Source organism: Melospiza melodia, chromosome 3, assembly GCF_035770615.1.
Source record: "Melospiza melodia melodia isolate bMelMel2 chromosome 3, bMelMel2.pri, whole genome shotgun sequence".
NCBI lineage: Eukaryota > Metazoa > Chordata > Aves > Passeriformes > Passerellidae > Melospiza > Melospiza melodia.
Window position 1 is genome coordinate 52784816 of NC_086196.1, and position 72089 is coordinate 52856904.

Here is a 72089-nt window from a genome sequence, read left to right on the forward strand (position 1 = left end):
TTAGCTAATGGAAAATGGAAGGTTGAGGGAGCAAGCTAAGCTTGGCTGGATCAGGTTGTGCTGGCTGAACTGATCTGAGCTGTGAAGAAACACCACACTTTGTCTTGTTGGCAAGTGCCTTTTCTTGACAAAGATAGAAGAAGGGATGGTGGGTTGTTTTTGTGTGGTGATACCCACATAGTTTTTGTAAACAACTATGACCTGTGAGAAAATCCTCTGTGGTAAATTCTTCAGTATGAGAAGTCAGCTTTTGAGCCAGGTGCACTTTGTTTTGGTTTTTTTTTTTTTTCCACAAAGTACATATTCTTTGCTGTCCACTTTCCAGTTCAGCCTTTATTTCTGGCTCTCTGTTAGTTGTAAATAGCAAACCCTTTGCAAGTGCAGTGGCTGCTAGCTGAGAGGCCCAGAAAGGTGGCAAAAAGCTCTTGTGCTCTTGTGTGGTGACAGAAAACACCTATGGAAAAGCGATTGGGCCTTTCTGGGGACTATCTTTTAGGTTGTTTTCTGTTGCACACAGTGGATATGAGAGCTCAGTGTCCATCTAATGGAGTGGCTGGATGCTGCTGGCTAGTCAAAAGAAGTTTCAAACAGCGAGAAAATGAACCTTGGAGTTAACCCCAGACCTTGTAGTAGGTGTGAAGTTTTTCACTTGAGAGGCACAGCTGTGCTGTCCCCCAGCTGGCCTAGAGAACATGTCTGCACGTGAGGCTTGTGGCAAACAGTGAACATGGCCTGCAGGCTCCTGCCTTCCACTTCTCTGACAGCAATGGCATGGACACTGCCCCAAAGCAGTCACCCCTCACAGTTTCAGAGCCAGTTCTTCTGCTGAAGGGTCTCCATTAAGAAAGCAACACCAAGAAGTGAAGGCTATTCTGCAGCCATAGAACCAAAAACCGGGAGATGGATGTCTCTGGTCAGATCAGATGGGAAAACCTGTCAGAGATGAAAGCTGAACCCACATGTCTTGGTTCTCTGTTCCATACTTTAGGTCTCAGAGCATCCTTCCGGATGTGAACATGCCTCTGTGCTAGCTAAAGAATAGTATGTTTCAGTCTTTCTATTGTTTAGCACTCTCTCTATTTCACTTGAGTTTGCTTAGAACCATTTGTTCCTTTTTTTCCCTACCACTTTCCAATGGCATTCTCTTCTTCCTTTTGTTGTATCTGTTCTCCTTAGTCTAACTGCTCCTCCACATCATGGCTCTGGAATGTGCTTTGGCAGCTATGATGAACTGAGCAAGCTGTCAGAGCAGCTCTAGCAGAGCCTTCTTTTGGAAAAGCACACCAAAGCAGATACAGCTGTCAACATGAATGGTAAGTAGAAAGCACACAAGAAATCATAGATAAGAGATTTCTGTCTTCTTTTCCTCCTTCCTCCTCTCAATCTGTCTCTGCCTTGTACACCTCAGTGGACAGGACCACTGGTAAACTCTCTCCTCTTGTGTTGTTTGATGCTGTTGGGGCAGTGGATGTTTTGTTGCTAGTGCTCTGCACCTGTGCAATGCACTTGCCCAAGGATGAGAGCTCACAGAGCACTGCCACAGCTTCTTGCTCCACACGTAAAACATCTCCCTCTGACCTCGCCGTAACTAATAACAACAAATGCTGTACAGACTTTCCTAAAGGAAACTATCAGTCTCCCTTGCCCTTGACAGAGAATGAAGAAAGGTGAGGTAGCTTGTACGACCGTGAGTTGAGAGAAAAATGGTCACAAGAAAACAAGAGGCTGTGACGAAGCCCAGAGCACAATTTGGCTGATTCTGGAGATGTCTGGGATGACAGGTTAGGACTGTTGTTTTTTTCCTTTCTGTCTGATATTAGTGGTGCTGGAGGCAGAAACAGAGTGAATTGAATTGTGCACATGGTGCTGTCAGATTGCTCTCCTGTCTCCCACCAGACCCCTTCCCATCACACACAGAAATGCAGCTGTCTAGCTTCTGTTCTTTCTACAGAACTATAACTTCAGTGGAAATGCTAGAGTAAGTATGTCTGTTTATTTTCTTGTTCTAAAGGTGTTTCAGGGGATTCACAGATTTGGTGTGGAAGGGTTTTGCTGCTCCTTTCCAGTCACTGTGCAAGATAGGGCAGGGATTTCACAGTGCAGAAGATGCTGCTGCTCTTGGGGTACTGCAAAGTTTGAAGCCTCTTGGATCCTTGCCCATTTAGCAGGTTTGATGCTGCCTTGTTCACTGGTACAGGAAAGGCCTGCAGGCCATACTGTTGTTGCCAATTATGTGATCAGCTGATTGTATGTGTCGTGTATACCAAAGCCCCCACTGAATTCCTTTGGAACTAGGCAAGGCATTTGGCCTGCAGCACTTGAGTGAATAAATGCATTGCACTATGGGGGACATAGAAGCAAAGCTTTAAGCTGTCTTTTTTTAAAGGTATTTTCTTCAGTAAAAAATTCAGCCCAGTAGAATAGTGTGGAACAAAAGGCAATGTTTTACAATTCTGTAAAATTATTTCATAATTTTAATCAAACAAATTCTATTTTTTATTTCCTCTGTCATCTTAAATATGACTGGCCTGCTGAATGACTTCTTGAACACATGTATTTTGCACAGGCATGTGTGTCTGTAAATGCAGGCTGAATTCCTTGTGTGTTCTATATTGGTCGCTGAAAGTATTTGCTTTCATGGCTGATGACAAACATAAGGAAATCTTTCTGAGACCAGGAGCATGCTGCTGTATTACTTGAAGAGTGTTTCTGTTTGGTGCAAGCTCAACACAATTTAGTAATGTGAAACTGTATAACTTAAAGAAGACCATAATATTGAATATATGGTACAGTGTATGCTGCCAGAAAACACTTAGAGTTTTACAATGAAAGAAAAACTAAGAGGAAGATTGTGGGAGGAGACAACTATAAATATTAAATTTTATTTTATGGGAGTCAGTCAAATCTAAAGAGAACTCAAAGCTTTAGATGGTATACTGGCATTGGGAAGCACTTTTTTAGATGACCCTGTTAAAGCAGTGAAACATCACCTCTGAAAACAGTTTCAGACTATTTTCTTCTATAAGTTCAGTTATTGTCTGGCTCCTGTTGCTCTTGAGATCTAATAGAAAATTACAGAAATCAGTATAAAATCTTGCAGGTGATTAAAAATGCCAAGTGACTCTGATTAGTGGTGACTTTAATGTTCCTTCACAGAAATTGGAATTTTGTAGCCTTGAGGAGTGTTGACAAAACAGTGATACCTCTTTTACAACAATTTTGGAGCAAGTAATTTCCACCTTTTATTCATGACAGTAAATGGTATTATCTTACTTTAGGAAGACTTTTGCTGCTGCAGTTTCCCACTTGCAAAATTCATATATAGAGCTGTCTGAAAGGGATTTTGTGAAACTAAGTGAGCATTAATTAAAGATAGGAGTGTCAGCAGTCTGCACAGAGAACTTTTTTGTTTTAATGTGTTGACGCTTGTTTCCTCAGTAAACGAATCTAATGCAGACATATTTTGCTTGTTACACATGTCTATATTCTGTAGAAAAGATCTGAAGCCATGGGGCTGAAGTGGAAACCCAACAGATAAGTATGTGGATAGGGAAGAGACCCAACAGACCCAATAAAGAAGTTGTGGTCTTGACCCCTATAAGGCATTTGAGGAGCAGAAGCCACACATAATGAGCATTTAATAATCTCCAGCCATGGAGAAAGCACTGACTGGGGCTTTTGCTTTTTACACATAAGGAAATTCAGGGATAAAGCACACATCCATAAGAACCTTGACTTTGTTAGTACCAGTACTGACTGCTGCCTGGTGTATGACTTCAGGAGATGTGTTTTGATGTCTCTTCTATTGCCACTTGTGATGGTAGTACCAACAAGAACTTCAGGAAATGGAACTGGGACCACAGTTGATTTTATTCTTTCTTCTCTCCTGCTTAGTGTTTCTTTATGCTATAGTTAGTGCTAATGCTGTTCGCCCAAACCCACATTTACATCTTCATTCTGACTGCTTTTACCTGCAGGAAATGCCAAGGAAACAGTTTCTCTTTTTCTAGGACTAGAGCTGATGGATTAAAAATTGTCATTGCTTAGGAAAGAGACTGCAAGAGAAAGGACAACTGCAAGCAGAGGTGAGGAATTCCTAAACCCAGCAGTTTGCTCTAAAATGCAGACAAGTAGTGCGAGAGTCTGTGAGTCAGCTGCCTAGAGAAAACAAAAGGCTTGGCTTTTCTGAATGTTGTCTCAGAGCTGTGGGCAATTTCCATGGTTTCTGCTTCTTTAAAAATGTTACTTTAAAAATCAGCATCCAGATTATATGCAGGAAACTGACATTGCAGTGTCACACTTCATTTTGTCACATGGTGCAGAAGGAGAAATGGAACTGAAAAGCAAGATCCCTCTTCCAACCCTCTTTTTTTCCCCCAGCAGTTCTGGCAGTGCCATGGCATTGGTGCGGGAGGCCACGACCCCGTTGTCCTGCCTGAGGAAAGAGAGAACAGCAAATACACCCTGTTGGAATCTTCTGCTTCGGGTGCTGGCACCAGAACTGACAGTGCTGCACCTGCTTCTGCTTCTTGTCTGCTCAAGGGGATAAAATGAACAGAAGGCAAGAGGATGTGGGGAACTACGGCACCAGCTGCTGGGCAGTATTAAGTGATGCTCCTGGAAATGTCTGAGTTCCATGCACAGCAGCAGTAGGTCTGGAATTACTACAGATGTTTTTTTCTTTTGAATTCATCACTGCTGCAAAGACACAGCTGCACCAACTGCAGAAAAGTTGTCATTCTCCTTTCAGGTATAGATTGTCAATACATGTTGTTTATTGATAGTGCATTGCTTACCATGAGTGTTCCATTCAGGGCTCTCCTATCACAGCTAAAGTTTCAAATGAATGTGCACAAGTAGATCAGAAACTGCTTTTATCTCCTCATTCAGAGTGGACTTGAACACACATCCATCCTTACCCTGTATTGCTGTGGCTCCCAGTCATTTATGTTCAAACTCAACATCAAACACAGATGTTTTGATGTGGATGGGCGAATGCCTGCAGAAAAACTGTTGGGTTCACCTGACCCTCACAGATATGCAGTTTGGAGTGAGATTTCCCACAGAGATACTGCAAACCCTGCAGTCAGAGGAGGACATATAGGGGTACTGAAGGTCTCTGTAAGGCTGTTGATGCACTTCTAGATCCTCTGTACTGATAAACCATGCACATTAGTGCTGGATGAGGATCCAGGTAGGAATTTAATTTTATTATCTTGTTACACAAAACCTATGCTGATCTTAATGGCATTTTCTAACCCTTATTCTAGGGTGAGAGAAGGTTGACAAATTATCCTGTACTGAAAAGGAGAAAATGTCTTTTTCCATGGTATGCTGCTACAAATTTTCTTTCTCTTTTCTCCCTGCAGGTATTTCTTAGTCAAAGGATAGTTTTCTCCAACCAACCTCCTTTGAGACACTGCTTGGTGAAATAGTACTGCTGGGTTTTGCCCTTTCCCTTTCTACCTAGAAACATAGTTCAGATTTGAGCTGTGCAATGGCTCTTGAAAGAGTGCAGGAGAGCAGAGTGGGATATGGGAGACTTCATACTTGCAAGAAAGAGGTGAAGATCTTAACATTATTTATTTGGGCAAAGAATGGATCAGAAGATAATTAGGCATCTGAGAAACTGTTCATTTATCATCTTGGTGAGATCAGAGGGAAACAGATAAATTAATTCATTACTGCTTAATGAATTAATGAGATGGATAACTTTCTGTACATATTGGAGAGGAGGTTTCAGGGTTAATTGTGGCTAATTCAGTATGTGGCATTGGCAATAAAATGTGAAATAGGGGTTTAAGAAATGTCCCTGAGAAAATGGTTTTGTACCCAGAACTTATCCCCTGGTATATGTTTCTGGCACTGTCACAGGACTTACGGAAACTAACTATGGAAGCCATGGAAGCAAGCCCAGCTTTAAATGATTAAACTGCATAGTAGAATCACCTTGATCAGGGGACTTGATACTCTTGTAATCAGGATGCTGGACAATTTAGAACTGGGCATGGATCCATGGGTACAGAGAAGTGTCTGTGACAAACATGCCAATATACTACGCCATCATGCACTCATTGCCAACAGTAAGTAATGTAGAATATCTTTCAAGGTGGATTAGTCAAGGGGAAAAATCAGCTATATTTGTGAATATTCAATTTCTGGAACATGCCAGAAAGGTAAATTTCTGTCATGGTAGTTTTCATTTAGAAAAAATATCAAATGTCTACACTGAAACAATTAATCCTCTTTAGGAAAAGCTGGGTTTCTTTGTTTCTTTTAATAGAAGAGAAAATATTGAAGTTATTGACGGTTGATTTTAGTACCTTATGACATTATGAGCAGTCACCTCCTGGAGACTTTTCCTTCTGTTCTTGGAGTAGGAATAACAGAATTTTAAAAAGCACTGAAAGACTGAATACACAGAAAAGTGAACCGTACTGCAGATAGCTCATAATGGCTGAAGAGGTGTTGAGGTGATTAGAGGGATGAAACACCTCTCCTATGAGGAAGGCTAAGAAAATGTTCAGCCTGGAGAATGGAAGGATTCAAAGTGACCTAATTACAGCCTCCCAGTACAGAAAGGAACCTACAAGAAAGCTGGAGAGGAGTGATTTACAAGAGCATGAAGTGACAGAACAAGAAGGAATGGCCAAGGTTGGATGAGGCTTTGAGCAACTTGGCCTAGTGAAAGGTGGCCCTGCCCCTGACAGGGCAACTGGAACCAGATTATCTTTGAGATCCCTTCCAAACCAAGCCATACTGTGATTCTTTGAAGATTTTCATGGTGCATATGAATGAGTCTGAAGGAAATGTAGCCTTGAGAAAAGAGGATGAAGAGAGGTCTTGTGGCTGTCTGTAGCTGTCTGCTTGCAGGACACTGATAAGAGGAAGTGAGACTCATCTTGGAGGTACCCAGTGGAAGGACAGGAGTCAGTGTGCATCAGCTGGAGCATGAGAATTCCTGACTGGGTGCTACAAAAAACTGTTTCATGGTGGAATTGATCAGACACCAGTCTCCAGAAGATGTGAGGAAATCTCTGTTGCTGGAAGTGTTCATGACCCTGGGCAAGGCGCTGAGCAGCCTGAGCTTTGAACAGCAGTCTAGCTTTGAACTAGGTATTATACTAGGTAGCTCCTGAAGGTCCCTTTCAGTCTAAATTACATTTTCAGACTGTCTTTTAGAGCTATTTGGGATTGAACACAGTATTTGCTTAATGACTTTGCTCTGAGTCATACACAACTTTAAATATGTGTCAATCTAGACCGGGGCTTTCTGCCAGCTTTTCCATTGTGATGAAGACTGTTGTATTCACTACTGGCCAGAAATGTCAATGGACTGCCCCTGATGGTGAGGGTAATTCAGGTTCTTGTTAATACATCCCTTGGGGCAGGTTAGAGATAAACAACACTGAATGATCAGTGTTTATAAATATATTGATATGTAGGATTTATTTCAGAACAATTTGATAGCAATGGAAAGCCAGTGTGTAGCTGCTTTGGTTAAGATTATCCAGAGAAATGTACCAATATAAAAGCATAAAATAACACTTAAGAAAATGTGCAGGGGAAAAGAAAGATTGATAGAGAAAGGATAAGAGTAGGAAGATATCACCACCATCAAGGAGATTTGATTGTTGCCATTTAGTTGTCTATTGGTAAAAGTGATGGTCACAGTCTGGATGCATTGGAGGTGAGGGAAAGCCCACAAAACACAAAGTTCAGTGGGCCAGGATAGTTTAGGTTTACATGGGAACCCCTCTGTCTTGTGAAGATCAGAGGTTTCACCACCACTCATCCAAAAACTTTCCTGCTCCCTATCAGTTGTGGGGGTGGTGCAAACCTGGCCAGCTGTTTTGAGCCATTAACCATTAGCATTCCAGTCTCTCCCAGGAGGCAAGGATCCAACAGAAAACTGGGACAACTCAGCAGACATCCTGCCCTGTGGGCTTCAGGCTGTATCCTGTTCAGAGCAAGGTATGACTGAATGTGATAAGTGGGACAAGTGGGACAGATGAGAGCCTGGGGTGTGTCAGGAGGGATGCTCCACAGTATGTACATCAGGCTAACTCTGACCTGTGTTTGGACAGTGCTAAGCCTGAGCTAATACACCTTTTCCTTCAATCAAGGTATTTTTTCTTGGAGTTCCTCTTGTAAATGTTAAAGTTGCACTGTCTTGGTTGCTTCAGATCACATCACACTTTCAAATACCTTGAGTGATCTTGTCGCTGTTTTAGATGCTGTAGTCTTGTAATAAGTAGCATTCCCTAGACTTTAGGAAAGAGTATTTTTAGAAACATTGGTAAACTTCCTGTTGCAGTGTTGATCAGTTTTTATGAAATGAGGTGATATATAAACAATAAATGGCAAGGGGAAAGAATAATGACTCTGATATATAAAGAAAATATAGAGAGATAAATCAATCAGGACAATGTCACACAAGAAGTTGACAGAAGTTCTGAACTGCATCTAGCCTTGAGTCTGTGCGCTGGACTCTAACTGCTCTGTGGAATAGAATAAAGTCCAAAATTTGGAGTTACAGTAGCATCACAAATATCAATATTGCAGTTCCCACTAACATACTATTGCAAAAAAAGACTGAATAGTGAAGTTTTATTACTGGATGCTGCTGATTATTTCATCAGTATTTTAGTATACTGAGAGTAGGTGTTGGGTTTTTTAGTTTGCTTTCTTTTTCCTGTATGGTGCATGAACATAAATAAACTTAAAAAAATTTCTGACACTTCATTTCAGTATTGCTGTTGTTAAATAATTTCTTTCTTTAATTTGCATCTGGTGGGGTGTCTTCACTGATGCATGGTTTTTGCTTATAGGAATAACAAAGCTGCCATCACAAAAACCCAGCAACAGAGCCTCAGATTCTGTCCCAGCTTCAGTGCAGAGTAATTGTATAAAATGGATGTAACGTTTTTTGTCTATGTATGATCTCTAAGGAACCCTGTGCTGGCTAGGGGCTGCCAAATTGCTGTGGTATTGAGCCCTTCACACACCTTTCTGGGCTTTTTGTGATTCTATAAATGCGCTTCTCCATCAAAATATGAACTGTCTCTCTATAGTAGTTGCTGTAGCATAGGGAGTATGAAAAGAAACCTTGCAATTCCTTGAGGAGGAAAAGATTCTCAGCAGGACAGCCTTTGTTATGCAGATTTTAAAACGACATTCAGATAAGAAGATGAAACATGATTGTTTCCATCCTGAGAATGAACACCTTTATTCTGTTCGTTTTTCTTTTATCTTCTTCCTAATTTTCTCTCCTAACTGCAAGTTTGGATAAAGATTAGCCAAGCATATGGAACTTAAATTCCTGCTATGTAAGTATGGGTTCACTGTAGAAATATGAATGATACTCAGCTGGCCTCTGGTTCTCAAATCTAAAAAGAAATATTAAAGATTTGTTTTTTTCCCCAATTATCTTATAATTTCAGGGCCTTTCTAATTAATGGAAAAGATGAGGGAAAAAAAGGGGCGAAACAACCTCAAATAAACAGAGAAGAAATGTTTTTTCACCACCCTGGGCTGCTTTTTACATATGACTTGTTAAAAATAACATGATTTTCAGGGCATGGAAACAGAGACCTTGTTGGCTGCTGACTGCATTCAGTTCCTGGAGATTAGCAAGATTATCAGGACTTCAGGTAAGCAAGAGGGAAGTCATACAAGACATTTAATGGAGGCATGGGCTCCATAAAGGATTGAGGCTGCAAATAGCAATTTCCTTTGTTGCAATGCATTGTGCTCTCCTGCCTGTGACTTCCAGATCATATGACTTCCTTTTATAAGCTGGTAGAGAATAAATTGTATGAAGCTTTTATTATGTAGCCTTACTTGGGTCTTTTGCACTTCTGTTCTAACCTTGAGTGGTCTGTCTCTTTTTCTGGCAAAGAGCTAAATGGAAATCAAGCTCTTGTTTGTGACTGCAGCCAGGGGTGTCAACTTGTTGGATCTGGCAGCACGATTTTACAAACCATGAAAAGAGAGAGGAAAAAAAAAAAAAAACAATAGTCTCTGAAGAGTTATTTTAATATAACTGGATTTGAGAAGGATTTAAATGGTTGTTACCTAAAGGAATGTTTGTGAAAATCAAATGGTAATACTACCTAAGAAATGGTGTGTTTACATTTTTTCCTTTGTTTATGTTTGGATGAGGAGCCACGGTGTCAATTATTTGGATCATTCAGGAAGAAAATTATATTTACAAGAAAATTAATTTAAGAGATCAATTAAAGGTTACTTTGCTGCTGGCAATCAAAACAGCAGATATCTTGACACTCCTGCTTAGTTGCAAACATTTTATCTTCCATAATTTCTGTGACTATCTGATTTTTTAAATGTTTTGTGTTATTTTGTTTGCTTGGGCAGAATATGGGATAGACACTGACTTCTAAGGGCACAACTGCAACAGAACATGTTAACATTTCCTTACTTCCTCCTCTCTTGAGAAGGGGGAGAGGGTTGCCTAATTGTGAATGTTACTGAGTTAAAAAACCTCTGTATGTTCTACTCTGAGATTCTGTTTTGTTTTAAAGTGAAGACAGAAACTTGTCACCAGTGAAATCACCAGTGAAGGGGTCTGTCCTGAAATAGCATTGGATTGGCATCTTGAGGTTATGATACTACATTACAACACAATCCAGAAGATGAGGAATAAAGGGCTGAAATTCTTGGAAATTACCCAGTAGAAGGAATATTTCCCATGGCTTTCAGGGGCTGTAAAAGGAATTTTCTTCAGGGTCCTAGGAGAATTGTAATCTCTGTGCATTGGTTATGCAGAGCATGCTCCTTTATGGGCCATCAGTGTAGGAGTATATTAGCACATGGCTCAGCTATTAGTACAAAACTCAGTTCTATTCTTTTAGAAAAAGGCATGGAAAGGCTAGTGAAATTCTTTTCCTGGTCCCCTGTTTCTGATGGCCACACACCACTTTTTGTAGCTGCTGAAGCCCACTCAGTACCGGCCTGAAGGTAATTCAGCTTTTCTGGCAATAACGATAGAATATGTACAGACTTGGGTTTTTTTCAATTCCTTTTATTTTTTTATTTTTCTTTCTGCATCTGAAGAATGAAGTTGTTAATTACTACAAAGATTTCATCTTTCATTTTTAAAACAGGTATGTGATTATTTCTCCTGAATAAAAAAAAAATCACAGAGCAACAAAATCCTCACATAAAAATCATAACAAAACCCTAAACAGAAACAAAACCCAACCCCTGCAGTTTTGTCTTGGCACCATATTTTAATCTGGTCTTGCTGACGTGTAAGGGCTTTTACCTAGAGCAATAGTACAGTTCCAGTTTCTGTGTACAGAAGCTGGAACTGTACTCTTGCTCTAGGTAAAAGCCCTTACACACAACCTTCAGTCTGCTGCCCACCTAAGCTGGTTGCCAGGCATTGCTGTCAAGAAATGGCCATTTGTGTGTTGCACAGTAGGAAATGGGTGTTGCTACTCTCTGACTTCTGATCTGACAATCTATACAATGATAACATTCTCACAATGGCCTTCTCATTTTTTTGATTGTCTGGATCCACTACTGGGGTAGAGTTTCATACTTCTGTTCCATTGTGTTCACAGAAACATGTTCTAGTTTTAATTTCTCCTCCCACACACCCCGCAATTGTGATCAGAATAAAATCAGTGAATAATGAACAATTAATTTTTCTTATATTCTAAATCTAATTTTTAAAGAGACATGGTAGATAATCCACATTTTGTGATGTTAAACCAAAAAGAATATTTTGATTTTTGACTATTATATTTTTTCCTTAATTTTTGGTTGTTGTTAATTTCTTGGATTAAGAACTAATGTTAATGTTTATATCCCAGTCATACAACTAAAGCAGACACATTTTTTACAACTGAATACTTAGCTCTTTTTGGAAATTATTTTAATGAGTTTTATTATAAGGAAAATTTGGTAGTTTGGGAGACTTAGGTGTGACAATATATATTATGAAATTACTCTAACATAAGGATTAAAATTTGGATACCATTCCCACCTTGTAATAGCCTGTTCTTTCATTTGTCTAGACCCAGAGCTGCTGAAGCTATTTAACATCTTAATTTGTTCCAGTCAGACAACTATGGCTTCAGATTTCACAGTGAGAGCATAACTCATGAACAACAAATCAATATTTCTATGCTCTATACGGTTAAGTAAAAATGGGTTTCATATCAGTAAGCAGATCAAATTAATGCTTACATATGTAGTTTTGTAGCTACCAGCACTGCAATTTTAATTGGTGTTGGGATCCACAGTGAATGGCTCTTGGTCCTTCATATACACTTGCATGCATGAAGTTAACAGGTGTGTTTCCTGTTCACAGAAGGTAACTAATGCAGAAATATCTCTGGTTTAGAGGTAAATTTATTCAAAAATGATATGCAATTTTGAATAATTGTTCAAGTTTGGGGGTTTTTTTGTTTGGTTGGGTTTGTGGGATTTTTGGGAAGTGCATGTGGATGTGTGTGTGTGTGTTCTGGTTTGGCTTTTATATTCCCCAGTTTTTGCATAAAATACATGAGGGTAGCAAGCCAGCACCATCACAGAAAATATCTGAAGGAGATTGGTGGATAATTTTTCACTGTGCAGAAAATAACCTTTTGAATATGTTACTTCTTGCTTGTTATTTTTTAAATACAGTGTTGCCAGTGAATATTACTAACTCCATCTTTCATTTTTTTCAGCATAATCTGGTATAGTGCAGTTGCTATTGTTTATTTTATATTAATTTATTCTATTTTTCTAAAAATAATGAAAGTGAAGATTTACATTCCCCTCTTCCCTAGATTTGTTCTTTGAATTTCTTAATCATTTCGTATTCTGAAATTCAATGGGGAATCACACATTCTGTGCTTTTTTTGGGAATCAAATTCCCTAATGCAAGGCTACATTTTTTATTTATTGAGTAACTGCCTATTGGCTTACGGAAAACATAACAATAGAATAATAACACAAAGCTGTTAGAAGACAGTCCATATTCTCTATTTGGACACTCATTATATATACTATATATATATATATATATATATATATATATATATATACATACTAAAGCATAATTGTTTTCATTTTAATTTGCCCTAGGTTTATACTGCGCATATGGAGAGGGAAGAGTCCACATTTCTTCATCTATAGCAAATGCATCTCTGTAAGTCCAGGTGAAGGCTGGATGGTCAGCCAGGCACTTTGCTCTTCTCCTTTTGTATTATGTGGCCTGGTAAAAGTAATCTAGGACAACTGCCAAATCTGAAAAAAAAATAATAATCTGTCTCTGAAAAATCTCAGTGGATCAGGATTACCAAACTGCATGGCTAAAAAAAAAATTGGGGGAGAGGGAAATTGTTTAAGTCATCTGAGAACTGTGTTGAAAGCTCTCAAGGTTTCCTAAATGATTACAGTGGCAATATTCCCTTTATATTCTTCTAGGACATGTAAATAAAGTTATGCATAATCTCTTGGTTCCAACAAGTGGTTCCTCAAGAGGAACATCAAATATCTCTGGAGTAATGGTAGGTAGAAAACAGCCTGTGGTAGGATACAAAAAATAAGAAGTAAATCTACTTTAGGTAAGCTAAATCTTAACTTTGTTTTCCATGAAAGTGACTGTTGAATGCTACTTATTATCTAAATAGGTTATCTGAGTACTAGCAACTTAGGTGCAGTGCTGTTGTGGCAAATTCTGGTTTTCAATGAAAGATAAGCTTGTGAGCCCTATAGGGGACCTCAAATGTACATTATCTGAGCTGTCAGCATCCTTTGAGGTGAAAATAATTTCAGACAGCTAAATGCCTTTATGTATGTGAGGACTGTTACATTTTGGCCTGAGAGAAAATAACACTGGTAACTAAAAGGGCTTTTTCTGCATATTTGTTGCTTAATGTTGCTATAGGGCTCAACACTGTCAGTCTTTAAAAATATTTATTTTCTGCTTTTTCTCTCTTATTTCTCTTTTCTCCTTTGACCTAGTTTTCATAACTGCTTTTCCCACCAAGACAATCCTTCCACCTGCTTCAGCACTGTGATAAAAGCCATGTTAAGGTACTCCTGACATCTGTCCCTAGTGGCTAAGCACCAAACACAATTTTGCACACACTTGATCATGTGTGATAAAATGCTATGCCTTTTCTTCCACTCCAGCCTCAGGTTTGATTAAGGTCAAAGTTAAATTTAGCAGAATACTGTCAAGCGGGAAATATATTTACAAAGATTCTGTCTTGCTGTAAAATATGTTAAACATGATAAAATGTATATGTGATGAATCTTGGTTATTTTCCCATGGAAATATAAAGTAAATTGACCCTCATTACTCTTGAGGGCTTGTGTAAATTCCTGTTGCCAGGTCTTAGCTGCAGGGAATTCTGGCTTCGTCATCTTGTATGATTTATAGGACAAATTCTGTGGTAGTGATGAAAACATATAATAACATTAGCTGGCAAAAAAATTCTCCCCCTTCTTTTCTCAGATTTCTGGTTTTAATCATAGCTCTTATCACCCCAGTGATGTGTCTATGTGGATAATAATGTTGTAGTACCAGAATTAAATGTACACAGAAAGAGCAGACTCAATACTGCTCAGTACAGACTCAGGGAAAGAAGTCCAGACGCTGGCTGGTTTGCTTCCAGTTCTGACATCTGCAATTTCTAGTGAAGAAATCAGTACCATATTCAAGACTCTGAATGTCTCCACTGTTCAAAGGGGCTACTCAGGTTTGTATCTTATGTGCGGCTTTGGTTATAAAATCTTGACTGAGTTACTTCTGAGTCACCCCTTTCAAAAAAAAAAATACAGAGGAGATATTTTCAACTCTGAGAGTGAATATATGCCTTCACAAAATTATAGAGACTCAACATATTTATGTAGTTTTTTTTTAATAAGTAAGCACTAATAAAGAGTACAGGGAAAGATAGATATTCTAAAGAGTGTCTGAACTGCACATGTTTACTTTGATGAAGGGTCTGATATCCCTGGAAGAACAGTGAACTAGAAACTGAATGGGACCACAAACTATTAAGAAAAAGTCCATTCAACCAAGAAAGTATTTCAGCCATGCAGTACAGTAATAGCTTCCATGACTACTCTACATTTAGGGGAGAAGATGTTTGACATGTTTAAAGAGGTTTGGCTTTCTCATCTGAATTTTCCATTACACTCAATAAAAAGTTGACAGATCAATTTTATTTAGGGAACAAGTTGTACAGAGTTTCATTGAAAATCACTATGAGAAAATTTTTTCTTAGGCAAGAGTACTGTATATTGTGAGAAATTCTGAATGTACTGCGCATTACAAAGAAAGACTTCACTGTTTTCTGCAATTCTGTGGCAATTGCATGAGTATATTGGGCTATTGCTGTCACTTTTAAAGCAAGAAAATAGCTGTCTGGAACCACTGAGAAAGAACTCATTTGGTTTGTTATTGGGTTTTTGTTCTTCTATCTTTGATTAAAGATAATTGAAGACGGAGTACATGAAAGGCTAGATGAGAAGTTTTGTTTCTAAAACACATTTTTGTACACATTTGTCTTCGACAAGTTAAAATGCTCATCCCAGCTTTTTGGTGGTTTGATTACCTCTTGACCTTGTCAGGTCCAGACAACCTAAATTACAATGAGCTGTCCCTTCACCCTAGTGATTAGGTCATATTGCTGCAAGTTAAGGGTACCAAAATCTCTCCTTTGTACAACAGTTTGCCAGTTTTGTTGTTATTCTCATATTATCCCTATCCATCTATGCAAAACAATGTCCAGGAATCCCATCCAAACTCAAGTGATCTTCTAACTCTGTACAAAATATGTGAGGTATATAAGAAATGGGTTATAGTGGAAATGCTAAAAGAGATGTAATGTCCTCCAAGTACCTGAAGAAACCAGAGCAGAAATGTACTTGTTAGACTCTGAAGAAGTAACAGGAAGACACTAGCAATATAATTTCTGAAAAAAAGGAAAATATTCTATTCTATTCTATTCTATCTATTCTATTCTATTCTATTCTATTCTATTCTATTCTATTCTATTCTGTTCTGTTCTGTTCTGTTCTGTTCTGTTCTGTTCTATTCTGATGTTAGATGAAATCACCTGAGAAAGATAAATACAAAGGAACTGACTTGTTTAAGGAATTACAAGACTTCCTGAGCTGCACGGCTTTGTTGTATTGATAGACAACTCTGAAAATTCATTTCATGCTTATCTACTGTAGCAAAATCATTGATTGAATTGCTAAAAAAGGTAAAAACTGGGTTACAGGAATGCCAACACAACATGAGGTGCAGCTACACAAAGGTTTGTGTATTCTGATGTTGTTTTATCTGTGACCTTGTCTTGTGGTTCCTTCCTCATGGGAGCAGGAGCTGTGATCTCACACTGATTTCCAGATGGCAGCAGGAAGCCCGGAGCGCATGTACTGACAAACAGCAGGGGAAAACCAGCTGCACAGAGTGATTGCACACTGCCAGCAAAGAGGCACTGAGCTGGAGCCCAGAGAGAGCACTGAGATACCTGCCAAGTCGGAAAACCCAGGTGGGAGCAAGGGTCTGCAGTCCTTTTCCAAATGACACAAGAAAAAATGGACGAGTTTTGACATGTGCACATAACCAGGGCAAGTAGCTGTGAACTTGCTGTGCTCCTTATTACTCTCTGTAATAGAAAATTTCCAAATAGGCTAATTATGGAAGTTATATGATTTTGTATGCACTTGCATAGGGCTACATTTTCTGATAGTTAAACGAGCCCCAGAGAGCAGCAGGGCTCATTTGTGAAGCACTGAATAAAACCCTCCTGTCTGTGAAGTGAAAGTCCCTTTCTTATCAGTCTTTGGTCAGACAGCAACTTTGTCCTATCAACTGACACTTTTGTCAGGTTGTTATTGTAAACAAATAAATTTGTTTATTATGTCAGGGATTCCAGGAAGATAATGTTTGTGAAGGTGAAAACAGGCCTGGCAAAAATAGAAAAATGTCCTTATTTTTCCTAATAGGGCACCTCACACTCATCAATTCATACTGATGTAGCCTTTTCCTTTTTTGTGAGCTTTGTCTTGCTTCCCCACAAATGTACAGAGAAAAGGAAGAGAACCAGAGATGTCGAAGGGAAAGCTTTCATCCGTTCTGCACCCTTTTCTGTGTTTCCATTTGGTTATCCACAACTTATTCTGATGTCTTGAATCCTCATTGCTGTTGTATGTGTTATTCCCCTGTTGCTCCTGCCTCCAGGAACATCCAGATGATGTGCTGTCATGTGCAAGACTATTTCTCTTATTGCGTGTTTTGGTAGTCTGTTATTTTTTTGCAGACAGCAGTTCCCAGAGTTTCTAATTGGCTTCTACTCACATAAAGGATGTGTCTTTCCTTGAGCTGCTCAGGTATTTCTGTTTGGTTCTGTAAATGTCACCAGATTTGATCAAGCAGAAAGAAGCATGTGACACTGGAGTGGTATTGCTGTCATCTGGAGGGGAGACTTAGTTCCCTGGAAGACGCGGTGCATGAAGATATTGCAAGTTTTTTTAAATCTTCCGGTGCTTGACACCTGCAGTCTGCCTGGAAACAAATCTTTAATGCTATTAGAGAAAAGAGACTTCTTTTTCTTTATTACTTTTTTTAAATGTGAATTTTATACTGTTGGAAAACCATCACACTGATTCCATTACAGCTAGAGAAGAAGCCCGGGGTAGGGCAGAGGAGGGAAAATGCAGCCATCCCAGAGATTCCAGAAAGGGTGATTTAGGAATGCTTTGGGGAGGTCATTTGCCTTCTGGAAAAATTCTCCAGTTTCACTCAGCTGCTTTACCTAGACTATAGCTGTCAATTTCCCCTTGTCCTTTACCTTTGGGGCTGACCTACGGGTGGCAAAGAATGAAGCCCAAAGGTTTATGTGCTTGGTCAGGCAAAAACCCCTGCTGCAAGTGCTGCTGTCAGCACTGCACAGCTGGGAGAGCACACCTGTAATTGCCCATTTGTGGCCAAGGAGGCCGCAGGCAGGAAAACTCTTGACTGCCTGAAGCTTTCTCTTTGTCCACAAGTCAGATTCTGGCTTTCATTTCTCTGAGGAGAGAAGAAGTGGAGAAGGAGCTCCCACTGCTTTTGTGCCCATCCCACTCGATATCAACCTAAAGTTTTATGCTATTCTAAGTGCTGATTCAGGCTAGGTTTCAACCCATCGACTAAAGGAAAGGAAGTTGTTTCCTTCTAGTACAAATTTTTGAAGCCTTTTCTTTTGTTTTCCTTTTCTTCTCACTTAGGCAGCCTATACAACTTGAGATAAGAAATTAAGAATTGATTTTGCCAAGAATTTGCACATTCCTTTAAAACTGAAGACTAATCCAACCTAGACATGTGAAGAGAACCAGACTGCTCTTATGCTTGTAAAATTAGTAGGCACAGTCTTCATTGGCTAAAAACTAGGTGCATGGAAACTTTTTGACCACCAGTAGTCTAAATTCAGTCTTTACATTGAATATCAGGATGGATTATTTTAATCATGAGTAATACAATCATACTCTACCTGGCACATGTGTAACCCCCACAGATCTAGCTACATTTCTTCAAGTGTGACCAATGGAAATTTTCACAGCAATGCTGTTGTTCCAAAGGACAGACCATGCCTAACTTTTCTATTATCTTATCTGATTCTGCAGAATTAGCCAGATAGGGCTTTGCCCCTAGGGTAGGTTTTCTAGACAGGATGTACATCTGGCAGGGTTTTGATGAGAAAAGCAATTTTGTTTTGTGTTGGTCATTTACTTGAGTTCCTAATAGTAGTTTAAATTGTTCAAATTTTTTCAGATTTGAAGCTCAGTTGTTCGGAAGTTGTTTTCTAGTACTGAAAAACTGTACCAGTAGAGTATAATCTTGTCAAAGAAGAGATAACTAACCTCTTTGGTAGCTGATTGAAACACAGGGAGGCTGCAGGAGTTGCTTCAAGACTTCTCACTATTCTTTTCAATGTTGCTTTGCCCAGAAAATCAGCAAAAGTATCTTTTGTTGAAATGGAATAATTACAGCTTTCAAACTTCACATGTCTTTTAATAAGACTTCTTATGTTCTTCCCTCATAAGCTGGAAGGAAGAAACTGGTGGTGCTGAGGGAAGCAGGGTAAAAGTGGGAGCACTTGTAATCCCCTATTGCCCATTATCCTGTCAGGATATTGAAGGAGGAGACAAGATAGGAGACATGATGTTTCAAAAATGAGCAAGTAATGAAAAACTCATGGCTCCCAGGAGTGGGAGTCCAGTGTTGGAGTGAAGAGTATCTTTTACAAGGACTTCAGTACTTGCAGAGCACCCAGGGTTAAGTGTTCATTTAAAAAGACTGCTGGTTAAAATAATTTTTTTTCCTTTTAAATATGTGGTGGAAAAACTAATGTAAACGAAAAGAATTAATCCTCTACAAAGCCTACTTCATCAGTGCTTTAGTATGATTGCTCATTTGTTAGTAAATTAATGTTAAAATTGACATAACTGAATTCAGTTACAGAGCCTGGGCTTCTATTTTGCATTTTTTTTTCTTGGTTGTTTTTGTATCTGTTTGTGTAATTATACCTAGTGGGATTTGTTGGTGGGGTTTTCTTTGGGGTTTTTTTTTTTTTTTTTGAGAAAGAGAAAATCCTTCTTTCAGACTGTTTTTTTTATTATTTTCATCTCCCTCCAAATCCTCCCCCTTCATTTATAGGTCTCATGCCACAAGAAGCCAAACAATTTATCTCCAGCTTTCTAATACAGACATTTTCTCTGGCTAAATTAGAGGAAGCATTTTTACAGTAATCAGCAACAAGTTGGATAGCAAAATTCCCTCTGTTATTGAATTGCATACCCCAAATGTTCAAGTACATCTGGTACAATTAACACCCTCCTTCTGAGAAGAAGAAAGTGCTACTTCCTGCTCAGTGTCTCTTCTTTATTGCTCCTAGCTACAAGGACATGTGTGGCAACTTCTCATATCTGCTCATGAAGATGAGATGCTTTATCACAAAAGCTACCAGAACCCCAACAAACTATACTGTGTTATACCCAAAGTTATCTGGGTGGCCCAATGAAACACTAATCTCAAACTGCCCTTTCTTCTTTTTCAATGCATTACCAGTGCAGAATGCCCCACTTTTTCTCACCAGCTCAAATGTTCCTTTGACTGTATCAACTGTAAAAAATGCACTTTTTGTACAAAAAGGGGAAATTCAAATGCCAGTTTTGTCCCAGAGTTTAATTTTCTTCTTTAGGGCAGACTTCTGACATACATGTGAGACTTGGTTAAGAACAGCAATAAGAATGTTGACACCTTTTTGCCAAGACATGCTCCCCCAATCTCCTCTTCATCCTGAAAGCACTGAATGCAAATGAATTTCTAGCAAGTCAATTTTTATTCCTCACTGCATCAGCTTTGTTCAATCCTCACTGAAAATGCGCACACAGAGACTGTCTCTTCGTTTAGTTGCCATAACTTTGTATCATGCCCATCAGGAATATGGTTTTGGAAGGGGAAGAAAGGCAATCATCTCTGTCACAGGAAAAGTGGAGAGGACAAGACTCAGTGTATTTCAGACCACCTTTTCCCACTCACTGCTGCATCTAGTCAAGTGTCACCATGGCACAAAGACAAGGTTGGTGTTGGCTGATGGTTTGCTAGATTTCACTCAGATCTCTGCTGCCTTCAGCATCCTGTTGGAGGTGAGTCTCAGGGAGAGAGAGAAGCAATAGTCTTGCTTTATAGTTTTGGTTTTGTTTTTTTTTTAATTTGTTTTAGTTTTGTTTTTTTTTTTTCAAGGGGAGAAGTGTTCTTTAGTTGTTGTTTTTTTTTTTTTTTTTTTTTTTTTTTTTTTTTTTTTTTGTTGTTTTCCTAGGTTTTAAAGATATGTAGGAACTACTTCCACTAAGTAAAGGGCAGGACCTCCAGACATCCACTTTAGGGCAAGGAGAGTGTTTTGCTTCAGACCTGATTTAAAAAGCTAAAGGAAGTGGAGGAAAAGCTGTGACCCATTAGCTTTTTTGGATATTGTGACATTGCAGAAGGTTTAAATACATGAGCAAGAGTTAACTGCTAACAGATTTTACCAGTATCTGAGAAAATGAAATTGATTGGCAAGTTACCAAGAAAAATCTGTATCTGTAAGTCAAATGCAAAGACTAAACAGAATCAAAAAGAATTTGGCATTTTCTTCTATCTTACTTGTGAATATACTAAGAGCTGGATAAGTTATAATTTAATCTTTTATAAGTGTATTTGGAAAGATATTTTAATAAGCTGCCATTATAAATGATAAGAGACATGAGATAGATAGGAATGGCTGCTTCTTGATGGTTATTGATGGGCCCAGAGGAGCTGCATACACAAATTATTGTAAGCAAGATTTAAACAGGCTCTAAATTTAGAGGTATAAAAGAGTAAACTGAAAATGGTATCTCATACTTAATGTCTTCATAGGCAAGAGTAAATATAATGCTGACAAAGTGAACCTTGGTATTCTTCTGTTCATTGGTGAAAATCCCTTGATCAGATTTATATCTGATTGATGCCATACCCCAAGATCCAGGTGTTCTGAGGCGTGGAGAGGGATGCTTGCTTTCCCCTTTAGTGGAGCTGGCTGCAACAGTTGCGCTCCAAGTTTTGTTGTACAGCTGATTAAACGTGTCATTGCCTTACTCAGTATGAGGCTGTATCCTGCCTTCTGCTCCATTTCTTCCAGACATCCAAGATTAATAAAATGTTCTGAGAGGAGATAAAACCGGAAATGATCAACGGGAAGATCAGAGGTATTAGGCATAGGCAGTGGAAGATTTTATGCCCAGAGGACCACTCTGATTTTGTCACCAGACTGCACAGCACAGACAATGCAACTCTCTAAATGGCTGAACTAGACTTGCTGTGACGTCTCCAATTTATATACCCATTAGTTATGCTTTCTCCTTCAGACTCAGGAATTTTTTTCTCAGCACCACTTGAATTTTCTTTCTCTTTAATGTTTGTTCCTCAATTTGCTTTGACAGCCTCTGATAGATAAGGGTTTTAAAATACAATGCTATTGTAAATATGAACTAACCCCACCGCCAGGCGGGATTATGGATGAGATTTCTGGTTTGTAAACTCCATTATTTCAAGGTGTGTCTGCAGATGCTATGGGAAAGTGAAAAATGTAGAGAGATGAATGCAAAGGACTGGAAGTGCTGATGCCATTAGGTAGGGGCAGGCAATAATTTTCTTTCTCTTTTTCACTCTGCCAGACATTCTTTGTGTTATGGTTTGGGCCTGGCAAAGCCAGAGCCCCCATGAGTATACCTCCTCCCTGAGGTCTACTGTGAGATGTGACCAGGAAATAAGCAAAGCAGGCTCCTGCTTAAGGAAAAAGGAAAAAATCTTTATTAACTAAACTACAGAAGATTAAACTACAAAAGAAAAAGGAAAAAAAACACAAGGAAAATGAAAACTACACAGAAACACTTCCCCCTCCTCCTCCAGATCCCAGTACAATTCATTTCCCAAAATTATCCACAATCAGTCTGGCACCACCCTTTAGAAAATCAAATCTTCAGCTCATGAAGAGTAGACGGAGTCCTTCCTTGTACCACGGACTGCTTGTCACAATCAGCACACCGCCCGGAGTTCTGCTATCTTGTGACATCTCCTTTCCATGCCAAGGTGCTCTCACCACCAGGCATGGGATGGGGCAGAGGCCTGCTCTCAGGGTGGGCCTTTTAAGGATGCCTCGTCTCGTTCCAAGCAGAGCACAGTTTCACCTCTGGGACCTTTGTCCCCCCCATTTCTTCTATACCCCCTGGGGCCGAGGGGTCTCAACACCAAACTTTCCTGGCTCCAAGCCTCCGCTTCCCCCTGCAATGCAGCCTCTGTATCACCAGGAAACAGTCCATGGATCTACAACAAAAGAGTCCAGTAAAGTTGCCACTCCATCGTCCCCCATTCCTTCAACATCTCTCTTTCTCTTTGCCAGACCCCCTTACTGGCCTGTTTCTTCCTTCATCTTCCACTCTTATCCCTTTCCTAGGAAAGGTAATGTTCCGTGAAGTTCTCACTATCCGCAAGGGTTAAAAGCTCTCCCAGGCCGCTGGGCTGCTCGCTGTCCCCCCTGTCCCCTTCTCCTCTCAGCCGTGCTGCCAGCACATGATATCAAGTTTCAAGGTACCAGCACAGGCTACATTCTCTCTCCGTCTCCAAAAAGGAGGGGGGGAGATAAACAGGTCGCTCGATGCTCCCCCACCCTTCCACCGAACCCGGGCCTACCGTAGATGGGCCACATGGCTTTCCCCTCCCCCAGCCCAGCCAGCAACTGGGCCGGGGGAGAGACCCAACCCTTCACGCCAGAAATCCCAAGAGGGCTCTGAAGGACAAGAGCCCTGCTTTTAACTCCTTGGGTTTGTAGTCTCAAGAGGCGGATACAATACCCCACTGGTCAAACCAGGTGCTCATCTTAAAATCCAAACACCCATTGGTGACTATAGCAAAAACAACATATCCCAGATGTCCCATTTCCGGTCAAACCATGACACTTTGAGATAGACTGTCCTCAGTCTGAAGCTGAGTATTACTAAGAGTGCTCTGAAAATTCTCCAGAGAATAACCAGGTTTTCTGCTCCTTTCTTAATTATCTCAGTTTTTAGAAAACTCAGTCAGTTGCCTAGACTTTTCAAAGGTAAAAAGACAAGCCTCAAGCACATGACAAGCCTTAGGTCTCACCAACAGGCCTCTGCTTATGTTCCAGGGGACAGTTGAAATTGAGTTCTGCTGAACAGGTTGAGAAGGCCTGCTTGATCAACTTCTATTTTCATGCCTAAACATTACTTACTGAGGTATTTCTCCTGGAATGTACCCAGTTGTGATGGTCAAAGACAAATGAAGTAATCATAGAACCTGTAAGTGTTGTTTTTTTTTTCCTTATTTCCCAAACTGCCTAGATGATGCTGAACTTGTTAGAAGACTTTGGATGTTTCCCTCCTTCAGTGCCTGATCTTGAAGGAAGTACTCAGCATCTTTTCATAATGTTCTCTTCTGCACTCTACTAATAATGAACACTGATTTTTTTCACTCAACTTCTGGTTTTTTGTTTCACATAGAAATTTTGCTCTGTCTGTTTCTTCAGTCATAGTGAAAAAAAATGCCTTGATTATTTATTTTCTTAGGCTCCTTTTCTGGTTTTGTTTTTTTTTTTTTTTTTTCTGGTGTGTTTGGGTTTTTTTTTTTTTGGTTTGTTTTTGGTTTTTTCTGTTTGTTTTTTGTTTTTGCTTTTATTTTTAAGTGTATAGCATTGGAGACATTTCTCTTGAGCTGAATTCTGGTAAAAGCTAAAGCTAAATCAGGCTAAAATGGAAGATTTGTCTCTTTGGACAGTACAGTTTCTTGGGAGTTATTATAGGTAAAATTCCTCCTGTTCTTTTCAGCTACTCTGAGTGTTTTATTGACATTTTTCTGTAGACAACTAGCTTTATTACTCATATTTGGGGGGAAATCTGAGATTAGGAGGGAATGTTATGAAGAAGACAGCAGCAGACAAGAATCAAGTAAATCATGAGAAATTAAATTCTCTGTAAGTTGCAGTGTATTAGTGTATGTGTCTTTCTTTCAAGCTGAGTTTCAACATTCAGTCTAGAGGAGAGTTCATTTTTCCCTTTTCCAACTGTATCCCCAGAATTCCTTAAAGAAAAGTCTTGTTTTCACAGCCTGAATGCAAGTGGCTGCTTTTGTAATCAGTTTTCCTGCCAGTGGGCTATGACTGGCCCAGTCTTCTAAATTTTATTGATATAAATTTTATTGATTTCAGTATGACTGTCCATATGAGCCAGGGCTGTAGATCAAAGCATAAAAATACAGTGTGACAGGTTCATTCAGCCTGTTCAGTGGCCTCCTGTTTGTTCCCACACACTGTTTGGCAGTGTACTGACAATTCTTTATCTGGTCACAGATATGAAGTACCTGCGGTTTTGTATTGTGCTGGAGTTGTGCTTTAAGGCTTGATGATAATCAGTATTGAGCAGATTGGAATACTGTTTGGGAATGGCATTGTAGTTACTCCTTTCTCCCTTCCCTGCACTTCCACTGAGTAAATGTCTCTTCAGATGCTTCAGCATACGGTGCACAATTTTGAGCATATGTAGGAAACTGATGTTTCATATGTATTGGAGTCGTGATTTTTCCCTCTGCACTGTCTTTATACATTCATTATCACCTGATGTGTGTTTTAGTGATGTAAGTGATAATTTGGCAATGGAGAGATACAGCAAGATGCAGAGTAAAAAATTCTATCATCTTTATGCCCCTGTGTCTCTTTCATTCATCTCTTATCCTAAGATTTCCATGAGGATTGAGAATAATAATGACACCTAAGAATCTAACATAAACAAGACTGCATTAGTGCTTTGCTCCCTCTTTGTTTTACAAAGAGAGGGTATGTAATGGCTGAGCTGAAAGACTCTCAGAATGGAGGAGAAATGGTTTGTTCTTAGCTCCTTAGATTATTTCAGCAGCTGAATTTCTTATGAGTGCAATAAAAACTGTAATTAAACATAAAATGGGAGGAACAATTCAAGCTGTTACAATCTTGTAAAAAACAATCCTAATTATCTTACTGTTCCTGGCCTCTGTTTGGCTGCAGATTTCCTTTTCTTGTTTTTTTTAGTCCCCCCATCCCCATTTCCTTCTCTCGTTCCCATGCATGCTCTATGTTACACTCTAATGCTGTTTTGCATTTCTGCAATGACAGAAGTACACAGACCTTCAGAACTCAGAGCTGCCTTGGAAGGTTTAATATTAATTGCACAGATCATTGTTACTCAGAGCACAGAGCAGCATGACTGACAAATCTGGCTCAAGAGTGATTTGAACAATTTCTTGTTGCAGTGGTGATTATGGCATGGAACATTATGTAGCTCATTTAGGATGCTTGTATTTACGAGAATTTTATTATTGTTTAGAGCAGTTTTTAAAGTTTTATAGAAGGAAAAAATAGTTCTCATTTCTAGATTTCAATTAGAGTAAAAAATGTTAATGGTTTACTTTTCTCCTCTTGTAGCCACTACTTAAAACTGGTGCCCCATTTCTCACAGGAGAACTGGATGATTTTGTTAAATATCTTCCTTTCTTTAGGTGTCAGAATAAGGTGTTTCCTTACTTTAATGACCAGCCTAGGGATAAATTCTCTTACTAACCTCAGTCCAAAGAGTTCCCAGTTCTTAGTTCTGAATGCTTAACTCTTGCTTTGAATCTTAATTCCATTTTGTCTCGAACTTGAGGAACACAAAGTTGCAAAAAATTATATGTCTTTGGGGCAACCTGAGGATGCTAAGACTTGGGTTGTGGATAAGAAATGAAGGTCTGGAGATCGTTTCCCTTGTTTTAATAATGTCTGATGATCACAGCATGCAAATATCCCCTTTCAGGTGGAAGGGGTATGCTTCCAGCCCTTCCACTTTTGCCAGACTTTAAATTAGCCCAGCTTTTAGGCTGTTCTGGTTGTCCTAATTGTTTTTTCTTTCTTTTCTTTTTTTTTTTTTTAATTTTTTTCTGGCTCTTTGACTGCTGTTTTTGTGGTTAGTAAAGACAACATTTTGCCCACACATTTTATTTTTCTGGTTGTAGTCCTTATCCTGTTGGCTGTGAGTGATAGACCATCTCTGGCTCCCTGAAAACTATCCTGTACACTGGGTTTAAAGATTTGCTGAAACAGGTGTTAAAGAATATTGAGACTGTATTAAAAACTAGATTGATGGTAGAGTAAATTTGCAGAGTCTTAAAATATCTCCTTCCAGGCAGTAGATTCTGTGTTCAGCAGTTCTGTCTTTGCAGCTTGTCGGTCTGAGGGGCCATCCACACAGGGATGTCTGACAGGGGAAGTATGAACATCAATACATTTTGAAGGGGCTGGCATATTGAAACCAATGAAAATGAAATCTCCCTGAAGACCACAAAGAACCCATTTAGTTAAAAGCACATCAGCCAGAGGGGAAAAATGATTATGTGACGAGGTTCTCTTGAAGGAAACACAGAGAACGAGTAAGGTCAATTGAAATTGCAGCCAGCAGTGTTGATACAGGCCCGGACCTTATGCACAGGTAGACTGTCTGAAAGGGCTACAGTTAATATTTTAATGGATTTGTGGGACACCTTATTGAATTTGCAGTGGATTTTTAAACTGAATATTCTTTTCCAGCCTCATGAATAGAGTGATAACACTGCTTCTGCACTGCTGAGGGTCATCTTTGCTTATTCACATCTTATGCTTTCTGGGTGGTATTTTCAGGCACTTGAAATTATCTTTTTTGGAAATATCTTTAGATAAAACAATGGACTAACCATTCTTATTTACAATATATAAAATTTAATACATTTATCTTCTTTTTTAATCTCTACAGTATAGAATAGACGTTTACAGTCTAACTTAAAGGACGTTTAGAACATGAAACTAGTGATAAATACTTCACTGTGTGTCAGAGGAGGTATCTAGTTTTAAAAAGATCAGGCTGATATAGCTCCTGTGAACCGAAGGTTTAGTAAACTTGCATAATCTCTCTGTAGCGGATGTTAGACAAAGCACTTGTCATTTAAAAGCATTCCTGGTCCTTCTTCAAAGAAATCACAGAATCAGAGAGTATTCTGGTTGGAAGAGACTCACAAGGATCACCAAGCCCAGCTCGGAGGTGAATGGCCAATAAGGGGATCAAACCCAGAATTTTGGCTTTATCAGCACCATGCTCTGACCAGCTGGTGTGTGAGTACAGCACAGCAGTTTCTGAGCACGTTAGCCCAATGCACTGCTGGTGGAACACTTGCACTCTGAACTCTAATGCATCTGGTACAATGAAGCTCCTTTGCATGTTCCATTCCACTTTCTTCATGTGCCATTCTTCTTCCTTCTTTACCTTTCCTCAGTGTCAGAAGCATCTGGTTCTATGCAGCTCAAATATTGATAATGAACTTTGAGTTAATATTTTAAGATTTTCACTGAAGTATAGAATTTCAACTTCAAATGTCATGCGCTGAATAAAGCACTAAAGTCAGGAAACTCTTGATTGTTATTTACATATTTATATCTCAGTTGAGAAAAACTTTCACATCTAGGGTTGTGCGTTTTGTGGTCTTCTTTTTTGATAACTTCAGTTAAAAGAAATTAAAATGCACACACATGCACACATACCTCCTCCCCATCCCCATTAGCTCTAGGAAGCTAAAGAAAATGAAATTAAGTTTCTAATTCTCATTCAGAAACTCTAGATTGGCTACTTCTTCACCTCTCTTTTTCCGTCCTTTGTGATTAGAACACCTTCCTTCCTTCCTTCCTTCCTTCCTTCCTTCCTTCCTTCCTTCCTTCCTTCCTTCCTTCCTTCCTTCCTTCCGTCCGTCCGTCCGTCCGTCCGTCCGTCTTTTATTTTCTCTAGTACTACATAATGATAATGTATTTTTTTAGGCTTTATTTTGTTAGGTTTTTTTTATTTTTTTGTTGTGTAGGTTTTTGTTTTTCTAAAAAGAAATATTCATATAGTCCATTAAAGGAAATGTTTTTCTAAGTTTAGTTAGAATACTGGGCTGATGACTAAATTTTGCTTGTGAAGGGTCGCAGTAGGTATGACTCTCTTTGTGGGAATGGCTTCTTCCCTTAAAAATAATGATGATGGAACATTCAAGGGGCATTGCTGTCTTGCCTTACTAATGGATCAGAATGAACTACAGAGCAATGGCAACATTACAATAAGTTGACTTTCTCTGCTTTTGAGGCTTTGGGGAACAAGTCTTCTTGTGGTAACTTCTTGATAATCCTCATATTTAAAATTATTTTTCCCTTTTAGAATACAATGGAGTATATATTTTCATTTCTTTAAAGTTGTATTTTTATTTTTACTGAGAAATTCTCTTCAGCTGACATAAATTCCACCACAGCTCTTTTTTTTTCCCCTTTCAGAAGTGTTATGTTCACAATTTCTCCCTTTTCTTTTGACTCAGAACTAAAACTACCAAAAAATCTCAAACTCCTGACAGAAAGGTTGGACTTAGGTTTTGGAATGCGGTCTATATGTGGAGGTCTTACTGTGTTGCCATAAATGCAAGGAAAAGGAAGTCAAAATACCCTCATGCCAAGCTGCATCTAGGTCAGCTTTAAGATTTATTTTTGGCTCTCTGAAAGGGATGACAGAAAGCGGTGTTTTCCTAGGAATAGGAAGTCTGGGTAAAGATTGCAACTTGGAGGGACATTTCTCCACTCTGTCCCATAGAAAGAGTGATGCTGACAATAGGCAAAGGTATTGGTTATTCTCTTCTGCACTTTCTTACTATTCTATGAGTTTTGGTCATTTCTTTACAAGAGGAAGTTCTTTCACTGTTGTCTTCAGGAAGCTGAAAATGTGTGAACCAAAACATGCAGGGAAGTTCAAGATCCCCTTCTGTGCTGCAGGTGTTTGTAGAAGCATGTGACAAGACCACTGTATTTCTGGTTCTATGTTTTAGTCTGTTTCCTACTGGTTGTCTCATCTCATTTTTTAATCCTGAGATGCTACTTAATACATCTCATAAGAGATCCCCATCTTGAGCCTTTATCTTATTTTTAACCTTTCCTTTTGGTTCTTATAAAACTTCATCTCCACAGTACAAGAAGGCTGGGACACCTCTCAAAGGATTTTGCTCGTTGTTACATTCTGTTCTGTACCCTTGGCTCTGTACATAATTTTACTAATGGGCCTGATAAGGGTGAGGCTACAATTTTAAGGGATCACAGTGATACAATTGCGTTGCTGAAGATAGGTGTGTTGTTTCTGCCTCCCACACCTCTGGGATCTTTAGGGACCCTTAGGAGGCTTTAAATTGTGAGGCATGAAAAGCAGCACAATTTTGAAGGCAAATGGCTGTCATTTAACTGAGATTTCAAAGGCTCATTTGCTGGACTTACAAGTAATGGGTAGGAAAGAGGGTTACTGGTGAAGCCAGCCTGAAGGTACTTATTTAAATTGCCTGGTTATTTTTATGCACCTGATTGTAATGGGTTTGGTTTAGTTTCATTACTGGACATATGTTATTGGATTCTAGGAGATTTTAAATGTTGCTACATTGTTTTCCCCTTGAGATTTCCAAGGGTATAATATGAAGGAAGAATCTTTTAGGGCCCTATAAAAAGAGAGCTGCATCACTACAGAATGCAAACATTGGGAAATTATTCCCTAATGTATAAAGTTCTCTTCACTTACGAGTGTTTGAGTCTCATTTCTAAATGAGACTATTCAGGTTTTGTGCTTGCCTACTTGCCATGGACCACAGCAGTCTGGTGTTCACACCTCTGTTGAAAGAAATTACTTTGAAACTGTAGTAATCAATCCTTCAAATGTTTTGATAGATCAATAAAACTACTTTCAGTCTCTAATACGTTCCATAATCAAAACGTCACTTTATTTACTCAAACAATCAGATGTGATGTGAAATATTAAGTGCATGAATGCACAAATAGTGCCTGTGGGGACAAATTCAGCTCTTTTTTCAGCTATGCATCAGTTACTGATGATTTCAGGTTTCCTCTGAGGATTGTTGGGTTTGTATGTTTTGTAGTAATTTTTTTAACGAGCCAGCTCTATGATCACAGAAGTCACAGTGGTGGGGTAAATGAACCCCTCCTTGAACCGGCAAGAAAGGATTGGATTTTCTCCTGTTTGAGCGAGGGATTTGCTGCATATTAGTGTTGTGCACTGTGTGATATATATCTCAATGCATACAAGGCTTTAGAGATGACAAGTGAGATAAAACAAAATGGAAAGGAAGAGATGTGAAGCTGCGAGTGAGGTAGGACCTGGATAAAAAGAGTGCTTTCTAGCTATCATCATTAACTTTTTAGCTGTTGTAACTGTGTACATTACACAGAGTTACAAGGATCTTTTCATATTCACTTAGCTAAGATGCAAATCTTACACCATAAAAGATGTCAAAACCATCATTGCAGAGATATTTATAATCCAGACAGCTTCTTGTAATTTCTGTCTGCAAGAAAGAGTCTTTACAATGATTTCCAAATCATTCATTACTAATTTTCTTACATTTCCTTCTGCAGTGTCAGGAATAAGTTGAAAGCAGAAGATTATCCTGCTTCAGCCTCCTGTAAAGTACCTTTTGCTGCAGCAACCCAAACTGTTGTGAACAACAGTGCATTGATGAGAAAAGCTGCAATTCTGGTCTATTGATGGCAGTCAGTGGATACACATTTTGCTTTAGTTATACTTGTGATTCCTACCTGAAGCCCACATGGAGCATCAGCTCTTGTTTTCTTATAAGATTAATTATTTGATTCACATATATGTGAGGATATGTATACACACACACACACACACATATATATATATATATGTATTTTTTAATTTTACTTTTTTATCTTGTATTTTCACTCTAGATACTTGGTGTAATTGTTTAAAACAGTACAAATTTTGATATTATACAGATTTGTCATTAAGCTGCATGAATAATCTTTTAACTTCAACTCCCATATCAGTTCTACCAAATTTATGTCACATAAAAGCAAAAATAACCTGGAAATATGGAAATTTTTTGGAAGTGTTTTTGGTGGTTGAGAAAAATGTTCAGTAAAAGATATTAGCTGCAAATGAGGATAAAGATTTTGTATGAAATTTTTGTCATTACTTTCTTTTTTCCCATCATAATCACCATCTGAAGACCACAGCAGTATATCTAAGATATGGCTTCATTGTGGAGAAGCAATCAAACAATCACACCTATATTGAATGCTTTGCCTACACCTAACAGAAACACTTTCATTTCTTGTGGCCCAATTCTTCAAAGAGCATTAAATAAGACAAGCCTGACTGACATCTTCTATTTTACAATCTGCAAAGTATTTTAGAATGCTTCCTTGCTTACAGGTAATAAGAATCAAACATGTCTCAAAAAACCTTTGGGCAAATCAGTAGTGATTGTGTAGATTGCACCCATTAAAGTTGTGCTAATTGCTTAATTGAAGTTTTAAAGGGAAAGATGCATTTATTTACAAATACCTTGAGTTTAAAATTATGTATGTATCACTTTGTGCTATGGGTAGGGAGCTTGTTTAACAGTAAAACCATTCAGTGCATTATTGATCAGATGATTTTGAAGCAGGATACCTCTGGGTGTTGTTCAAACTCTGCTTGTTTATTTTGTCATGTCTTCATGACTCTCCTGTGCTAATTTATTATTACTTGGGTTTTATTTTTTGTTATTGTGGTAAAGATTTGTTTTTCATTGAGTTAAGGATAATCGTACCATTTAGTTCTCTTTTTTGAATTAACATCCTGCAATACCACAGACTGACATCTGAGAGATGGATAGATGCCTCTCCCCCTCAAGCAGTCGTTCTTCATAGTTATTTAGCCAATAAAATTATGAAAGAGTAATGTTTTAAGAGCTGTGACACCAGCCTACAGCAGTGCATTTTCTTACTATATAGGGCTGTTGTGGTGATTTGTTTCTTTTTCTTCTCTTCCTTCACACAAGGGCCCAGTCCTTGTTCCTATACAAGAGAACATAGGCTCTAACACAAGATATATATATTGTAGCTGTATGCAATCAGGACTCTGTCAGTATTATCTTGGATCACTTATTAGACAACAATCTTCTCTAGCTCCACAGGTTTGGGGATGCTAGGGGCAAGACCAGAGTTCTGGAGCAATCTCCTGGAATAAGCTGTCACAACAAATTTCTAAGGTAATACCTTTTTCAGTTGCACAGATGTATCCCTGCTTTACATGTATGCATGTAACTGTTCTAAGAAGTAATTCTAAAACTTCTCAGTGTCGAGGGCTGTAATGACTTTCTCTTGATGCTTTGTCCTTGGTTGCCAATGCCAGGGTACAGGGTACAGCCCACCTTGCTGGGCTCCCCTCCAGCAGCTGGCATCCAGTTTCCACAGAGAAGGGAGACTTATTCCCAATATCAGTCAGATTTTACACTGGTGGTGTCTCATTTAATGTGTGCTAAACTGGTGTGACCTCCTAGAAGTGACCAGATTAAGGAGTCCCCTCGGCTGCCAATGGCCCTTCTGTAGCAGAGCTCCCCCTGCATCAACCAAACAGAAAGTCTATCTTTACAGAATCATCGCAGAACATTCTGGGTTGGAAGGGACCCACACAACTACATGGCCCTGTTCTGGATGTTGTTTTGTGTCAAAATACTTGCAAAACATCCTGCATCATATGAAGACCTGAGAGTGGGAAAATTACAGATATTGGATGTGTTAAATTGTCTGCAAATACTGAGAGGGCAAAGCAGTCACATTCAGATATGTTTCTATAGTTCTTCCAACAAGATGTCAGGGGTGAAAGTTAAGTTAATGGGTTGTAGCAGAAACTTCATTTTCTTCTTTCAGAAGTCATCATGTATCATTAAGCTGCTTTTGAGTTTTAAACGCTCAAAAATTTTTTGATTGAGTTGTTAAATCAAAATTAAGGGATGCTACTGGAATGTTGGTTCTCCAAAGAATTTCCCTTTGAATCACTTCCTGCTGGGGCCAAAGGATCCAATATTCATCATCTGCTGATGACTATTACAGAATGACATTTGAGATACTGCAAAATTAACTCTTCTTATGGTAGTTCATCTTGTCTGAACAGAATTAATTATTTTTTTGTTTTGGTGTTTTTTTTGCTTAAAATTTTGTGACCTGTTTTCAGTCAAGCAAATCTAGAGGTAGTGACACTCTAAACTCATGGCTATTTTAAAAGCTAGGTTTTTTTTCCTTCACCAATAACAAGCAAGTTAGCAAGAGACTCCCCTGCTAAAGAAACTCTCAAGGTCATTATCTAGACACTCTTTTCCTGAGTCCAGAATCTCGATTTTCCAGGTGTAAAATAAGGTAACAGATTTTTTCTCTGCATTCCAAATAAACTTTAAAAAAATTGTCTGGTGAGTATTTGCTTTTTTTAATACAGTTTCATTTTCTTTACCTTTTCATTTAATCCTATGCTGAGACACATTAATGGGAGGAAAGTTATTAATCAGAAATTATTCTAGTACATAGATATACACCTTGGTTATAACTATATATGCACACTATGCATCATCTCCTTGAATGTAAATTTTGCTCTAGTAGGAAGAATCAGATTATGTGACATTTCTTAACTGAGTCTGACAGTTTTGGTAGTTTAGAGGACTTTTACTGCAGCTCTTCACAAAGGCAAAATTAGCTCTAAGCATCTTGTTTGTGGTACAGCATACTTTGGTTTGTCAAAATCATAGCATACAGTGATTCTTATCCACTCCTGTAACAAAGCAGGATTTAAAATACCAACAGTTATTCTGTTTAGTGCTGTGTCTAGGGTAGGATTTAATATTTTATAGCCAATGTGTAGCACTGATATCTGATTATATTTGCAGAATTTTGTTTGGTCTATATCAGGTGTTGAATTTATGGATGCTATTGAAGAGCTGCTTTATTTCACTGTGAAGATTTATGATCCAGATCCCCAGAAGGTGTAATTCAGTACAGTTGAAGTCAGTGGAGCTATATTGCTTTACAGAAAAACAGTTCTTCAAGTTTGAACCGGGATTTTCTTTGGTGCTGCAGATATATGAGAGACTAGTTTTTAATCACTGCTTTATCTCATCCATTGGAATATTCTGCCTGAGGCTGTTTTCAGGTGTTACTCAGCCTTTTGGTAATGTAATTTTAGAATAGATTAACTCAAATGCATTGCTATAAATAATACAATTTATGATGTTTTAATGCTAAAAGACTGTAAGACTGTAAATATTTTTTTCACAATTCCAAAGTCAGGGATCATTGTTTTACTGGTTATTTCCAAATTCGATGTTTAGGTTGATCTTTCTGATTTTTTTAGTGTTGTGCTGTTAGTTTGACAGCATTTTTTCTAGATAGAGAAGAGCTTATCAAATGGATTATGTTTAGGAATTTAAATTTTTTTTTAAAATGGCATATTAGTCTATTAATTTTCATAATTCTTCCTTCCTTTTTTCCATAAACTGTTAATTATTAATTTATTCAAGTAAAAGAAAGAAAACAACTAATAAAACCCCAGAACCAAAAACAAACAAAAGGAAAAAACCCAACCAAATAATAAAAAAAACCCAATACCCAATCACATTTGAGAAATGGGAAGGGAGGTTCCCCCTTTTTTCCTTTTCTCCTTTTTCTCTTTATTTTTTATGGGTCAGATCTGATTCAGAATGCACTTCATGTCTCTTTTATATGTTGTTTTTGAAATATTTGTTAACTGCTGTGTATAGAGTTATGGGTGATATAGTTTAATTTGAAAATGCCAGGTAGTGAGCAAAATGTCTATAAAATTTGCTAAACTTGATAACTGAGCAAATATTTTTACTTACTCAAGGCAAGTGATAATTGGAATTTGTTAAAACATCACTTCTTGAGGGGATTTTGTGTGTGTGTGTTGTTACTGTTGGTAAAAGAACTCTAGGGCCTAAATAATTTTTTTTCTCAAATACACTGCCTTGAAGTTGAGAAGGCAAAGCTCCAGTTTCCTGTTCTTTGTAGGAATATAATTATGTATTTTGAATATTTTTTCAATTGCACTTTTCTTGTAACCTGAAAAATCCTGATTGGGTTTGGGTTTGTTTGTTTTTTTTTTTTTTTTTTTGGTGTGGTTTTTTTTTTTTTTTTTTTTTTTTTGGTGTGGTTTTTTTTTTTTTTTTTGCATTCGGTTGGTAAATATTTTTTTCTGAAACAAACCAAAAAACACCCTACATATTGCTTTCACCATAGTTGTAGACCTAGATCAGTCACAGAGTTTGAAACATTCACTAGGCTGCTAAGATCTGTACAGTTAGCACCCTAGAACAGTTCCAGAAAGAATGCCACAAATGCATTCTGCTAAAAAAATTCCAGAGATTCCTGAATATAAATATGTAGAATGAACAGTGGTTAATGGAAACCAATTTTTGTGATGTGATTTGTCTAATGGATTTGTCTAGTGGATCTTTGCTATCCTGAGACCTGAACTTTGTTTCCAGCTTGCTAGAGGGGAACGTGGCATCCACAATCTAGGAAAATGAGGCAGGAAGGATCCTGTGTGCCTCCTTTGTTGGGAAAATTACAGGATTTTTTTGGTTTTGCTTTTTCCAGCAAGAATTGTGAGGTACACAGTCTACAATCCACAATAGCAGAAACAGTTAAATATAATTTCCAAAATATGGTGTCATTTGTAACCATTTACCATATTTTAACTAACAGCCATTCTGATCAGAAGGAGCAGCCTCAGCAGCAGTAGAAAGAACTGTGTGTCCTATCTGTACCTTTAGCTGTTCATGTAAAGTACATATCACAGAGCAGTCAGGGAATCACAGAATGTTCTGGTTGGAAGGGACCACAGGGATCACCAAGTGCAGCTCTTAAATGACTGGCCCATTCAGGGATCAAACCCATGAGCTTGGCTTTATTAGCACCATGCTCTAACCAACTGAGCTAAAGCCTTGATGGGACATGCAAGTGTGTAATGTGGCCTTGGAATGTATCTCAGCATGCTAATTAGCATGTGAAAATGTGATTTTTTTATAATTTATTTGTATAATTTTTGCTCAATTTAATATTACAAGTAGCATTGCTGTAGTACCCAGACAAAAGCTGTGGACCAAAGTCTCCTGTGTTTAGTGTTCTATAGAAAATCGAGCATAAAAGTATGCTATGAAGAAGGTTACAGCATAAGTACAGAACAATGTGCTATGAATGCAGGAGGAGCAGGGGTCAAAATGAAGCAGTGAGAAGATATTGGTTAAAATGGTAAGTGGAACTTGTGATATTATAATACCCTAATTATTGCTTTTAATAGGCTTTGAAACAGATGGAAATTTTGTGGTGGGGTATGAAAGAGAGTGAACCTAGTTTATGAATGTTTTATGAAGTGCACCTAGTTGATGAAGTAGGAAAAGCTGGAAAGAGATGCATGTATGAGTGAACAAGTCACTGAACCATTTGGTGTTAATTAGAGATGATATCTAAGGTGATTCCTTTGTAGACCTGGGCAATAGAGGTAAGTAGTTTTATCTTTTATCCTTGTCTGGGTTTAACCCTAGCTGACAATTAAATACCACACAGCCACTCGCTAACTGCCCCCCACATCAGTGGGAGGAGAGTGATAAAGAAAATGTAAACCTTGTGGAGAGAGATAAGAACAATTCAATAATTTATACAAAATATAATAATAACAATAATATCAATAATAATAACAATAATCACAACAATAATACCAATAATAATAACAATAATAATAATAGGATGCTGTTGCTGCTGCTATTACTAATAATAACTGTAATGATAAGGAGAGAGAGAATGTAACAGGATTCAAGAGAAACAAGTGATTCATGATCAGTTACTCACCACGTGCTGAATAATGCTCAGCCTACCCCACTCTGCAATTGGCCCTGCTTCAGGTCACTCCCCCAGTTCATGGTATGGAATACCACTTTAGCCAGTTTGTGTAGGTGTATTGGCCATGCTCCCTCCCAGCTTTTTGTGCAGCTCCTCACTGGCAGAGCATAAGTTACAGAAAAGTCCTTGATTTAGGGTAATAACTAATTAGCAGCAACTAAAACATCAGTGTGTTATTAATATTATTCTCATACAAACTCTAAAACCACAGAACTGTAGCAGTAACTAAGAAGAGAATGAACTCCGTCCCAGCTGAAACCAGGATAATCTTGTAGAGAACTCACACCCCAGATTGGAAGTGAATAATGGCATAGCTAAAACTGTGATTTAAGAAATGATCATTGTGTTTGGAAGTAGGCAGGGAGGCATCTGTTAGCCAAGGCCAGAGACAGGCGAGATGACAGTATTAACTCTGTAGATGGCTGGGAAAGCAACATGCTAGAGGTGACACCTATTCTCCAGTAGAGATCACTGTATATGTTTTAATCACAAAAGAGGGTAAAATATTAGTTTGAACAAATATGCCATCTAAAAAGGAATTTTGACCTTTATAGATTTGTTTGTGATCAAAAAAAGCCCTTATTTGCGCTATCATTGCATTTCAGACTTCTGCTCCAAATAAAGCTGCAAAAAATATGGGTCGTGGGATTTTTGTTTGTGGATTTTGTTGTTTTGTTTTGTTCAGTTTTAAATAAAGTTTTCTCAGTAACTGATACTTTTACAGAGGTTTTCCCTGAGAGAGGGTCTTGGGAAAGTACCAGCTAAAGAAGTACCATTGAACTCAGAAATATCTATGAATTGTGTGCACTGCTCCTTTAGGATGGGTGTGCATGGGAGATAAGTTTTCCAGCTGTGACAAGTTTAGTCCTGCTGGCTGGAGGAAAGGGAATAGCGTAGCTATGAGGCAAGGAAATGTTGCAGTAAAGCAGATTAAAGTGTCTGTAGCATGTAGCACCATTGTAGAACAAAAAGGCACAAACTGCTCCTGTAACTTGGGGTCTGGCAAAAAAAGAACTTTCTGCATGTGCTCCCCTCTTCTATCCCATCTCTCTGGCTCACAGGAGGATATGGAAAAACAACTAGTTACTGCTGAATAACCAAAGGTGTGTGTTTGGAGCCTGCTAATTTCCCAGCAGCAGCTTTGCAGGCACACATCTTGCAGTGAAAAAAAAATAATTCACAGTAGTCTTACCATCAGCGGAAGAGGGCTGAGGGCTGGCTGAACTGCTTTGTGTATTCCAGTGGCTGTGTGTTTACTGAAGAACCATGAACAGGCTGTAAATGCCAATCTCAGCTTACTCCACAGTTACTCTGCCCAGGTGTGTTTTATGTGAGGCTCCCTTCTCACCTCTCCTGCTGTCTGACTGTAACACCGTTCACTTTTGGCACAGCACAACACATGGATCTCCGCCTAGCCCTTTACCTACAAGGGGAGAGAAGGGAGATTAGTACAGTTAAGACTGGCTTATAGAAACTATGTCTGTCCTCATCATGGGACAATAGATGCTGGGTAATTTCCTTCCTACTTCTGTGCTTAATTTCCCATTTGTACAGTACAGCTGATGAAGCCAAGCTCCTAAATACATAATTCTTTAACACCTGTAGATTTAAGAGCAGTAAACAGCTGCATTTTGCTCCTTCATAGACTTACCTTACAACAACACAGTTACTACACAACAGTGTGGAACATTTAGCAACTGGAAACAGGCACAGGTACTCTATTACTGAATGTAGAAATATTACATTTCTCAATGTATTTATGTTTATCCTGTTGGAGGTATTTTACAAGTCAAAAGAGAAGGGTCAGGCTTTCGAAATGACATTAAATGAGGCGAAGTGCATTCTGCATTTGGATCACATCATAGCTGATCTCATGCAAATTAACAGATTTACAAAATATGCTATAAATTCAACAGAATATATTTTTTTCTAAAAATAGTGCATATATATTTTTTTTTTCTAAAAATTTGGAACTAGGAAAATCACTTATTATTCAGAACACTCGTCACCATCAAGAAGGGAAGCAATGAGTTACTTAAATTATAAGAAAAATAATGCAATGCATTTATTTTATCATAAATTGTCTAAAGTGCAGACAATTTCTAGTGATGGAAATTTAGAAAATACAGAACAATAAATGAATTGGATTTATCAAAAAATTTTGGCGCCCAAACCTGCAGCACTTAGACAGAAATGTTTTACTGAATAAGTCTTCTTGGATGATAACTCTGATCTTGTTGAAAGTTGGTGGCAGTGTCAGCAATTCTCTTGTTTTGGTTCAGCCCTTTGCTCTGAGCAGGTGTTTCATTTACACTTCCAAAAATTTCTAATTTTTGAAGGAAATTCTCTGAATGTGAATACCTTCCTTTCAAAGATGATAGTGGAAAAGATATCTATGCCTGAGTCAAAAGATCAGAGTAGTTTAAATGCCGTCTTTGCAAAGCTGATCTGTTGATAAATTAACGTTTATGTTCTTGTTGTTGGATTATTTTTCTTTTCAGACTTACTTATTTTTGACTTTTGTTTCTATTTCTTGATCTGATATAATTATTCAGACTGAATTCAACAGATATCATTCTGCCACGGAATGTACTTTTTTTTTCTGTGGGACATGATTCCCATGAATTTTCAAGTTTCAAAAGTGCTAGATATTATATAGCTTCTTGTTACCACTTTCTGCTTAGATCTTCAATAAAGGGGTATTATCTCTCCTCTAATCAGGCTAGCTACTTCAAATTTTTGCCATGTGGACCTTTATTTTCCCTTGAGATGCTTTTTTTCCAAAATTATTTTTATTCTTTAATAATTTTATCCTCAAAGGAAGAAATGTGCCTTTCCTCTTCCTTCAGTCTTTCTGTAACATTTTAGCTCCATGTTCAGGATATTTTTTTGACCTTTTATAGCTCCTACATCTAATGACATTTGTTTCATCAGCTTTAGTAAAGATGAATGACCTTTTAACTCTTTAAAAAAAAAGCAAATCCATTTTCATCTTTCTTTGCTCTCTTTTCTTGTTATAGAAGTAAGATTTGCTCTTTCTTTTTACTTGCTTTAAAGTCTTAGAGTGAAATCCTGGGCCCTTATTAAGTTTAGGGAATGATTTCTGCTGATGTAGTTGAGCCCAGATTCGACTACTGGTTTTACTGCAAAGGCAAAATTGTAGCCCAAATTTTCAAGTAAAGAGCTAGTATTTGAACCTTCTTTTTCCAAAATAATGAACATGTAGGTTTTAATATTTAGTCTTGGTAAATGGTTTTATGCCTAGAAGAATGGCTTCAGAAAAAGGTACTAATTGAGATGATCATTGAAGTTGGAAAAACAAAAATGTTTCCCTATCAATTAAAAAAAAAACCTAAAAATTAAATTAAAAATCTAACTCCTTATTCAGAATTGGGAAGCACTTTAATTCTTTATGTAAATGAAACATTACGAATACAGTTAAAAGGAAGTGTGCCTGGGACATATCAGATTTGCACACAAAATCATTTCATTATCTGATTTTTATGGAGAACAGAGCAGAGTCTCTGTTTCTGGAAAATAACCTATCCAAGAGGTTATTTTGGGATGTGGCAAGGAGTGCCACCCAGAGAGTTCCTATCAGGAAAAAAGATCAGCTGTGAAGTCAAAATCCAAGTAAAATGACAGGTTGGCTAAATAACAGAGTAATGAAAAAAATGAATGTTTTCTGTGCTCTGAGTATACTTTTTTAATGACAGAATATCAGTGGGTAACAGCTGAATGATCTGCCTCCTAAATTCTCTTTAGTTTGAAATTAAAGGAAATTTATGGTTATCCTTGTTATAAATCTGTACAATTTTAGCTCATTTTAATGTTTCTCAGATGAAATTCATGGTTATCTATGGTTATCTTGCAGGGACTCTGACATCAACAAGTGGGAGAATTAATCTCTGTGTAACACTTAGCAGTGTGTGAATCACGAAGGAATATTTTTGCTCTGATGTCACTGGGTAAAACATTTTTGGAGCTGTATTTTATTTCCCTCTGCTGACTTATTTCCAAGTAAGACTGATAAATGCTAAGAAAGATCCCTCTTTTATAGGGAGTGTTTTAGGAGTTGTTAAAGTAAACAAACTTTTAAGAGTAGGACAAGTAAGTGCAGCATGTCCTGTTACATGATATCTACCTCTCCAAACACATATTGTACATAGCAGCTCCCCATGCTTACAGAAAGCCATCTGCTCTTCTAATGCAGTGTTGTAAATAGATTTAAGTCTTCTAGACCTAGAGTATGTACAGATCAGACCCCCACAGAACAATACTGACTCAACAGGAAGGAGATGGACTTTGGAGCTGGGACCTGTGAGGAGTAGAGACCATCACTGCGCCCCTTGGGCTGTGAACCTGATGGTATGTAGGAGTCCTTCCTTCTCTGTCCAAAGCCTGTGCTAATGGGTATTTGTGTCTGTTCCTTATCCTCCCTTTCAGCAGTTTGTAGCTCTTTGGAAACTGAAGAAAATGCTCTTTTCCAGTGTTTCAGTTTGCCACCTTCAGTGGTCTCAAACATAACAGCCAAATTCTCTTCCCAGGTATTTAGTAAAAAGGGGAACTATTTGCAAAGCTTATTTGTGCATTTGCTGCATTCTAACAAATATAAACAAACATTGTAAATATTTTTCATTTGATATAAATAGAAAATCCTGTAAAGGAATGAATTTATCTAATAATTTCTAACCATGTGATCAGATCCTGATTCATTCATTTGTCCCTTCATGCCTTGGGCATATGAAGCAGCTCAACAAGTCTTTTGTACTAGTGGTTTATTCTGTGATGCCGTGTTTGATGATTTTTATTTTTTTTTATCAAATAGGATCTTTTCCCATATCATTCCTCATCTGTTAATAATATCATTCCTCATCTGTTAATAACAAGCAGTCCATGGTCTATAACTCATGTTGACTTATCCTCATGGGAGACTTGCTCGCTTTCACTCCCAAGAGCAAATATTAAGATGACATATTATTAAGGAGTATTAAATATTTAAATTTATTAGCTTATGGGGCTTAATTTTTTTTTCCTGCTCATCACAGAGTTGTTTATAGAAGTGCAGCATTATTAAAAATTCAGTCATACTATAAAAGGTCTGGCAGAAATATGACAAGAAAAGTCCATCTTTTGAAAGAATGTGCCAAGGCCCTTAGGACTATACTAAGGCCTCACTTTGATTTATCTGTGAGTTAGCTGCTTCCTCATCTCACCTCTGAACCAAGCAGCAGAGATCATCCACCTTAATTCAGTTTCTCCAGAGAATATGTACTACTGGAGTTGTGTAATTTCATTTTAAAAGGATTTTTCAAGGTGCAACCTCTGTTACAGACAGAACCAGTGTTACATCATTGATTCCAGTAACCACCTCAGTTTCTTTTTGCTAGATGGGAAGTAGAGAGCACAGGCTACCTGTGATTCTTACCCTTCCAAAACCAGATTCACACATCCCTTTCCCTTGTTTATATTAATATGGAGGTCCTAGAGGAAGCTGCTTGCTCTTTGTGGTGCTGGCAGCAAGTTAGGTTTTGTGAGGGAAAATGCAGGAGGCTGGCTCCAGGGCTACATTAACCATGGATTTTCTCAAAGCAGGTTCCAAGACCTTGTTGCTCAAGTGCCTCCAAGCATAGGAACCTCTTGTCTTTAGACACTGCCTTGAAATGAGGGTGGACAGCAATATCAGTAAGGCACAGCAACCTCCAGATGCACTTAGGGAGTCTTGGCTAGTCCCAGAATGGGAAATTGTGTTATCCAAAGGGCTGAGATAGCATGAACTTCATACAGCATGAAGCCAAGCAGCTTTTGGAAGGTTCTGGTCTCTTTGGCTTGTCACTATTTCTTGAACATTTCATGGAGTCCTACAACTTTGTTCTAGTACCAAGGTGGACTGTGCACTTCCTGTGCACCAGAAAATAGACTGAGTGGCATAAATCTTCCAAAGTGAGTAATACAGATGAAGTTTTTTCTACTCTGAAACCCCAAGTCTCCTAGAACTGATAACTTCAAAGAAGAGTCATCCAGAGTACAATTTTCTGGACTGCAGTAAGTATGAAAGTGGACACCATGAACTCTACAGAAATCGGTTATTTTTGTGGAACCAGTTTTTATGGCCACCCCTCTGTAAAAGTTGCCACCACTGCCAACCCTTTTGTGATTGTCCTGACAAGTTAAATGGATGAAGAAGAGGCGGTGATTTTAAAACCAGTTTATTTTCTGAGTTCTGGGTTTAGGTATTATCCCATGTGTCCAAGAGAAGAATGTGTAGAATAATAGCACCGTATTTGAAAATATGATTGTGTTTTCTGTCTTCCTCTATTTAATGTACGTTGGCCATAGCTTTGCATTTCGTTGCATTTAGGTCTGGCATGTATCCTCCCTGGATTGCATTCTCAAAAGATAGTAGGCTGCATTGCTCCATTGATTTCAGTGGAGTTATGACAATTTATGCATCAGTCATGTAGGAAAGAATAATGAAGAGTTCATTCAAAACCAGAATTCAATATCTTGCAATCTATCCTCACCCTCTGCCCTCAAGAATAAGCTGGTAATAATGGAATGGATAATTTTTTTGCTTTTTTTTTTCCTCCAGAATACTGAAAATGTGCCTTGCTCTGGGATAGATGATTTGGGTTTAGTGTAAAATTTTCACTGCCTGTTTGCCATTTTTCCTCATGCCTGCTGTCGGAAATGCATCAGGAAACACAAGTGAGCCTAATTGACAGCTCTGTGGAGGCGAAGGTAGGCTGTGACCTGAAATGAGGACTGTTCTCATAATGAGAGACAGCTGAAAGATTATGTATATAGAGCTACTAAAATAGATTCCCTGGATCTTTTTCATAAGCCAGCAGATGGTAGCAGAGTCTACAGATCTCAGAGAAGGCAAATGTACCTTACTGTAACTGCCCTCATTCACTTGCCATTAATCTTTACTTGTCAGCCTCTTGAGTGCCTTCTGTAGTGCTGACCCTGAAATTGCATCATTTAATTTGTAATCATATATTGCCCACATTTCCCCTTTCTATCACATATCAGCTGGATTAATTCTGCTGTGCTGTGGACCACTGATAGCTATAGGCAAACCTCTGTAGGAAAAAGAGATTCATAAAATGGAATAGAGACAGGAAGAAAGACTGATTTGCTGGATAGAAAGGGGTGAGGGAAAAGAGGAAATGAGAGGAAAGAGATGTGAGACCATGCGTTTGTTTGTCTGATCTCTTTCACCCATCCCTGGAAGTCTAAATGGCCTGATACTATTATTTAAGAGTTGCCAGAGTGCTCCTTCCATAGCATAAGAAAGCACAGATGTAACACAGGTTCTGTTTATGGAGTCTCTTACTTGAACAGAGGTGCTGCATATAGAAATGATCCAGATGAGTGTGCTTTCTGAGTTGAAGCCAGCATGTATAATGAATGCGTGAGAGTATTTCTAATTAAATGGGATTCATGGTGTGTTTTTGAGAGAGGATTTGAAAAGGCAGGCTGAATGCTTTAGCTTGTGAAGAGGGGGAGGGACCTAGTGTCTTTGACGACTGATGTATTTTTGCCTGCTCTTCTTGTGACTCTGCTCAAGGATGGCAGGGCTCAAAAGTTCAAATATTGTCAACAGTTAGTCATGTTGAAAGTGTCGTTGAGCTGTGAGTTACATGCTGTGACCCTGCCTGCAGTGACTGGTGAAAAATTGCTTTCAGGAGACACTGACAGACCAAAGAACCCAACATGCCAAAATGATTAAGTCAGATGTACCATTCTGTCCAGTGATCCACTTTTTCCTCTGAAGAATTAGCCTTAGGATAATAAAACACCCTGAAAAATGCATCCATAGAGAGAGAAAGTATTAAAACCAGCATGCTTGCATAAAGGATGCAAAGTGCTCTGTTCTAATTTGGTTTCCATCATGCTGGATTTTTCCCCTCTGTGGCCCTGGAAAAAAAAAATACAAAATTTCTTCTTACATTGTTCACACTGACCTTAGTGAGAGACAAGAAAAGCCTTTCTTTTTAGAGTTGTTATAACATCCACAGGCTCTAGATGGTACTATGTAATTACGCTTTTTGGTCTTGCTTTTTGTGATGGTTTCTTGCCTTCTTTTGGCTTCCACAAAATGTAGTGAAAGCAGAGCAGAAAAATGAAATCAGCAAGAAACCTACCAAATAAAAAATAAAAAGGTCGTGGATTTTTGTTTCAGACTACATATTTAGATTAGCTTTCTTGTATAATGGGATAGATGTTCTAACACTGCTTAACACATTGGATTCTGGTATTAAGGAGTTATGCTGTACTGAGACAGTGTTTTCATTACATTTACTGACATGAAAAGAGAGAAGAATAATGTAGGGTTTCTAAAGAGTTCTAAGTTTTTTCCTTGCTGTGGTGTGTGTGTACAGCCTGCATGAACATCTGTGCATACCTCTGACACCTCAGTGGGGACACCCAAAGATAACAGCTCTCTGTCACTCAGGTGTCAGGGTTCTACTTTAAAAAGTGGGAAGAGCAATTACACCCCCCAAAAAAATTAAATCTAACAGCAGAAATTGTTATCTATATAAAATTTATCATGACCTCTGGCTCCAGAATCATTTATGAAGAGCCTTTCACCACTCCTAATGACATGGGAGACACACACTTTTACAAGAGAGGAGTGGGAGTCCCTAGCCTATCGTGTATCGCATTTTTAAGGAGTGCCTTACTGTGTTCAGAGACACAGGAGGATAAACAGCTATTTTCTACAGAGCTGCATTAAAATATATCTGGGTACATAATAAATGCTGCAATATGGATTTTTCAGACTGCTAAAGAAAAATAAAATACGAGACCTAATGCATGTGCTTCCCTAGACATTTCAATTCAAAATTAAGTTTTCCTGTGAAACTCTTCACAGCATAATTGCACTAGAACTCCATGGAACTCCAGTTGAGAAAATAAATGAATCACAATGGATATATTTTATTGTCCATATCCTGTCTTACCAGATTTCTGGCACTTTTTACTCGTCCTTTTTATTCTTAATCTGCAGTTATTAAAGAACCTGCAATTTCTGACAATCAGCCCAAAGTACCAACTTTAGTCTGACCCCAGCAAAATGAAGATACCCAAATCAAAGAAGATAATTCAAGGAGCAATTCAAATTTTGTCCATGAACATTCCCACCAGAAATTAGGTATGTATGTCATAAAGCTGTTCCATGAGTAATTAGGGTAGAGGAATGTTTATTTGAGACAAGAAAGTGTCTGTGATTATGATAATGTTATAATAACATTTTATTTAATTGTCTTTTCTATTTCATGGGTGGACAAGAGGCACTGGTTTCTGGAAGTGTAGGATATACTTTTCCAGCAATGGGGAAAATGGCTTACATATGAATAAAATCAATCATCTTCTATCTTCATCTCATGAGCTTTGACTCCATACCTCCACACATGCAAGTTCTGTTGATTTTTTACTTACCTGTCTGATAGGTGTAATATTTGGGAGCCTTCCAGCACTCTTTTAGAAAATGTAAGTAAACAGCTGCCATTGTTTTTCTCCAAGGAGTAGATGTGTGTTCAGTGTAATGCCTGGGTTTCTGATGTATGCAGAGCTGTACTTGTAGCTGGAAGATTGCTTGTTCTTTGCCCCTTCTATTCTCCCTTGTCTCCCTCCACCCTTGACTTCCTCTGCTGAAGTAGGAGCAATAAATATCCCACTATCTTAGAGCATGTGTGATTATTTTCCTTCTTATTCAAGCAGTCCAAAGGCAACTTTTCATAGTTTTGCTTTTTTTTTTTTTTAATTCTTTGTCATTAGGAAATATCTATGTGAAAATTTGTGTGCAAAATATTTTCCATTTTTCAGGTTTATTTACAAAATAAAGCTTGAATTTTGATTAAAAACTTGAAAACCAAAAAATTTTCAGGAAATATGTAAACAAGGGAACATGCAAAAAATACCCAGAAACTTAGAGGAAAATGAAAATGTGGTGTCTTCCTGGGTACACGTGTGAACGCCAGCTCAACAGCGGCTCAGTTGAAGAATGAAGTGGCTGAATGTACCAGCCTTCTTGTGTACTGGGGGGTGTTTGAGCTGTCCTAAATCACATGCAATTGACAAAAACCAGGAAAAAAACCTGTATAACTCATTCATCTTCCAGTTTTTGGCATGGACTTTGCTGGGTGTCTGTTTCTTGTTCTAACTGCAGGAAATGGAAAAGCTGTTGATCAGAACTGCAAATGGTGATCAGTATTAGGTGGTTGCCATCAGCATGTGAATTTATTTGATTCCAGATGCCTAACTTTGAAGGGAGTGATAAAGAAGAAAGGAATTAAATGGGCTGGAAGAATTAAAACTGACAATTACTCGAGGCAAAAATGTAAACACTTGTAAGAACTGTTAAAAGCAAGAGGAAAAAAGATTCACGGTCATCTTAGAAGTGCAGGATATCAATTTCTTCACATTCTTTGAGACTGAAAATGCCATTGAATGAAACTTTGGCTACTGAAGCAGAAGAATAGAGTATTGTTTGATCTTTTAAGGGAGACATGTTTGATGCTGCTGTCATCAAACCCCAGCTATAATAATTTAATCTGTGTTCAAGGCTTTTGAAGTTTAATTCAGAAACAATGTTTAGTTTGCATTTGACAACAAAATAATCACACTTTTGTGCCATGAACACAGATTTTATCTGTAAGTTTACATGCAGTTATAGATGCGAGTACGTGTATTTTATCCATATATTCATGCACGAAAAGCTAACTTCATTCCATATATTTAATATTTAAAGAGTGACTCAAGATAGTGAAATGATTCAACTTGTTAAATGCTCTTCTGTATGTGAAGAGGTACTCATGTCTATTCTTTTCTGAACAGATTTGTAATCCTGGAATTGTCATACTGGATCCAAAGTGCAATCTACTTGGTTTTCCTTTCCACTCCTGGCAATATATGGAATGCTCCAGAGAAAAACAGATGTCTATCCACACCTTTGTAAAAAAATGCAAATTATTAATATTTATGCAAACCTTGAAGCATGTCTTTCTAACAATAAACTTTTTGAAGCAGCAATGGTCTTATTAGCTATGCTAATAGCCCTTCCACAGGATCACAGAAATTAAGGGTGTAGGAGGTGAAAGGTGCTGTAAGTCATCCTTTCCATCCTCCAGGTAGATCATCTAAGTTCTGTGCCTTTCTTCATGTATGTACAGAGGTTTCTGGAAACAAGGCCAGAAAAGACATGCATTCTACAGCCTCTAAGGTGAAAATTTGTTTTAGGGCTTTACTAGTCAAGAGTCTTCAGGTGATAATACTAAAATGAGAATGTTTGTCAGTTGGAGGCAATCATGAAATAAACAGAAGGGCTGGTTTCATGGTCATTTTATGATTTATTTATTCATTTTATTTATTGATTTGTTTTCCACAGGCACACCAAATTGCTTCTCCTTTGACCAACCATCTTGCGTCTTCCAGGGTGGCATAGAGGAGCAGCATAGGAGAAGGGGGAGTAAAATTCTTCATGACTGCTCCTCAGTAAAAGTGACTGGAGCCATTGAAAATGGTGTTGTTGAGGTGCTGCCCTCTGTCCTTTGCTTGGTGCTCCTGCCCTAGGAAATTTGGAAAGGAATGCGAGTTGCAGCTTGGAAGATACCATGTTACTGTTTTCTGTCCATAATGAAGTAGGTTGTTTGGGGCATGACAGTCTCTAAATTCATCCTGCCTCAGGACCATCATGTAAATCTTTGGAATATTTGTCGTGGAGAATACTGGGTTTGAATGGGTTGGAAAAAGCTGGAGAGTTGGCAGTGCCAGGCGAGGAAGGAATTACTAACAGATGTTTGCAGCCCTAAGGGTCTGCAGCCTTTAGGGAGCAAGGAAAAGGTGAGTAGAATAAAACAGTCCCTGAAGCTCTCCAGCAAGTCTCTGGTTATCTTTTACCACATACCTAATCCCTTTGAAGAACTAAGATTCTGCACAGACCTTCATTGCCAAACTCATTTCTTCAAGTTTGCAGTTTCCCCCTGCATTTACATGGAAAAGTGCAAGTGTGCTAGGTGAGGTTTTGCAACCTGCCAGGTTACTTTGGGGGGGAAAATAAAGCTTCTGTAGCAAGTTTTTGGTGTGAGAGCTAAAGACTGAAACATCTTAATAAATACAGAGACTTGCCCCAGACAAGTCTGTTTGTGCCTTGCTTGCTTCCCACAGCAGCTGCTGGAGTTTGCTTTTGTTGAGTTTGGGTTAAGTAAATAAGGACATCACCATTGCAGTTTGCAAATGCCCAAATAAATTGTATACTTCTCTGTTACCATGTGCTTAACTGCAAAGGTAGTAGTTATTTCCCTGTGTTTTTATCTTGTCATGATATTTTCTTTTAAGTGGCAGAAGAATTAAAAATGATGGGCTGATAGTCCCTTGCTGAATTCTGTCTCATGTGCTTTATAGTTCTCCTAAGGCAGTATGAAATTCTCTGGCTATTTAAAAGACGGTATGCTTTGTGTAACAACACAGAATTAAACTTCAGAAAAACATCTGACACCTACTGAAAAATTCTGAGGCTGCATAAATGCATCTAGCCTGCTCCGTTTATACGACTGATATGGCATAATATTAACATTTCACGTAGTTAATTAGGAAAAGTAAATAAAATGCATGGTTTATTAAAGTGCTGAATGTGGATCACTATTAGAAGTTGGGGAGCCTTAAGGTCAAACTCTTTCTACATTTGGATATGATTCTTCTAAATGAAGTCCTCAGTGCTTTGAAAATGTTGTTAGCTAGCTTGATAGATCAGTAAGGAGCTACTATTTCTATCATGTCCTCTGAGCAAAAGCACTACTCTCTATTGATAACCTAAGGATAGAAGCACAGGCAGCTCATAATGATATAAATGTTTGTATAATGTTTACATGGAAAACAGAGAATATTCATTTTGGGTGGTACTAAGGGAAATTAAATTCTTTACCTCAAGAAAGAAAAGAAAATGAAATCACTTTGTTCCTATAATAACAGAAAAGAAGATTCCAACCTGGTGCCTGTATGAAGGTCTGGGGGAAAACAAAATCTCAGCAGCCTGATAAATTGTGTATTTTATTATTTGGCATTCCTCAAATAAAAAAGAACATGAATGAAAGGACCTGACCTCTTCACAGACCACAGCAGAGCTCTGACAATAGTCAATACTTACAGCTAATAGTTGTGCAATTTAAGATGTGCTGTATAATGATACATTTGTAAACAATTTTTCCTCCTTTCCTAGATATACATGAGTAGCAAACTACTGCCAGTAGGTATAAAGATTAAATATCACTTTCCTGATGGTTTTTATCCTCAATCCTATAATTAAACTTGTGTGGAACTACACAGGGAAGATGCTGATACAGGAGCCAAGAAAATAACAAGCAGAAGAGAGGAGCAGACGGTCACTGCTTTCCTGGTGGCCTAAACACTGCACTAATCAACTCATGCTACTTTTGATGTTCTTCTGACAAAATATACAATGGAAGTTTAGGAGTATGTTGTGGTGGAAATAGACTATAAGAGACACTTTAAAAGCAACAAAATATGGGAACTGAAATGAAACATGATGTGCTGATGTAACTAGGCATCTAGCAATGTCCAGATGGACTGTCAAGCCTGGAGAAATTCAAAAGTGCTTTTCAAAATAGAAATCTCCCCTTGCCCCTGGTTAACCCATTTTTCAATGTTTCTTTTTCTTTTTAATGATTAAAATGCAATAAAGTTTTTATTTTATTTTATTTTATTTTTTAATTACTTATCTTCCAGTTTCCCTATAGGTAGAAATCAGCAGCAGCTATTTCAGTACCTGCACATCTGGTGCCTCATAAAGGAATGTGCCAGAACCATCAGAAATGTTTAAAACAGTGCTTAGACCAAACACCAGCTATCAATTCAGGTATATAGAGAGAAAGAACACAATTAGAAATAACTGTTGGACCAAACTCCAGCAGATGTTCAATTACCCATGCTACCTACCTACCTTGCAACAGACTGGAGGTGCAGTTGGTGTTGTATACATGCATTGTTTCAGGACTGGTTTTGAATTTCCATGTGTGGTGCCATCTGTGCTAACAAGCAGTGGTCCTACCACTCCCCTGCAGCCATCCTGCAAGCGATGTCTTGTTGCACAGTGTCTATTTCTGTGCAGTTTGCATTTGTGTGCAGCAACGCGCTTCACAAAGAAAATGTGGATTGTGTTGGTAAGGATAGTTGAAAGGTGATGTGCTCCTACCAGCGTTCTTCAGCAGATATCCTCTAATTTCTATCTGCAGAAGGGTTTACATTTCGCTAATTTTAGTTATCCCTAATCAGTGTGGGAACACAGCTTGAACTGCTGACGCCTGCAAAGCTCAGGGCTGGGTAAGGCTCTCCCTGCCCTACCTGAAAGGTGTGACTGCTGCTCTGCTAACACTGAGGAGAGGAGCCCCAGCATAAGGAGAGAGTGCACTTCCCACCTTCAGCTGGGCTCTAGGTCATTCCAAGAAATAATTTCCATACTTGGTCATTAACTTGATCTAGTGACAAATTAAAAAGCATGTTTTATCCTGCCAGAATAGAAAAATTACTTTTTTTTGTCCCTGCACAGCTGCAACTGAGAGAAACAGAAATTAATATTGCTCCTAAATGTGGATCTAGACTGGAGAGTTGCCAGACTAACAGGGTAGGGGTGAAAGCTTTCTTGCTTTTGACAGGAGAAAGGCTTTAAATTTGCTTCCTAAGCTGATGGGTTTTGAAATGGAGTTCTGCAAAGCTAGCAGACGGGAATTAATTTTTATTGCTAAAATTGTGTGTGTGATGTTGGGAAACAGCCAGTCTACAAAAGAGTGTCCTGTCAGTGGAGTGTAACATTTGGCAATGAATGAGTTACAGTTTTTTCCTCCTCAAAAGCCTGGAGAAAGGCTACTGTTTACACGGAGGAAAAGCTGTAGATTGATAAGTAAAACAAACGAGGGTCCACAACCTCTCTTTAGAAGATGTAATATTTTTAAGTAGTTTTGAAAGAAAATGCTTCTTTTTTGCCATACTTTAATATTCCTGAGCCCAGAGTGATAAGGCACATCAATCCTTACTCTCTTATAACCTTGGAAAAGTTCCCTTTTAGTTTGAGAGACCTGAATAACTTTAAAAGTGCCTTCAGGGAGTGCAAAAGTCTCTCAGGGGCTGGGAAGGATGGAAGCTTGTTTGCTTTTCAAGAAAGGGCCAGCATTCACTAAAATATCATTACTGCGGGCTTTTCTTTTGTTGTCCACCACTGCCTGAGTCCCTAGGAGAACTGATGTGTGAAGGTAAGTGATTCACAAAAGTATGAAGAGAGTGGTTCAGCTTAAATATGAACAGTACTAAATCTTCTCTCTACCTTGGTGTTGTCCTAGTCATGGGGTTTGTCCAAATTCAGCTGCATGTCTCTGCATCCATTTCTCTGCTCTCTATGTTTAGTTCCACCAGAATTCATGTGTTGGTTTTAAGAGGTAACTGCATGTACCACAACTTCTAAGGCATGGCCATCATTTGACCTCACATCTCATTGAATTTTGCTGTGCTTAGTTTTGTTCAGAATAGGCTGATGTGTTTGTGCTTTCACATCAGCTTTTACTTCCTTGCTTTGCCATGATTTTATATGGGCAGCAGCTAGAAAAGAATATTTGTATGAGGAAACTTTATGTACATTTCACTAGAGAAATGTACTAAAATGCAATTCCTGCCATATCTAGACAAGATTGAAAAGGAAAATCTATGTGTACTCTTTTCAGTAACTATTTTGTGCCATTTCAGTGTTTCATTAGTGTCTATAAGACAGTGTTTATGGGCAACAGAGGAAGCAAAGCTGAGCAATGCAGCAGCAGGCAGGAGAGAGAAAAGGAAGAAATGGGAGATTCTGTCTGATGGTGGCACTTTGGGGCCTGAGCAAAAAACACCAACTTCAAACTGAGAAAAAACAAATCCTATGTAATTAATTACAAGGGAGAGGAAAATCTACAGTGCATTTTAAAACATAAAAGAAAAATATTCAGAAACTAGCCTATTGGGAAATGCAATTTCAAAAGTGTTTTTTTTAAAAAAATAGCAAACATGCCTGGAGTCGTCTAATCAGGATTTTTGGTTTGTTTTTTTAATCAAGCTGAAGCTGCATGTTTTATACTTGGCTTTGTGTATGGAGCAACGGGTGGAAGAAAAAGTAAATAATTCTGAGTTGAGAAAACAAAAAAACCCAGCTCTTCCAAAGGAAAAGTTTCTTCACATGCAGAAATACAGATCAGTGAGAAGAATAGTGAACCTGGTACTTCTATCTGAATCAGTGACAAAGATGCCCTGAGAAAGGAAGATTTGAAGGTAAGGGATTGCTAGTGAAATTTTTGATACAATTTTGCTACCATTCATCAGTGCTTTCTTTAACTTGATGAGTTTTTCCAACAAAAAATACCAGAATTTAGCGCTTTGCATATGGTGTTTTTCAGATGAACTTAAAATGTGCCGAGTAAGTACAGCTGAAGATGGTGGGAGTTGTACAAGCTCAGCATCTTTTGGGATCTGTCTCTGTGTACACATTCACTATGCAAACAGCTAATCAAGTTTCAAAAGTCATACAAAGAAAAGTTTATTATCCTTGCTCCAAAAGCAGTTAATTTCCTGGGATCTATTGAGTCAAATGCTGTATTTATGATGTTCAGTTCCTCACTTAATCAAAACTAAACACTTAATTTTACACTTCATATCTCCAAAGAGGAGGGTGAATAATTTATAATGAATAATTTTATGAATTTGGCCTTTTTCTGTTCATGAATTATCCACAAGGGATCAGGACTTCTCAGAGGTATTTCCACTCAAATTTATTCACTGAATAATTCTTTATCTGCAGCAGTTTGTTGTGAGGTTTGATATTTAAGATTCCAGCTGTTCTGATTGGACTCTTAGGAAGATATTATAATTGCCAGCTCAATGTGTACAAGTCCTAAACTGGTGCTTCCAGGCTGACTCATTGCAACTGCTTCAGCACTTTTTATAGCTTGATATATTTTTTGTTTGTTTGCTATATTTTAGAAAATTACTCTCAGCAAGCTTTTTTTAGGAGTCATTGAATGCAAAAGTTCCATAACGTAGGGGAAATCATCTGTTAGTGTTCCTGATGGAAGGCTTAAAAAGTCTGGGAAGTAGCTAATGCTTTGAAAGTCTTTCAGGAGGACAGTGCACTGTAGAAAAGTTCTTTGGCAATGTTGAAAGCTGAGAGAGAGCAGAGCTCTCAGCCTGTTCAGTGCAGCACCTGTGCTATCTAGGTCAATATCTATAAGGTCAATGAGAGTCCCACCTCAAAGCTGTTCTTTAAATCAGTTTTCAGTGATGGGTTGTGTTTACCATGGAAGAATAGCCAGTGGATGCTCTTGTTCCCAAAGTTGTTTGCATGCTTAGGATCAACTGTGTTTACTGTGCTCTCTCCTTTATGCTACATGTTATGATATCCTAATCCAGACTTGGTTGGTTTTCTGTGAGGAACTAATAAGGAATTTAGGGAAGGTCCCATTTTTAAGATAAATGGATAGACACCAATTCATGTTTTGGCTTTTGTAACCAGAAGAACAGGTACCCAGTACAATCTGGAGCATGTCAGCATATTTATATTTCTACAGGCATTCTCTTAAGTCCTATCATGTAACAAACGATCATATAAATCAGGAAACTTAGTTAAATAGATAGATTTATTCTTTGCTTCTCAATCCCTTTTGTGATATCAAAATATTTCTTAACTGGATTATCAGAGTAGCACAGTTGGTGACATGGAGAGTAGTTAATATACGATTTTTAATTTGTTGATAAGCTCCAGAGAAACAGATAATCACCCATGTAGTTGTTGAAGATGTAATTATGAATAATTTATATCCCTTATGGAAAAGAGAAGATTTGCTGATTACACATAGACAAAGTTTATGTCAGACATTTTCTTTTTCAGAGGGTTGGCATGTGCCTGACCTATGTGTACATAAACAAGTAGCATCAAACATCAAACCTAGCAAATTATGCAGGTACCTCAGTGTCTCAGAACCTGAGAACACAGATTTAGACAATTCCTATAGGCCAATTTAGATTTAACTGTCTTGTGCCTGTGCCTTCATTTATTGGTCTTTTGATGGACTCCATATTTGAGCAATATACAAAAAATTTTGTTATGTACTCCATATTATACCTAAACTATATTCCAGATATTGATCTTGGCAGGCTTTCTGTCCTCTCTTTTTCTACATTTGTAAAATACTGCCAGGAAAACCTGCTGGATATAGATTTATGCAAAATATTTGAGAGGGAGGGAAAGGGGTATGTGTTGACTAGACAACCTCCTTCAACCCATTGCTATATAATTCAGGGAATTTTCAAAATCTAATTTAAATAGCAAAAAAGCAAGCAATCAGATCCTCAGTGCAAATTAACCCTTTTCCTGGTTCCCAATTCCTCTCAGTTCTGGAAAGGTTGGAAAGGATTTTTCTCATATGTAAGCAAAAACATTATTGCTCCAATAGTTTTGTCATTGAAAAGATCAGCTGTTGAACCAAATGCCTCCTCCTAAGCTCTAAAATGACTGGTTTAGTATGATTAAATATATTCTAAATGCACTGTTTTAGTGTGATTTTCCATGTTTAGAGTGCAGGCTTTCATGGCCAGGGAGCTATTTGAAAGCAATGAAATGTGTGCGTGCTTGTGCATGTGAGTGAATGCATGTAAATGAGGAGGTCAGAGAGAATAAATTGTGATGTCCAGAGGCCAAAAGAGACAGCTTTGATTTAGAAGACCAAGAAGGTTTTTACCAGTTAATGTTGAGAATAACTGATGTGCGACCAAGTTAATATATTTCATTTAAGATGGAAAGATTTATAATTATTATTATTATTACTATTATTAAAACATTATCCTCAGTAGAAGGTTAATGGAAATAAACACAGGCAGAATTTCAGTCACCTCCCCTGTCACTCCCAATGTGCACACTTGTATGCACAGATGTGTGTGCACACATCCAAGGAAAGCCTGAACACTGACACCATGGCTGTAACTGGTGGGCTTTGGTCTGCACATGGGGAAATAATGAAACTTGAATATTTTATGCTGAAAGTCAAAGTTTTTCCAAAGTATATGAATGGAGTAGACCAGCCTGACAAAACATCTAAGGGAACTTCTCTGCAGAGCTATTATTTCTCCTTTTTATTATCTGCAGACAATTCCACTGCACGTAAAATACCCTGACTCGGGGGCATCAGATCAGAGATCATCTCTTTTGCACCCAGCTGCTGAGGCTGTTGCAGTACTCTGGAGGCACACATTTAACCAAAGTAACAGGGCAGTGATCACTGCAGAGATAGGGGAATTCCTTCTTTCTTCATTTAAGAACTTAAGTTGCTATTGTTACAGGGACATTGAACTAATTCTTTTATACAGAAAGAACACTTAGTAAGATAAAAATGTCATTTCTCCTTTTACGGAAGGGTCTGATTCAAGGAAAGCATTTCAGTAAACTTTTTAAATGGTTATGACTTCAACAAACCTCAAGAGTCTGAGAGTGCTCAAGTCATCACAAGGAAATGTGTAATAGGGCCTGGCATCAACATTTTTTATTGTTTATAAGCTCTAATAAAATCTGGAAAGCAAATGTCAAGAGCATAAATAAAATCGTATGCAAATATACTGGCAATAATATTAGGACATTAGGAGTAACACTTTAAATATTCACATAATTAGATACTAACTAATCCTCATAACACATCTGTGCCCTGGGTGGATAAACATTACAACTCTCAGGGATGTGAAAACCAGAGCAGAAGCCAGAGATTTAAGCAGAGGGTAGAATGTAAAGTTTTCTCTGTTACTAACCCTTCCTCTGTTCTGGGTCGTGCTTCCTAGAGCAGTGGAAGACATGCATTGTCTGTGATCTGACTGGCATTCAGACTGCATGAAAGAAAGTTGCCTTGACAAAGGAAAGTTTTTCACGTTCAGGTTGTGATGGTGAGTTTTATGGTGTATTTCAGGGCGTAATTCCTCAAATTGTGGTTTTACTAGTCTCACAAGTCACCACGGGTGGTTCTAGTGTGGACTTCTGTTCCTACAACCTCTAGTACTACAGTACTCATAGAAGGGATTATATACTGGAAATATTTACTATTTATAGCACACGCATGAAGTCCTGACTTTGTGTAGCTTTCAAAAACTTTTTGTTGTTTTCTTTGTTGAATTTTTTATTTTTTTTTACATGATAATGATTTCTGATAAGCTTCTCACAGACAAGTACATTAAATGAAGGCTTAGATGAAAATAGGTTGGGTTTTGATCAGTCCAGGTGATGATTAAGAATGTCATTTGAACAAAACTACATGAGTGTGAGGCAGAAGACTTAAGAGCAGAGGAAATAGTAGGAATGCTGAAGCAGTGACAAGTGTTATGTGATGCCTCCAGAGTTGAGACAAGGACCGTGGAACTCATGTCAAATAGAATTTAACCAGTGCAGAAATTCAAAGTGAGAAGCAGCAGCATTTTCCAAGAGAATATATAGGGGAATGAGGCTTGGAAGAAGGAAGTTGTAATGACCAAGACAAGAAAATTGAGGAGAAATGAAACATTATTCAAGTGGAAAGGAGAAAAGAGGAAAAAATAATTTCAGGGTTGCAAGGAAGAGCAGCGTTATTTGATTGAATAAACATTTTCTGAACAAACCTGAGGTTGCAGGTTTATTTTGCATGGAGTCCCTGCTCAAGAGAGCTAAGCTGCTTTTCCACCTCTTTGATATAATAAATGCCAACCCTGTTAACTCAAATAATTTTCTAGAATGTTCCAGGATTATGTTTTATTCCCTATTTTTCTTCCTGAAACTTCTTGTTGTTCAGTTTATCTTAATTGCCAAGAAGTTTTTCCAGACCTCTTCAGGTATCTCTGCTGTGTTGTTATTTGGTTTAAAAATATAACACAGAACAGTTTGTGAGTAGTAGGGGTACATATGCATGTGACTAGCCAATGTTTTTCCTAGTCAAATGATTCTGAAGTCCACACCTGGAGTACTGGCAGGAATAAAGGAATAACAATCTGATGAACTCTATTCATCTTGTCAGCGGACACTGACATTTTTTATTTTTTGTTTATGTGTTGTAATGTTTCATCAAAATGACAATTGGCAAAATGTGCTTCGCTATTTGCAAAAAAAAAAAAAAAAAGTCAGATCTTTTTAATGTCATTGAGCAAAACTGTGTAGGATTTTAGGATTATATAGCTGCAAGTATTATGGAATTATTAATTTAAAAATCTATATATGAATAAAGCATCTGGTGAATGAATAAAAGTAATTTCTCTCACATGGATAATTTAGATACCAGCTGTCTCCATACTAAACCATATTTTCTCATAAAAGCTTTTAGAGTCTGTCTGATGGTTGTGAAATTCCAGAATTTATGGACAGTGTAAGATCTGTCTATACAAGGATCTGAATCTTGGCTCATAATTGAAAGCCACCTCCAATGAATGGTTCAAAACAAGTGCAAAAGACCCCCAGGAGAAAACAAACAATTAAGCTTTACAGACTGACTCCTCTTAAATGTGGTGTCAAAACTGTAAAAGCTTCATTTTAATGTCAGGGATAAACTTGAAGGCGATAAAAGAAAATATGAAAATGTTTTTTTAATTATCTGCTGGACAGGCAGAAGAATCTGACAGTCTAAGATCATACCATGAAAATAAAACCATATGCTTGATAAATTGCCATATTCTTTTATGATGGCTTTATCAGTACTCTTCATCCTTATCCATTTTCTTTCTGATATTAGTGAGTCTAGAAAACTTAGCATGAGTTTATTTTGAATATATTTTGGTGGTACTTTCTTCTTTATTCTAACACATTTTCCCTATTGTCTGTTTTTCACAATTAGGGTATATTCAGAAAATCTAACCAAAAGAGGGAAAATCTTGGATAAGCCCTTGACTCTGTGGGTTGGGCCTCTGAGATCCTTGTCAGATGGTGTAGGCTGATGGTCTCTGGCAACTTCTTCATTCAGCTCAAGAGGCATGAGTTTCTTGTGTGTCTCTTGCTTTCAGAATGCAAAAAAATGCAGCTGGTCAGAAGAGAAAATTCTTTTGGAAAAGTCACAGCTACAGTTAGAAAATTTGTTTGGAATTATGAAGGATTTTGAGGTCAAAACCACCCCCTGTAGTTTTTCCTGGTGAGTATACTTCTGATGCAATGCAAAAAGGAGCCATGTTATTCATTATTTGCCATGGCAGTAATAGGGACTATGATCCTAGGATTTGATTGTGTTGCACCAGTAAAAAAAATTTGTACAATGTATGTCTATTGTCACCACCTCTTCTCCTTGTGCTTCCTCTACTTCTCAACTTTTAATCTTAGCAGATCTCATGTCTGAGTTCATCACGTTATGAACAATGTCAAGTCCACTTTTGCTGTTTGAACATGAAATTGTTAAGTCCATGCATATTGGTCACAAAAATTGACTCTGAACAACCTTGAGTGTTTCCTGAAAAAAACTGAGGGAAAAAAAAAATCGAACAGATTTCCTGTTAAAATGCTTTGTTTCATGATTAACATTGTTTCATTTTTCCCTCCATAACCGTGTTTCATATTCTAAAGAAATAGCTAACGACCAATGCTAAAATGGCTAATAAATAATTGATGTTCAGCTTTTTGCAGATTTTTTTCTTTGCAGTACATGCAGAATTTTCCTGTTCTCATTCAGAACAAAGCCAAATCTTACAATCCCAGTAGTCTACTTTCAAACTTAACTGGTATATTACATTAGAAAAACATGGTAAAAGGTGACTAGAGAAACAACCCACATCCCCTGGGACCTTCAGTCATGATTTGAAGATAATAGGCATCAGAGGTAGAGGCACAATATATGTGGTTTCAATTCAGCCTATTTCCAGCCACATGCAAATTTACGCTTTATTTCTCTTCTAATTCTGAATGGGGAACAGGAAAAAAGTTAACCCCAGAGGGGTTTCAAAGAGATTCTTAAGATTTTAGAGACTGTAAAATCCTGATTGATTCTCTGAACCACCTTGAACACAGAACTTCCCACATAATCCTTTATGTTTGTACAGCATGTGTTACAGCAGCATTGAGTTGCTGCCCCGAGATACTAAGCTGTTATTTTGGCAAGTAAAGCAGATGCACTCGTTCCTCCAAGTGCCAGTGTTCAAAGACAGGAAAGATGAACTAATTTTCTTAAAATGTAGTGTTTTAAGTGAATGCACCAAAATATTATGACCCCTAATTCTACTGAATTTTTCTAAGTGCTTTCTGCAAAACATAGCGTAATGACATTTGCATTTTACAAGGAAAGTGCATTAGCGACTTTTATATGGGAAAGAGAGTTTAATTCAATTCTGGACTGTAATGGAGGTTAAATGTAAAGCTTTAATGTTCTGGATTTCATCCCAAAATCATAATTCAGCTAATGAAATAACTCATTTGTAATTCAACCAGACTAAATGGAAGCGTTTTTGAAGCCATGTCTACAAGAATTGATTGCTTAACACTTATGAACCAGCCTAATCTCAGCAGGCTTTGGACAATGAAGCATGTTTTAGAATTGTGAGGGTGTTTCAATATCCTCCTAAACACCATATATTTAAAAGCATGTCTTCAAATTACTTTATAGTGCTGAATTATCAGTTTTTTGATGGACCATTCATAGATCTAATATGTTCCTTAAAAGTACATGGTATGATGACTAGCTAATGCTGAACAATATTTCCTGAAGTAATTCTGATTGAATAGGTTATTAAAAAAAATAGATATATATTGCAGCTTTAGCTCTTCTTTTTTTCTCTTCACAAATAATTTGTGAAAAAATTTTGAGCACAGGAGCATGTTCACTATTCACAAATGCTTTTTGGATGGTTTGAATTAAAAAAGAGACTTCATATTGTCTGTGATCCACAGAGCTATTCCATGGCTAGGTTGTTTTTGTCACATGTTTTTAATGGCTTGCCTAAATTGTGGAAAGCAAGCAGTATGTAACAAACCTGTTCTTGCATGAAAATCCTGATTTTCATGATGTTATGGCTTTGGAGTGAAAATTTGTCCCTTATTAAAAACATTTGTCAGCAAAACTTATACACAGTATTGCAAATGACTACTGATTCATGGAGAAAGTATAAACATACCTGAATTTGACAGTGTTTATTATTGCAGGCATAGCTCAAAAAGGAAACCACATATCTGTAATGTCTCTCCCCAAAGTGAAACCTAAATCACCAAGTCAGCCTTTTTCTTCCTCTCTCTACCTACCTCACCATGTTTGAGGTCAAAAACCTCAAACTCAAACCCAAAACAAATGCAGGCTAATGCAGGTTATAACTCAAAGGCGCAGACTGATGTCTCTCTCAAGAAAAATTTTTTTGGACAACTTTTAGGATGGTTTGATCAATGAATAATGCTCAGTGTCTTAGTAAGTTCCAAGTACACCTCATGGGAAATAATTTATTTTAAGATAATTCGGGATTGGAATATATGCACCATTCAAGCCACAGCACTCCCTGCCCATGTTGCTGGTGGTGTTCCAGGGAAGGAGGAGTCATGTTGGCATTCTGGAGGGGAGCATATACCTCTGCTCTGCCCTTGTGGCTGCAATAAGAGACTGGGAATCAGACACTGATAAATGATGTCCCAATTTCTTTTGTCTTGTTTGCTTAAGATAAAGAAATATGAGCATTTTAACCAAAATTCCTGAAAATGTTCAAATGCTTTTCTAAATTTTTGGAAGTCTGAAGGGTTTTTTTTCCACTCTCCCAAAGCCTGTCAGATATCTTTGTGACCAAACACTGTATTTCTCTGTTCACAAGTTGCATTTCTCTCTCTGCTCTTATTCCTTTCAGTAGTAGTATTAGGGGTGATACACAGGTATGATACATCACCTGTTCTAGTCAAATACAGTACTTCTCCCCTGAAGCCTTGCTGCACTTGAATGGTATTTGAAGTCTTAGGTTTTAAAGGCAGAAGAACTTGTAGATAGTCCAACCTACAAAAGAGATTTCATGTGACTAAGCTGGGTCTGACTTGTGCCTATACGTTATAGAGTACTTGATTAATCAACTTGCTAATATTCAGGTCTAAACACTCTGCTTACTCAAAAGAGACCAGTGGAAGTTTCTTTCCAGAGGTGGGTATCCTCTGCCTAGCTGTGGACATCTGAGTTAGGTGGACAAACCTCTTTCCAAAAACCTTTCAAAGACATTTAGATTTATTTTTTTTATTAAGGTTGTGTCCATCTTTCCTATATTTGGAAGGTTTCTTCATCAGGCTTGATTTTGTCTAAATTTAGGCATGAACGATAACACTTATGCTAGTTGAATTACTGTGTACCTCATCAAAATGAGTGGCTTTCTGTACTTCTCATTATTCAAAGTTCAGTAACTTACTAGAGGGAAAGCAGCGAGGTCTTCTCTCAGTAGCCATAGGGCTGGAGTGCGTTTCAAGCCTCTTCTCCCCCCAGGAGGAGATCCCCCTAGCACAGTGGTTGATCAACTGTGTCCCCCACCATGGGAAACAGCAGCAGATGGCAGAAGTCTCCTTCCTGCCCAAAAAAAAGCAGAGCTGGGTGTCTGCCGTTGGAGAAACAGGGGAATAAGAGTAAGGATGGGAAGACTGCTGCCCAAGTCAGAGAGCTGGCCTTTTTAAAGAAAGAGCTGCAGGCAAAATAGAAAATTCCTATGGATCTAATTCCCAGGCTGGCTATTAGCTGAACACGTTGATTTAAAAAATAACTTCTCTGTCAGAGCAATGTGTTTCACAAAGGCTTCTACTCATGATCTAAAGACATCAAGAGATGAAGATGGACTTTACTTTAAATTTTTTCCCCATGGCTAATCACTTTTTCAATTACAAATTGGTGCATGATTTCATATTTGGCTTCATTTCTAGCTATAGTTCTTTTTATATCTGTCTTTGTTAAAGAACCCTTTAGCTCTTTCTATTTTTTCCCTTTGAAAGTATTTAGACTGCAATCATGTCACTCTCAGCCTGCCCTCTCAAAAGCTAAACTACTTGAGCTGTTAAATTTTTTCAATTTAACACATTTTCTTCAGCTCTCAATTTTTATGACCTTTTACTTCACCTTCTTCTGTTTTCTAATGTCCTTCTCAAAATTTCACCCCTTAAACTGTGGGCAGCATAACAATACCCCTCCTGCTGCTTACATGTCCTGGGATTCTAATAGCCCATTTTCCTACAAAACTGCCCAAGGAGCCCGTTCTGAATTTCTTATTGGCTGTGGCTGAAAAAGCTGCTTTGGAAGGACATCTTTTACTCTATGGATAGCACACACACTCTTCCTTTCAGCTATATTATACTGTGCTTGAATATATTTAAACACATTTTGTTTAAGTCCAAGTCTTCTAGTGATTGCTTCCCACCAATCTTTGTCTAAGGGGAAGATTCAATCCATATTTTAGTATTTATTCCAATTAATTAATTAATGAAAAAGTGGAATAAGATCAGACTTACTGCTAATCATAGACTCCTTTGATAAAACTCCCATCAGTAAATGTTCATCATCTGACAAATACTTCTTGGCCCAGCCTAGCTCTTATCCTATCTGAAGTGTGCCATATTCTACAATGTCAATTTTAATCAGAAAATTCCATAATGCTGCAGCAAATGCTGAAAAAAGTGCACTTGGTCTCTGAAGTTACATTTAGTGATCAAACAAAATCCCCTCAGAGGAGGAAATAAGGTTTCCTTGGTGTGATTTTCTTTTAAGTGATTTTTGCTGTCATTAAGTTTTTATTTCTCTATCTTAATACTTTATCAGTGGACTCCTTCTTCATTTTTTCTGTAATTTTCTTGGGGTTGATGCCTGGCTAGCTGTTATACTGAACTGCTGCTGTATGGTTTTCTGTTTGAACCCTGACAAATAGTTCTTCCAACTTTGTGATGTTGGAAGCATCCAAAAATTATTTTGTTTTAGTAAACAACAAAGGCCCTACAACACTATCCAACAATAAAAAAAATCCCAGACACAGGGAATAATATTTATTTTGATGAGTCTTGTTCATATTTCATTAGGAATAAAAAAATACAAAGAAAATTTAGATATTGTTTATTTTTTGATGGAGTGGTTGTTTGGGGGTTTTTTGTTTGTTTATTTGTTTGTTCTTAGTTTTGGGGTTTTTTAGTATGTAGTGTTTAGTACTCCTTTTGGTGACCAGTATCTTGCACAGTATTCTTTACAAATACAGAACAGGAATATTTAGAACATTCCAGATTTCTAATGGTCAGTGCTTCTGTTTTCACCTAGGAAATATTACCACATATCTGTGAATACTTCTCTTTGTTTTCAGCAAGCACAGGCTGCAGGGAGGTGCCAAATCCATTTCCTTGACAGACGCAATGCTGATGCAGCTCCAGGTCCACGGGGCCAACAGGGAGACACAGAGCAGATATTCCCTGTGGGAACACATCCTGTTCTCCTCCAGCTGATTTGGATGAAAGGTCCTTACTGGACAAAATGTACCCATGCACAGAGATAAGCACAAAGTGGATCCCTCCAGTGGCCAAGATAAGATGCTCAGCCTGTCCTGTCACAGCAGTGTCTCCTGATCTCCCCTTGCTGCACACAAACGTATGCACAGGCAGGTGCATCCCAAAATGGTCCTCTCAATAACCACACCATTGGCCCATGCCTCTGCAGGTCCATTAGCTTTTGGGGTGACCCCAAGAGCCCTTCTGTCGCAGACAGTTCTCCACAGAAATCCTTTCTTTCGGACTTCTGTGTCTTCTGGAGGCCAGAGGCCTCAGAAGACAAGGTAAACAATTATTATCAGCTGCTGTGGAATGTAATGGGATGCACCTTGATTGGCTCATTTTCTTTGTTTATAATTAAGGGCCAATCACAAAGTGTAAGCCAGGGACTCAGTCCTTGGACACAACTTTGTTATAGATTCTTTTCTATCTATTCTTAGCTAGCCTAGCTGCTCTGCAAACCTCTCTCTATATTCTATTTAGTATAGTCCTAATGTATTATATAATATATAAATAAATCAGCCTTCTGATTCAAGAAACAAGATTCACCGTCTCTCTCTCACCAGCTGCGACCCACTCAGGCACAGTAAAACCTTTCCTGTCAGTTTGTCTGGGGGTCTGTGGGTTGGCACTTCTCCTGGGACAGCCTCAGGAGCAGACAGGACAGGGGGCTTCAAGGTCTTCAGCTTTGTATTGAGTGCCCCCAGCATTGCTCCTCTGAGCTCACAGAGGTGATCCTTAGTCCCATAACCCAGCACAAAAAGTTCTGATTGCAGCAGTGTTGATAGGCCTGAGGTCAATCCCTTTTTTCTTCCTTCCCTACTTTGTGGGATTGTTGCTTGAATTATCCTGTTGTTTGCTTATATGTGTTGTCACTTGCTGTCTTTTTGCGAGGCATCCTCTCATACATATAATGTCCCAAGTTTTTGGTCATATTCTTTATTGTGTAATTGAAGATTGCAATTAATTCTTTTTTCAGGTGCTTAGATTCTTACTTGGGTTGTTGGAGCTCACTTCCAGTTTTGTTTGTACTTTTTCTTGGCTTTGGAAATTACCACTTTTGAAGTACTGCTTACCTATCTGCCTGTCTAGAGTCCTTTGAAACTGGCCTCTCCTGGCCCACGCTGAGCACAATTGGATTGCTACTATTGATCTTTAGATAGCAGCCAGCTATCATTGTAATGATTCAGTCATCTACTTTGTTATATAATAGTTGTCTCCCGTTGGGTAGAGCATGGTTTGGTTTTAGGATAGAGAAAAGTGTTATATCAAAAACTCTACTGATGATTTCCTGTAAGCCAATTGAAACCTGCAGCATGCGTTCACCGCACTGAAGCCTCCAAAACCACACCACTTGTTCCACATCACTGATAAGTCAGGATGAGTTCATCCCATTCTGTAGTTTGGTCAGATGATCTGCAACAACCCTTCATCAGAACCCACTCATTGATCCATGTATGTTCAAGGTCCTGCTGTTCTAAGTTATCAATAATTCTAAAGCAAGTAATTGCCTTCTAAAATGAGCAAAATTCCAACCTCTTTTCCTTACACATCCTTTTCCAAAGAGGTTATAAGTTATGATTTAATAATACTAGATAAGAAATCAGTCCCACCAGGTTTTAGTGATGCCAATTTCTTTTGATCAACAACAATTTTCAATTGTTTTTGTTTACCTTCTGTATTTCTACTGATAGTATAAAGTATGAGAAGCTTTTATTATTTTCATTATCTTTGCCACATGACTTCAAAATATATTATGCTGGATTCAATAGTATGAATTGTTTTCTGAATATCTTTCCTTGCATGTCTAGTTTTCAGACCTTTTTGAAACTTTCGGATAGTTCCTAACAACCAAATAGTTTACCTTACCAATGTGATACAGGTAACTTCTTCAGTATCATATTTTCTTCCAGGGGATGCATCCAGTATCTCCATGAAATCCAGATTTTCTGTTTGATTTTTACCTAGCAATCTTCTCAACAATTTTCCACCCTTTTTTTGCCCCTCAGTCTAGAAATATTTGAAAGAAGATCATTTGAGCCTATCTCTTAGTCATCTCTTTTCCGAGACGTGGATAATTTCCCTAATATGTGCAATTGGACAGATGCCAAGAGTATTCTGACTTCTAGTCCTCCTTACCTTTGAATGAACTGGTTACCTTATCTCAAGATAAAATCACCAATGAGGCCTGTTAAAATTTCAGAGCTGATAATGCAACTCAAGTGCAGTCCAGTACAAACATTCCCATGGTCTCTTTCTTAATTAAGATGCCTAGATATTTTGATCCAGAGCATTTGATAATCTTACAATATCTATGAATTAGGTTGATGGCTTCCTGGGAGTCTTTCTTGGATAACAGAGCTAACGATGTACTCTCATTTTATATAGTTTGCCCTAAATATATTTAATGTCTTTTATAAGATTATATCTCTTTTGAAAAGAGCAAGAAGATGTACAGTTCAGAGGACCGCAAGAAATATCACAATTCAGATAAAAGAAGGCAGAGGGACTAAATGGGAGAGGGAGTATGGTTTCTCATATGAAACTGGAAAAAAATAGAACAAAAATTCAAATATATTTTTCTACAATTATATTAATACTTTGGAGCTCAGTAGAGATATGATTAAAGCAGATTTTTATATTGAAGGTATTTGCATCCAAATCAGACATTCTAGGCTCTTTCTGTGGTCAGTGGAGATAAGTGGATATTTTTAGTACATGATTTCTCTCATCCTAAAGCAAAAGTCTGCATTTTATCATGGGACCTCAGTCTTAAAAGCACCTATTTTTCCCCATGAATACCTTAGTTGTGAACACAGGGACTCTAAAGGTAGGTGAGATGAATCCTACCATAGCTGATTAATGTCAAATTTGTGAAACAGCAGTGCTACCTAAACAGCTCTTCCTTAAGCATTTAAGTTACCTGGAACTTTGTCCTAGAGCAAAATCTCACATAACTAGACTTCTCAGCTGCTAAGATTTATTAACACTACTCTATGTCTTTTTCTGTTTTCCAAATTACCATAAACTTACTGATTTAAAGCCATAAATTGCATTGTGTAGCTAATATTTTATTGATTTTTCATCATACATATTGCAGATTTAGTTTGTTAATAAGTTCCTGGTTCGTGCTGACTATATTTATTTTTCTAAGTGAACAAAAATATCTGTAGGAGAGCCTTGAAATTTAAATTCCTCTGCATAATTTATAGCACCCAATTTTACTGTAACTTAAATTTTAGTTTCTGGGTTTTACCTCTGTCTAGCCCATAGGAGAACCGTTTTATGTGCCAGCTTCCTTATTAATTTATAAACATGAAGTCAGCAATGTCACAGAGATGAAGGATGCACATTAAAGTAATGTCTCACAGCAGTATCACTTCCAGCTGGGGAGTTCAATGTTAGAATTGTTACAACCTCTTTGTGCTAAACTCTCAGAGCTCTTTCTCTTGAAGCCTCCTCTCTTTTTCTACCTGTTACTGCATGAACTGTTGCCTCAGTTTTGAGTCAGTAGGTTCTTCTTTTCTGAGAGTTAAAAAAAGCACCTGGGTTACCCTGTGTTGGACAGCTCAGTTTAAATCCAGAACAAACTAGTTTGCCTCTGGAGATCGCTCACTCAATTTTCTAAGGCAACTCAATGGGAAGAGAGCACAACATCTGTCAGCAGCCTGACATGCTATGAGCTCTTGGAAAGACTGTGAGTAAGAAAAGAATATTAGAACATGCCAGCAAAGCTGGTTCATAGTGTTAGGTTTGCCTCAAGCTAGCCATACCTTGTTGACTTTTGATGTGTTTATATTTCTCTTTTGGGTCACCACTGGGTATACTGTGGTGACAATGCTTCAAGCATCTGTTTCAGAGAAATCTTTTAGGCCCTTCCTGAACACTTGGACTAAGGCCATCTCCTATTCATCACAGGGGATACTTGTGCTTGTGACTGGAGGCTCACCAGCTCTTGTTCATCTCCCTTATTTGCCTTTATTGGCTGTCCACATATTCAGCTTTAGTCGCTTTAATGACTTTATGGCACTTGACATATCTCTTTTTATCCTTCTTCTGGATTTCTGGATCCCAACATACCAGCAGGACACGAAGACGGCTTCGGTTTACTCCTGAAAAAGGAAAGAAAGAATAGAGTAGAGGTTGGGACAAAGCTGAAGGAGAAGTCTTGGAACAGATACAAACAGTAATATTGTTTTCATCTTTTCTTTTTAATCTCTCTCTTCCATCCCTAAGAATTAATCCCATGCAAAAATTTTTGAAATACCAAAGATGAACTAGCAGCTTGAATCCAATTAAAAGGATGAAGATAAGGTCTGTTTCTGTATGAAGAGTATCCTGCTCCACTACTGGCTCAAAACGGGGTCTTCATGTCTTTAAAGTTTGCCCCAGACTGCACGGTGCTGTGAGTAAAGAGATGAAGCCATAAAGGCCTGTTTTGCAGATAATCCTACATGGAAGTGGTCAGTTTGTCCAAATACCTTAGGAGTTGAGATGCTAGGAGCTAGAAAGCCCTAAGTTAGGGGTCTGCTGGACCTTGGTCCGACCCCAGCATGTGGTGATGGTGGAGTGGGCAGACTGATTTTCCAGTCATGACCCATGTATTGAGAGACTCCTCTTCCTTGATCTGGCCATCATTTTCATGCATGGCACCAGAAAGACACAGCAGGTGTCAAACAGAAACTCAGAAGATACGGCCAGACAGGATGGCCTTTTCTGCCCTATCCTTCCTAGAAATAGGATGTTTTATAGAGGAGGAAAAGTACATAAGCCAAGCTGAGGTACACCTAAGCTGGCTGGTGGTGGAGATGGGTCTGAGGTGAAGGGAAGAAAAAAGATGAAAGAGTTTGTATTGGAAGCAGACAGGGAATCTGTGTTTCTAGTAAGAATTGCTGCAGTTAAAACAGTTCTCTGATTATTTACGGGAAATGTTTAGGATTAAAAACTTGGTTACAGGATGCAGATTGCTAGGATAGATGCTGATTGACTGGGTTACACATAATTGTGCTGTGTGTCATCTCGACTACCTAAATGGTTGAGTCACGTCTGAGAACATGTATCCAGGGTATCAGAGGGAACAGACACTGAGCATCCCTATGACTGATTGCTCCTGAGCCAGCAGGCCTGCAACATGCTTCCTGACAGGGCAAGGTAAATGCCATCAGATGACTGAAATGCCAAATGACTGAGAAAGTTTGTGAATATATAAATACAGACCTCATGGGGTGGCAGGGGGGAGGCAGTCTGTGCAATATTACTGGTCAGGTTGTGTGGCTCCCCTCCAAGCTCTGACACAACCTTTGGACAGTGACTTTTCTTTTATGGGTTTTAGTATGGAACCTTAAATGCTAGCTCTGATGAATGTAAGAGAAGAAATGCTTCCCCTAGGAGAGGTGAAGCAGGAATTCGGTATTCAGCAGATGAGAGTTCAAGGTGACCTGAGCATTTGTGGATCATAGTATTGAGGACTGTAACTCACTGATGGTAGTTCACTGCTATTAAAAGTGATCACATAGCAGCCGTTCATCAGTCATTCTGCCTTATTCCAGAAATCACAATTGTCTGTGACACACTTGGAAATACACCCACAACCACTAGATCCATTTCCACACATGTGAGAGAAAACCAGTACTTTCATCTGTTCTTGTCCCTTCCAGTAACAAGAAACATATTTTTGAATTTTTCTCTTCATCCTTGCCTTCAGTTTTCTGCCTCCCTCCCTCTGCCCCATATACAGGAGTATTTCCTCACTATGATTCCTTGGCTGTATCTAAAGAAAAATGCTGCCAGTCAGTGAAATGGAAATTGTGCCCTGAACAGCAATGCCTGTAGAAGGGATGCGTTTGGGTTGCTTTTGATTTTTGCAGATTCAGTTGCATGTGGAATACAGTTTGAAGATTCTTGCCTCCAAACATGTCTTTTTCTGCTCTGCACTGTTGGAGGGTTTGGGGAAGAAATGAGACTTTCTTTCTTTTTTCCATCTGTAAGTCTATCAAATATGCAACAAGGTAGAAAAGAAACAGATGGACAACACGGTGATTTGGGGATATGTTTACAGGCAATTAGTTATCACTGTCGATGCATTAATTGTGGGTTTGTGCAGGAGGACCTCTGTGGTTAAGAACATTCCAACTCCATTTGCTTATATGTCTGGGATTGTAGCTTGAGGTGTGTTAGGCTAACCTAACAGAACCCAAAATACAATATTGTTGATGTATAGGAAAGAACATAAATAGCCACGCTCTTTAGAGAACTGGCACTTCAGTGCCTGTTTGTGCACTCTTAAGTACAATGGATTTTCAGCCCTACTCCATTTGTTTCATGTCATCTCATTGTACAAACTGCAGCCAACAAGCTGATTTTGGAATGGGAAAGCAAATCCTACCCATTTTTCAGCTGACTTCCATTTGCCTCCTCAAGGTACACTATATGTGCAGAAGAGCGAAAATTTATGATTGGCCAAATTCAGCTATAGAAGGCTACAGAAGTCATTGGGGGCTTATTTATCTCTGCAAAGCTGAGAATAGAATTTGAGCTATTGGATATGTCTTTTACTATGAACACTTAGGCAATTAAGTAGAATCTTTCTGAAGTGCAGTGGTTTTACTAAACAGGTTTTACCTTGCCGGGAAGAGCTCTTCTGTTAAGAGGTTCCATTCTTATGAGATTGAGTCAGATGGCTCATAAGATTAATAATACAAAAATTACATCTTTGGCTTTCATACACAGCTAGTTCAAATCTAGTTCTTGCAAACTACCCGTTATTTCCTGTAGATGGTAGATAGATAAAAACTGTTCAAAGGCCTATGTGGGGAAAAAAAGAGAAACATTTACATCTATTTGTGTTTCAAGGTACCTGTGTTGAAAGACCCAGCATTACAAGGGCATTCATTAGAAGACAGTGACAGATTTAATAAGCATGGAAACTCCTGTGGCTGACGATAACCTTCTAGATCAGGACTTGGCAGTGTATGAAAAGCAATGAAAGGAATACTGTTTTTAACTGTCACAAAGAGGTTAGAACACTGACAGTGCTCTGAACTCTACTGTTATGTGATTTTGTGCTGCTAAAGGGGGAAACAGACACAATATCCCCCTTCTGGAACAGCCTGTATGAAAACTCTTCAGCCCCACCCAACTATAAGGTCAAACACTAATGTTCCTATCTGATGGATGTGGAATTACTCCATAGAAAGGAACTGATTCTGTCTTTACCTGTGTTTTCCTGCTTGGTCAAT